The sequence below is a fragment of the Cavia porcellus genome, unplaced genomic scaffold, assembly GCF_034190915.1.
Source record: "Cavia porcellus strain 051 isolate PalLab524CR breed Dunkin Hartley unplaced genomic scaffold, mCavPor4.1 scaffold_9, whole genome shotgun sequence".
NCBI lineage: Eukaryota > Metazoa > Chordata > Mammalia > Rodentia > Caviidae > Cavia > Cavia porcellus.
Genome location: NW_026947492.1, coordinates 69,623,976 through 69,696,064, shown reverse-complemented (window position 1 = coordinate 69,696,064; position 72,089 = coordinate 69,623,976). Strand labels below are relative to the sequence as shown.

General features: G+C 37.0%; 2 protein-coding genes and 3 pseudogenes across 2 annotated transcripts; all 5 read right to left on the bottom strand.

The window, feature by feature from the left end:
- Positions 1-18,469: 18,469 nt before the first annotated feature.
- On the bottom strand, positions 18,470-20,250 carry LOC100726373 (olfactory receptor 56B1-like; annotated as a pseudogene).
- Positions 20,251-29,783: 9,533 nt separating this feature from the next.
- Positions 29,784-56,428, bottom strand: LOC100726637 (olfactory receptor 52N4-like). The gene is made up of 3 exons (XM_063255633.1): positions 56,350-56,428; positions 52,069-52,177; positions 29,784-30,798 (listed from the first exon to the last, which is right to left on the bottom strand). The coding sequence occupies exons 1-3, from the start codon at positions 56,426-56,428 to the stop codon at positions 29,784-29,786; spliced, it is 1,203 nt and encodes a 400-aa protein (XP_063111703.1).
- Positions 56,429-59,380: 2,952 nt separating this feature from the next.
- On the bottom strand, positions 59,381-60,322 carry LOC100726920 (olfactory receptor 52H1-like). Its single transcript, XM_003465332.2, has one exon. The coding sequence runs from the start codon at positions 60,320-60,322 to the stop codon at positions 59,381-59,383; it is 942 nt and encodes a 313-aa protein (XP_003465380.2).
- Positions 60,323-66,017: 5,695 nt separating this feature from the next.
- On the bottom strand, positions 66,018-68,801 carry LOC100727197 (eukaryotic translation initiation factor 3 subunit J-like; annotated as a pseudogene).
- A 1,887-nt stretch (positions 68,802-70,688) lies between these two features.
- LOC100727477 (olfactory receptor 52B2-like) lies at positions 70,689-71,842 on the bottom strand (annotated as a pseudogene).
- Positions 71,843-72,089: the final 247 nt, after the last annotated feature.

Here is a 72,089-nt window from a genome sequence, read left to right as displayed (position 1 = left end):
GATTTGTTACTAGAAAATCAATTTTGAGACTTTTTTGACAAATGTTTGTCTAGTATGAAATACATTGACATAAGCCACTGAACAAAAGACTATTACTATTCATTTTTGCCTTACTACATTTCAATAATCTTGACTAATCTTGACTAACATAGCTATGTGACAGAAGCAAATAGGGAAATTAGAGAAAGCATAGGAATCTATAAATCAGAACTAGAAAATGTATTTCTGAGATTTCATGTGTTTTATGCTGAGGAATACTTTTCCTAAATATAACACAAACACTAACCTGTTTATATCTCCTGTGATTTTGTAGATACAGGTTTAATAAAACTACTTTGTTATACAGCATTTCATGCTGAATACATTCATAAATCTTTCAGTAAGAGATTCATACTTACTCTAGAGTAATATAGTATCAATAAAAAATAAAGGTAGATTTTCTGCCCAAAGTCAATTTGAAATGATTTCCGCACCATAATTTAATTCTTCTAACAAGGATAATGTACTCTTAAGTTACCTATGGGCATAGACAGATATTCAAATACTAACATTAATTCATGAATATAATTTACAAAGTATATCAAATGTCACTTGATGTCTGTTTTCCTTTGTAAAATCCATTGGCAGTCTTAAGATCCATTTTCTTCTCCAAATATGAAAGTAGATTCGTTCAAGTTGGTGCTGCTATCCAAAATGAACAAAACACATTAACACTTTAGTCTTTCTCCAGATGAGCCAAGAAAGACTTTGGGCATTCTGAGGCACAAGAAAAGGGCAGGCAAGAGGCTGGGCTACTCTTTACTGACTGTGCTCCCTCAAGTCTTCATCCCAGAGGTGATTTACAGCTAACTTTCATCCGAACAGTACTGATGATTTCTATTTGTATAGGAAAGTGACAAAAATATTCACAATATCAGAAAAGTTAAACTGATCCATCCTCTGAGATTTGATTTTAAAAATTGTTTTAGGAAATAGTCTTTTGTAACATTTATGCTTTCAAACATGGTGAATGGAATTGCATTCATATTTCTGAGACAACCACAGCTATTCAAATGAAATAGTAGACACTCTACCTTTACATCATCTGCTTTAAAAATAACTGCCATGACCCTCCCCTTTGTATGTTTTTTAATATCTACTTTCTGGAATGAGAAACACTGAGATGAATGTAGTCTGGCTCAGGTGTTCAGAGTCTCCCTCCAAGAAAAACTACAATATTTGTGTATGCATGACCTTCAACGTCTGAATAACATAATAACATCTTTTGACCTGAGCATTTAAAGGAAAATTTGTGTTAAATATCTCAGTGGAATACTTCAAAGTATCAGAAAAAGTTGCTGGTATAGGAGTCAACACTATGAAGCAAATGTGCAAGATACACACATGGAGATTTCACATCATATATTGTTCATCTCTACCTATGTATTTTTATAACATGTTTACATGAAGGCACAAGAATAAACACTAACTTTTCACAAATAATTTGTGTTTTCACAATTATTGCAGTTGTATTTCATTCTGTGTAGAGCCCAGTAGAATGCAATTAAGAGGTTTTTTTTATTTAAGAAAAGATTAAAATAAAACAGGACATAACACAACAGATCAGAACAGAACAATTTAGACAACATAGTGTTTCACCACAAGACAACCTGACATAACCGTAGCTACTCAGTGTCTCTTTCCTTTAAATATTTGAGTATACCTTCATAAACTACAGTATCAAACATAAAAAGACAGTGTAAAACCATTCAAGAGAATGAAAGTCTTTCAGGGTATTCAGAACCAACTAACAAAAAATGAACAATGGTTCCCATATTATCTCCTTGTCCATAAAAAATTTGTTTATACTATCACATCTAATAAAATCCAATAAGATACCACATGATAAAACTGATGGAGACAGAAGAACAAAAGCTTAGTGAGACTTCAAAACAAGATGATATTAAATCAGCACTAGCTATTATAATGTCTCGTTTTCTTCAAAATAGCTGTTCATACCATCACAGAGAATAAAATCAAACAACCCAGAATGAAACCATTCCAACAGATGAAAGAAAGCATTATAAGGCTTCAAAGCAATATAATGGGGAATGATGATTACCACATACTTTTATGTACTCTTACCATTTCTTACACTAGGGTACCTATTTGGTATTTATACATGTGAGTTTGATTTATTTTGCTTATGAGTATGGTCTCAAGCTGCGTCCATTTATTTATAAATATCTCAGTGTGATTATTCTTTATAGCTGAATAGTACTCCATTGTATAAAAATACCATATCTTTTTAGCCATTCCTCAGTTGATGGACACTTAGGTTGTTTCCAAAATCTGGCTATTACAAATTGTGCTGCTATAAACATGTGTGCACATATATCACTGTGGTATGATGTCTTCAGTTCTTTTGGGAATATGCCTACAAGTGGAATCCCTGGAACAAATGGGGCCTCCAATTCCAGCTTTTTGAGAAATCTCCAGAGTGACCTCCACAATGGTTGTACCAGTCTACTCTCCAACCAGAAGTGAAGGAGAGTTCCTTTTTCCCCACAGCCTCTACAGCATTTGTTGTTGGTAGTTTTCTTGATCCTGGCCATTTTTTCAGGAGTGGGATGGAATCTCAGTGTGGTTTCAATTTGCATTTCTCAAATGAGTAATGATGATGAACATTTTTTCTTGTACTTATTTGTCATTTGTATTTCTTCATTTGAGAATTGTGTATTCATCTCAGATGCCCATTTTTGGATTGGATCTTTGAATTTTGGGGGTCTGATTTTTTAAATTGTTTATATGTTTCAGACAGAAGTCCTTTCACTAAGATTCACTAAGTTCAATAAGATTTTTTTCACACTTTTTGGGTTTTCACTCAGTTCACTAAGAATTTTTCCCAGTTTGTGAGCTTTCTTTTCACTATGCTGGGGTTTTCTTTGATGTGCAGAAACTTTTTAATAGGGCGTGATCCCAGTTATTGATTCTGGAAAGTATTTCCCTTGCAGTTTGATTCCTGTATAGGAATTCTCTACCTACCCCTATGTCTTCAAGGTTTTACCCAATTTGTCTTCCAATAGATTTAGTGTTTCTGTTTTAATATTCAGTTCTTTGATCAATTTAGATTTTACTTTAGTGCATGGTGATACTCATGGGTCTAGTTTTAGTTTTCAGCATATGGAGAGCCATTTTTTCCAACACCATTTATTAAAGAGACTATGATTCTTCCAGTGAGCATATTTGGCCCCTTTATCAAAGATAAGGTGGTTAAGTGTGTTTGGAGTTGTGATTGTATCTTTTAATCTATTCCACTGATCTTCAGCTCTGTTTTGATTCCAGTACCATGTTGATTTTACGACAGTTGCTTTTCAGTATACCTTCAAGTCAGGGATTGTAAGGCCTCCTGCGTTGCCTTTGCTACTTAGAATTGTCTTTGCTATTCTAGGTCTCTTCTGGTTCTTGTTGTGTTTGAGGAGTGATTTTTCTAAATCTATGAAGTATATTGATGGCATTTTTATTGGGATTGCATTGAATCTGTATAACAGTTTTGGGAGAATGGCCATTTTCACAGTATTTATTCTTCCTATCCATGAGCAAGGGATGTCTTTCCATTTTTTGAGATCCTCTTCAATTTCTTTTTTCAGTTATTATACTTTTCCCTCTATAGATCTTGCACTTCTCTTGTGATAATAATTCCTAAATATTTCATATCTTGGATGCTAGTGTGAAGGGTATTGCTTCTCTTATTTCTCTCTGTGTGATTTTGTTGTTAGTGTATAGGAATGTGATTGGTTTTTCAGCATTGATTTTGTATCCAGCTACATTGCTGTATTTATTTATTATGTCTGGGTGTCTTTTAATGGAGTTATGTAGGTCTTCTATGTAGAGTATCATGTCATCTGCAAATAATGGTAATTTAAATTCTTGTTTTCCTATCTTTCACCTTTTATTTCTCTCTCTTGTCTAATTGCTCATGCTAGTATTTCCAGTAACATATTAAATAGGAGCAGTGATCAGGGACATCCTTGTCTTGTGACTGACTTTAAAGTAAAGACCTTCAGTTTTTGGTCATTAAGCAAGATACTGGCTGTTGGTTTGTCATAGATGGCCTTCGTCATATTGAGGTAAAGACCACCGATTCCAATTTCGTGTAAAGTTCTTATCATGAATGAATGTTGGACCTTATCAAAAGACTTTTCTGCCTTTATAGAAATGATCATGTGATTCTTACTTTTGACTTTATTGATATGGTTGATTACATTTATTGATTTACATATGTTAAACCATCCCTGCATGCCTGTGATGAATCCTGCTTGGTCATGGCGTATGATCTTCTTGATGATTTGCTGCATCGTATTTGCCAATATTTTATTGAGGATATTTGCAACTGTGTTCATTATATAGATTGGCCTGTAGTTTTGTTTTTAAGTTGGTTCTTTCTCAGGTTTAGGTACTAGAGTAATATTTGCTTCCAGGAATGACTTAGGAAGGATTGCTTCCCTTTCTATATCATTGAAGAGTTTGAGGAGTGTCAGCATTAAATCTTTTTTATATTTCTTGTAGAATTCCGCATTGAATTCGTCTGAGACTGGGCTCTTCTTTGTAGGTAAGGACTTAGTTACATTTGCAATTTCATTAATAGAAATGGGTTATTCAGCAGTTTTACATCTTCTTTACCAAGCTTTTGTACTTCATATGTTTATAAGAATCTATCCATTTCTTCTGTTTTATCGAACCTATGAGAGTAGAGGTTTTTGAAATAGGTGTTGACGATTGTCTGTATTTCCCAGAGTCTATTTTACCTTTTTTCCTTCCTTATTGCATGAATTTGAGCTTTTTCTTCCCGTTTTGAAATAAGGTTTGCTAGGGGCTTATTAATTTTATTTATTTTTTCAAGGAACCAACTCTTTGTTTGATTGATTCTTTCTATTGCTTACTTAGTCTCTGTTGCATTAATTTATGCTCTGATTATTATAATTTCCTCTCTTGTGGCTTTTGGGCTTGACTTGATCTTCTTTTTCTACATGTTTGAAGTATAGCATCAGGATTGTTTATTTGTATTTATTCTGTTTTCCTGATGTAGGAACTCAGTGCAACAAAATTTCCTCTGAGGACAGCTTTCTTTGCATCCCACAGATTTTGGTAAATTGTATTTGTATTTTCACTTGCTTGTAGGTGTTGTTTAATTTCTACTTTAATTTCCCCTGTGACCTACTGATTGCTCAAGAGTGTGTTATTCAATTTCCATGTGCTCATGGAATTTTTGCAATTTGTTTTATCATTAAGAAAACTTAATCTTTTGTAACAATTCTGCTTTCAAACATGGTGAATGGAATCACATTTATATCTCTGAGAGAACCACAGCTATTCATACACAATAGCAGACTCTCTCCTTTTGCAATTTAAAAACAATTGCCATGACCCTCCCCTTTGTATGTATTTTAATACCTACTTTCTAGAATGCAAAACACTGAGATGTAAGTAGTCTGGTTCAGGTGTTCAGAGTTTCACTACAAGGAAAACTATAACATTTGTACATGCATGACCCTTAACCTCTGAATAACATAATAACTTCTTTTGACCTGAGCATTTAAAGGAAAATTTGTGTTAAATGTCTCAAGGGAATACTTCAGAATATCAGAAAAAGGTGCTGGTATAGGAGTCCACACTATGAGATGAAGAAAAAGAGTAGAGGATGCGTAAATGAAAATTTAACATCATATGTTGTGCATCTCTACGTATGTGTTTGTATAACAGCATATGTATGTGGCAGGACAAAAATAAACACTACCTTTTCATTGAAAATTTGTGATTTGCACAATTATTGCAGTTGTATTTTGTTCTGTGTAGAGCCCAGTAGCATGCAAGTGGAGAGTTCTTTAAGTACAGTGTGCTTCAAACACTCACAAAGACATCTGCATTTGTTCCTTTATTCACTTACTTTCACATGTTTAGTTTAAATTACATTTCTGAATTCCTTGTCCCTCCTAAGCTGGGCTAGGAACTCTTAGCAAAGGATGAAATCATGTGAGCTCTGATCATTGTCAGTTTTCTTCTTAGTGAGATTGACAATGACTCTTATAGCTATGTAGAAGTTCCTTAAAATATCAATATTCCATGCTCAGGGGAGCACATGCTGTGATTCCAGCTGCTATGATAATGCAGGAAGTTTGTGAGTTCAAGCCCAACCTGGGAATTTAGCCAGACTCTGTCTCAATATAAAAATGGTTACAGATGGTATCAAACTCCCTGGGGTCAGTCCCAAGTACTAAAATACACACACAATAACACACGTGCAAAAAAATATTCAGGCTTATAATGTCTATAGTTTAAGTTATGAATAAATAGATGCTAACCATTGTAATAGTAATGACAATGATAAGCAAATAGATAAAAAATTACATTTAAGTTTATAATGTAGAAGTAAACATATATATTTCTTTCTGGGTTCTCATTATCTATCACCTATTTATCATGTGGCAATCTATCAAGTTGCTGAAAATATATTCATTCTGTATGTTTTTATATAATCCAGAATGATATATTCTTAAAAAGGATATATTATTGTTTCCCTATAGACATTTTTATAAGAACAGATGCAATGTGGATGCAGAAAAAAAATTTAGCATAACTATTTACTTCTAAAATAACACCACACTAACCGTATTAGCCATTTAAATGTAAACAATTCAGTAACTTCTAATAGTATGAAACTATCATCACAATTTAAAAATATTCCAACCATCTCAGATATAAACTCCATATTTATTTTCTACTACAACTTGCCACCAAGGCTTGGCAAAAACTAAATTGCTTTCCACTCCATGGACACTTTTCACATGGACATTTTGCATAAAAAGAGTCACACAATATATTGTCCTTTGTGCCTGGTTTGCTTAGATTAGTATGTTTCAAGAATTGTCCATGTCATATAGCATTAATTAGTTTTTCTTCTTAGAAATGAATTACTTATTACTTAGATTTATTGAGACAGGGTCTCACTAGAGAGTTCAGGCTGGCCTTGAGCTCACTTTTGTAGCTCAGGCTGGTCTCAAATTTTCAAAGATCCTCCTAACTCAGCTTCCCAAGTGGAGGGATTACAGGCATGCACCATGACACCCAGTGTAACACTTCATTTAATAGATAGTTGTTTTTGTTTGTGTTTTCAGAAATTACTGGTCATAGAGTTGCTTCCTTTTGAATATTAATAATGCCATGAGCAACTGTAAGTAACTTTTATTGGAAGACCTCTCTTCTGTTCTATTTGGTATAGAGACAGTGTCACTGAATGATATGGTATTTTTCCAATTAATTTTTTGAGTTCCTGTAATGTTTGACACATCATTTTATGTTTTGCATCATTTTATGTTCCCATCCTCAAGGTACACCTTTGCCAACATGCACCAACTCTTGACATTTGTTCGTTTTTTTCCTTTTTATTGTTTCCCAGCTAATGAGAGCCTAGTGGATCCTATTCTCATTTTTTGAGTTTAATTTCTCACATAGCTAATGACATCAAGCACATTTTTATGAACTTGTTGGTCATTGTGTATATTGTTTGGGGAAAAGATCTATTTGAGACCTTTTTTTTCCCCATTTAGAAACAAGTGGCATATTAGAACTCAGAAAAATGACAGAACTATATCTATTCTTATGCGTATTAAAAACTAAAATAAATTAATTAAATAACTCAAAATTAAAAGATAAAAAATTATTGACATAATGCTTTCTTGATCCAGTTTTATTCAATAATTTCTGAAAGTTGTCACCCATGCAATAAAAGAGGAAAAGAATAAATTACATCTAAACAAGAAAGAAAAGCACAAACTACCTCTATTCACTGATGCATTATCCTATATATAGAAAACTCTAAAGAATCAATAATAATATTATGATAGCTTATAAGAATATTTAACACATTTTATTATATAAGATCAACTCTTAATAATCAACTTTATGCCCATAAACTACCAATAAGCACTCCATAAAGAGAAATAAAGAAGCAGTTTCTCTTAAAACAGCAACAATGGAGTAAATGGAAATAGATTCAGCAAAGACAGTGAGAGGCCTACCTGCTAAAAACTAGAGCACATTATTGAAAGAAATTACAAAAAATGGAAACATCCTAAAGTCATTTCATATTCATGGTTGGAGGATGTCATGTTTTTCCAGTGAAAATGCTGCTCCAAGTTATTGACAGATTCAAAGCAAATACTGGTAAATTTAACAACTTGTTGGTCAAAAAGAAAATACTGACACTCAAACTTACATAAAATGGCAAATAATCCAAAGTAAATAAAAGAAATTCATAAAGAAGAATAAAATTGCATGACTTATACTTTCCAGTTTCATAATTTATTACTAAGTTATGCATAATAAGAGGCTGAAATAAGGGTAGGTACATAAATTAATGGAATAAACCCCTCATCTGTGGTAAATTTGTTTGACCACAGTAAAGACGTTCAACATCATTATTCACTAGGGAAATGCAACTAAAATCTACAGTGAAACTACACGTCACATTCTGAAAGAGTATTATAATTTATAAAAATAAATGAGACAATATGGAACAACTGAAATACTCATACATTGCTAGTAAATAGTAAAAATGTTGCAGGCATTTTGTAAAATAGTTTGTAAGTTCCTTGAAAACTAAACAAAAGTAATTACACAACTTCAAAGTTTTCCTTACAGGTGTATAACCAGAAGGAATTGAAAGCAGTTATGATATAATATTTTAAAAGGTAACTTTGGAAAACTTTTATGTTATGTGAATTTTACCACAATGTTGAGCAATGCTAAAATATTTTCTCGAGATATTGAGATATTTTTGCTTTGATTCAGGATTTCCCTAATTCCTAAAAAATTTTGATTAGTATCAAAATTTCTGAGAAAGTTGATTCTGGCAGTGTTTTTGGGACAAACAGAGCTAATCATTAGGTTTAGTAAAGGGCATTTGGCATATTTTATTAGATTAGATTTTTACAGAAGAAGCTGAGAAACGCACAGTATCTTTGGAGGGCATGCTGGTGATGTTGAATTCTTGACATATTTATTAGGAACACAGCAATCAACAAGTTCCATTATTTTGGTGTGTGCTACAGGAATGCTTCCAGAAGGACTTTATTAATTTTTGCCTAAATAAACAGCTTTTTAAAAACAAAACAGTAAATGGGTAGAAATACTGCATACTTTCAAAGGAAAAAATAAACAGTAATATAACACTAGTTGATGTATATATATATATATATATATATATATATATATATATTGTCCTCTTACAAATAATCGTTCAAGATACAAAAGTGGAATATATAAATGGGAATTCAAGCAGAGGGACTGCCAATAGTTATGTTCAACTATCTAATAAAAACTTAGTAATACAGTTATCAGTCCTATACACTTAAACATAAATGCATTTATCTATATCTTCATTTATGTTGATATTAAACAAACCAAAGAAGACTAAAATCACTCTGAACAAAGAATAATAACATTGTGGGATTTCACATCATGACACTCCAGATTCAGCATTGGGTACTGTAGTGCCTTTTGTTCCTTCAAAGTATTTTTTCATTTCATCATGTGTCATAAGATCAGTTCTCGTAAACTGTTTATAGGTTTTATACAAGCATGAATCTTAACATGTTTCTATCCTTTCTATATGAAAGGGAGAAACATAACAAAGCAAGACTGAACAAAACATATTTCTGTAAACACATAAAAATAAAAGACGTATAAAACTGCTGTACAAGGAGTTCTACCATGGTTACTGTGTTGTATCTTGTTATCATCAATAGAATTGGCTATATCATCAGATTAAATAGACAGTTTTTATTATTTATTTTCTTCTCTTCATCTGGCAAATATTTATTTACAGACTGTGAGGCCTTATGTCATTAGAACCCAAAAAGATATTTATGACACAGTCTTCTAAGTGCTTGGTTCTCACCCAGTAGATAACAGGGCTCAAAGTAGGGTGCATGAGCAGGTAAATATTGGACAGACAATGTGGCAAAGTAGAGGGGTGGACAACCCTCAAATGAATGAAAAAAAGAAACAAAAGAAGGTTAGGTTATGGATGGACACAATGGTCAGATATGGACAGCGCAGATATTGAAAGTCTTGTGTCTAAGGACTGCTGAGGAGAAGACTATTGTGCAGAATGTCAAACTCTTGGGCTAAGCTTGAAAACAATTTGATCATAGATAGCATTGATGTGCACATTGCCACAGGACGTCTAAGTATGCTGTTTGTGTATTAAATTATGACAAATTTTATGGGCATCCAAACTTTGCCATACTAACTATGAAAATATGGATATTTTTCAAAATTTTGTTTTCATTTTATATCTATTTCCAAAAGATAATGAAATTATGATGCTTTAAATTATTAACATGTGAAAAAGGGTAAGAAAATGTTTTACATGAAAGATTGGAAAGCAAGCATAGTTCTACAGTTAAATGAACTTACAGTAAACCTCAGGCTTGATTTTAAAACATTATATATATATATATATATATATATATATATATATATATATACATACATACATATGGCTGGGGTTAGGGTTAGGGTTAGAGTTAGGGTTAGGGTTAGGGTTAGGGTTAGAGTTGGGCAAGTGCCTGTCTGGCAAGCACTAGGTAATGAGTTTGGTTCTCAGTATGAATATATATATATATATATATATATATATATATATATATGAAAGCTCTAATACAAATTTATTAGTCATAATTTAGCAAAACATCTTACATAGCACAACATTCTGTATTAGTTTACCATAAATATTGCTTTATTAATAATCTTCAAAGTGAGTTCACTCCAAAGCAAATGTGTTAGTAACCTTTTCATCACTGTGACTACATACATGGCACACACAGCCTTAGTAAATGTTTATGCCGGCTCAAAGTTTCAGATGTTTCAGTTGAGAGTTGACTGGTTCCAAGACATAAATTTCAGATCAGAAGGCCATGACAGAGGAAAACTGCTCACCTGATTACTGTCAGATAAGAGAGAAAGAGGATGTGCCAAGGAGAGACAGAAAGAACTTCACACAAGAATACACTCTTCCAGGTCATCTCCTAATCACATACTTCTAACCAGGACCTAACAGCACATTCAGTTATGAACTCACCACTGCTTTAATACAGTGGCAAGATTAGTATCCCTATGAAGCAATTACTTCCCAAAGTTCTATCTATGAACACCCAAGCATTTTGAGAAGTAATTTTTATCCAAACTTAACAGAATAATTGTTACTGCATAATGATACATGGCAGAAGTGTATAACTTCCTTAATCATACCCTATTGTTGTATAAAGAAATTCTTTTAAAGGAAATGTTATGCTAAATAAGAACTACTGTACAAGTGCAATTCTGGTACATAATGCCTGAGTCCTACAACCTAAACAAGGAGGGGTTAAATTTTCCATGAATCTCAGCAGATTCAGGTTACAGTCTTCTGATTCCCAAAGAGAAATATCCTGACAGAAGGGTGTGGCAAAACAAAGATACTCAGTCTGTGCTGGCCACGAAAAAAATCAGGAGAACAGCACCGTAAAGGAAGAGGCCAGGAACATATATAGCACAACTTCATGATATATTCAGACATACAGAGAGTGTGCTTTGTGAATCTTCTTGATATTTATTAAGCCAATCACATTGACACAATTAAAGTTGACCATCACACTCCACCCCTTGTTGAATAGATGCTCAAATATGTCTGTCAAAACAATGATTAGAGCTGGGCATGGTGCCTAATCTTAGCGCTCAGGAGCTAAGGCAGAAGACTAACTGCTAGTTTGAGGCCATCTTGGGCTGCATAGTAAGTATGTAGTCACTACTCACAGTTGTTGGTGGAAACCCTGTCTGAAAAAAAAAACAATATTTAGTCTCCAAAGACAATAATAAATTCATAAGTCCACTTAACATGATAAAAACATCCTGCATCCAAATGAAACACAATAATTCCTTCCAATCATCTTAGCAATTCACTCCAAGTCAAAAGTTCCCTGTGAGACTGTAGACACTCCAAATTGTGTACGTATATTAAAGAAAAAAAAGACAAGTTACCCAGTCTTACAATATAATGACACAAGGTAAACATTCTCATTGCAAAAGAGAGAAATAAGAGGACAGAAAAGAATCAAGCCAAAGGAAGCTCTTAATCCAGCAGAGCAAGCTTTCAATCCAGTAACCACATGGTACTGTGGTGTGAATTCTAGAGGGCTAAGAAAACCCACCTCGATGACCCTGATGGATGCATTCTGCACAACTTCTCTTTTGGGCTTGTTCCATTCATTGCTTGCACCTTTCCTTAGCAAATTTCCACATTTTTGGCATACCTAACTTTCTGGGGTCTCTATCCACTTGTGACTTCATTGTCATGTGCACATCACAACCACTGTTTCAGAGGATTTTGGCCTGATCTCCCAGGCCTCCTTTGCCCAGGCCTTCCTTTGATATCTGGGTTGAAGACTTCCGATCCCTCCATACATGGATGATGTGATGGTCTACTGCCAGGAGCAACAGCAGTCAGGCAACCTAGGACCATAGTTGCAGTGGCTTCTGAGTGCCTGACTGACTGAGAAGAGCAAATCGGAACATTGAAAACCAAATCTGTAGGAGACCCTGCTGGAGCAAGTGTAATAGGGAAATGAAGTATGCTCTGCATACTTGCCCTGCTCCCAGTGTTTAGGTTATTCCTATTTTCTAAGATGCCTACCTAGCATCTTTCTTCTCTATACATGAGGATACTTAGTTATTTTTTAATAACATTAATCTCTTCAGCAAACATCTTTCTTGGCATCTTTTACTTTTAGTATTTTTACTGAGATAAATTTGAAATTTTAAAATTTTCTTGCCTGCTTCTTTAACAGAAATAAATTAATTTAAAAATTATATAAAATTTACAACCATTTTTCTCCAGTGTGTAACATGTGTATCCTCTGGTCCAATTTTTCAAAAGAATCCTCATTCTTAAGTAAAATCCACATTATTATCAATATTCTGATCCTCTAACATGTGACAAGATTGATTTATTAAACTCTACTTACAACCTTGTGGGCTTTATTCACTCTGATTCTCTAACTTGTTTAACATGCTTCTACAAACCAATTCTAAATTTTTCTGAATCATGTGGTCAGGTACACTCAAAACAACAAGCACTGTTCTCTCCTACCAATTTTCTGTATGAGTCAATTTTCCTTTATTTGGGACATGAGAGAAACTAATCTGGCTCACATTCAGGAGATTCAGTGCGTGGACTGACTTTCCTTTCTCTGACTCCAAGAGAAAAATAATATGACAGAGAGATGTGGTGGAGCAAAGGAGTTCACTTCATGGAGGCCAAGAGGCAGAGCAGGGGAACGCTGCCAAGAAGAAAGGAAAGAGTCATATACAGCACATAAGGTCATACTTCCTTGGCCTACTCAGACAGACATAGTGATATGCTGGGCTAATGCTGTGGGCTTTTCTTTTTAGGCAGGTGCTTATGCTGCTGAGCTAAATCCCCAGCCCTGCTGTGGGCTTTTCTAAAGACAACCAAATTGACACAGTTAATGTCAACCTTTCCAATGGGTGTTAAACTTGCTTGACATTTCTGACCTGATTATCTCCTCAAAATAAATTCTTAATGATGTACTAGAATCTCCCTTACCTCATGCCATTACTTATTTGAACTTTTACTAATGGCTATCTAATTGTCATTTAACTATGCTGTTATATACTTACCAAGGATGCTACTTAGAAATTTTCTATTACTAGGCACAATACACTGTGAAAGAAGTTACTTATATTATTTCTTTTGTGAGAAATTGATATTATATATGTGTTTTCATTAACAAGAATGTGAATTTGGTTAATAATGATTGACATATGTTGGAGAAAGTTGAATACTCAGTTTAGGGGATAGATACTGTATTTGTCATGGTTTTGGTGATATAAAACAACACATTTTATATTTTGACTATATATAGTTTGCATTTGTAAGTATAACTTTAATTAAGCTGATGAAAAACAAGATCAAAGGCGTATCATAAATACTACGTTATCATTGTATATTAAGACATGATAAAAGCATTAAATAAATTAATCTGAAACCTGGAAACAATTCCCACAAAGGTTATTACAGAGATTAAAAATCTAAAAATAGAGAATAGATTGGATTATTGTAAAGTGTCTGTGCAATTTCTTTAATTTTTTTGACTATAAGACAATAATATAACAGATTTTATTTTTTTAAAAGAAATTCATCTGAAGTATTTAAGGGTGAATAGACATCATGTCCATGATGTATTTTCAAATAGTTGAAAAAAAATTCACAAATGAATATCCATAGATACAAAGCAAAAGAGAGAGAAAATCATACAATTACCGGCCCAAAATGTAAATATTCCATGAATCTCTATAAAGAATATACAGAATTTCCTAATCTACAGTTGTGCCATTTCTGTAAATCTGAAATTATATTACAATAAAAGTTATTTTAACCTATACTGGAAGTAATTTATCAGATAGCAAATTATGTTAAATGTTACATAATTTTTTCAGGATTTTGTCATATCTGCAAATTATCAGCCTCTACAGTGTGTTCCTTCTGCATTCTAAATTAATACATATTCTGGCATTCGGTCACTATTATATATTTTGATATGAATGTAGAGTGCCATGAGGTCTGGAGGAAGACTAAGCAGTCCAGGCCTGCTGCAAAATGAGCAGGCCAGGAGCCTGGGGACTGCCACACGAGTGCATGTGACTGAGGCAAGCAATGGAAAATAAAGACACATTCAAACATTTCCATGATTCTGTGTCTCTTCTTCAGGTTGTCCTAATCACAAGTAAACTTCACCAGTGAGAACTAGTGACAACATCCTATTAATGTCTCAAATATTTTAAGGCTTGCTCAAAGAAGTTCAAAAACAGAACAATTTTTTGTGTGTGAAGGTATGGACAACTATTTTGAAGAAAGCAGTAAACATTATGGTAGCTAGGCTGATTTCCTGTTGTCTTGTTTTGAAGTCCTGTGTGGCTTGCATTTGTTCTGTTCTGTGTTTTTTTTAAATGTCTTTAAAAAAGACAGAGCAATAGCTTTAACTGAAAAAATAAGCTATGCTTTCTACCTTTTGAGCTACCTTTACATATAGGCATCTCAATCTCTGTTCCCCTACACAGAGTCTCAACTGCTCAAGCTGCTTGCACCACTGCAGGCTGTGCTAGCAGCAACAGAGCCAGAGTTACAGCAGAGGTGATGGAGATTTACAGCAGAAGCAAACTAGTCAGTCAGGGACTCAAGAAACACGCAAGTAGAATTTTGAAAAGAATTTAATCAATTTACTATTAAGTTGCTCTTGAGTAATAAGTAAGAATAATAAAACAAAAATGGATTTTAGGTACCCAGAGACTAGTATTAGAAAACCTTAACTCCTTTTCGCTCGGGTAATGGAAAAATGGAAATGTCAGTGGATAACCACTGCTATTTTCCAACCCATTTGCTTGAGTTGCTACATGATGCTTCCATATGCTTGCAACTATTTTGTATATTTAACTCTTGCCAAATTTGTAGTATCAGTGAAGGTTTCAGTACTTTTTTTTCTTCATTTTGAATACTTATACTGCGATCTATATACATATATAAAAAGGCAAAATCAAAGGTGTTCACTTTCCCCTCTTCTCTTTGTGGAATTCTACATAGGATGAAAGAGGCTGAATTTCTTTTTTTTTTTTTTTAATTTTTAAAAAAATTTTATTTAAGGAGAAAAGAAAAAAAAAACAGTGAAAGGGTACAAGTTATACAGATTTACAGAAGAAAAAAAATGAACCGTAGGAAATCACTAGATAATGGATTACATATTGCCATCTTAGAAATAATTGTTCAAGTCACAAAATTAAAGCTTGTAGAGTGGACATTCCAACAATGATACTGCAAATAGTTTTGTTCAGTGATCCAATGAAACTCTGTGATATCATTTTCTATCTTATACACTTAAATATACATGCAGTTATATAGTTTAGAGCACTTTCTTTTCCTCTCTTTTGTATAATGACTATTACACATTTTGGATTTCATTGCTCCCACGGTTCTTATTGCTTTTTTGGAAGAGAGTAAAACCAAGTGTGATATAACAGACCAGAATCGGTCAAGTCAAAAGAGTGGACATAATAGATAATGTAAAAACATAATACAAGGTGATCAACAATGGTTACCATAATGCCTCCTGCTATCTCTAATAGAATTGCCTATATCATTAGTTATAATACAATTGAACAAAACAGTAAAGAACAAAATGTACAAAACCAAACCATTGGAGACATTGTAGGTGTTCAAAAGTAGATAAAAGTCAACGAGAATGGGCGTTATAATGAATCTCATTATCTTCACAGCTGATGCCTAAACTTTCGAACCTGATACTATCCAGCAAAACAGAATAGGGGAACATCAGTCAAAAACAAGATGGTGAGAGTAATACAGGGCTTCAAATCGAGATAATAGAAAGTCAAAGTGGGTTACTATAATATATCCTGCTATTTTTTCCCTTTAATTAAATGGATACAAATTAAAAAGTAAATAATGGAGTGGGGATTGAGATAAAAAGAGGGCATAACAGCGAAACAGCGCAGATCAAAACATAACCATTTAAGCAGAATAGTGTTTCACCACCAGATAATCCCGACCCAAAAGTAGTTACCATATTGACTCTTTCCTTGAAGTCCTTGAGTACAACTTTGTATACTGCAGCATTAAATATATCAAAACAATGTAAAACCTTTTAAGAGAATGACAGCATTACAGAGTATTTAGAATCGACTAACAGAAAATGAACAATGGTTTCTGTATAATCTCCTTGTCTTTAAAAGGTTTTTGCATATACTATCGTACATAATAAAATCCAATAAGATACAACCTATTTAGACCATTGGAGACAGAAGAACAAAAGCTAGATGAGACTTCAAAACAAGATGATACTAAATCAGTAATACCTATTAAGATGTCATTTTCTCCAAAATAGCTGTTCCTATCATCCAATCTTCTCTGTCTCATTTCTGTTGAGCTCTTTTTCTGTCAGTAGCTGTCAGTTTGTCTTCTTCATTTTGTTCTCTGCTCCATTCGTTGTGGCCTCCCCGCCACTATTTCTGGGTTCTTTGTATTTTTCTTTTTTTAGAATATCCTGCAATACTTTCTGTAGAGTTGAATTGGTGGTTGCAAATTCCCCCAGTTCCTCTTTTTCCTGGAAGCACCTTGTTTTTCCATCAATTTCCAGGGACAGTTGTGCAGGATATATCAATCTTGGCTGGAGATTATTATCTTTCAAAGCTTGAATTATTTCCCCCCACGCTCTTTGTGATTTGATGGTTTGTGCAGAGAAATCTGCTGTAATTCTGATGGGTGTTCCCTTGTAGGTGGTCTGTTTCTTGTCTCTGACAGCTTTTGATATTCTGTTCTTGTATTGAATTTCTGGAATTTTTATTGTTATATGCCTGGGTTTCGCTCTGCTTGGGTTGTAGGTAGCTGGGGTCCTGTATACGTCATACATCTGAGTATCTTTACCTTTTGCTAAATTAGGAAAATTCTCCTGGATTATTTCTGTGAGTAGCTTTTGTAGTTCACTTTTTTGTGTCCCTACTTCTTCTTTTATGTTCTTAATCCTTAAGTTGTGGCTCCTCTTATCATCTTCTTGTCTTTGTATTATTGCTGTTTGTTTCTTTGTTATTTTTAAGAAGTTTTTCATTTCATTCTCCCATATTAAAAGTCTGCCCTCCAGTTCAGATAGTCTGTCCTTAGTTTCTTTCAATCTGTTATGCCAGTCTTGGATAGACTTCTTACTTTGTTGGTAGTCCCTTTGAACCTGCTTCACGTACTCTATGCTTTCTCTGTTTTCTCCATCAAACAATTCTCCCCTCTTTTTCTGTTCTTCCATTCCACCATCTGTTTTTTCCTGGGTGGTGCTTAGCATTTCTGTAACTATTCTGCATACTTCTAGCTTCAGGTCATTGATAACTTCATTCCTGAATTGGTCTATGAGGCTCTCTGTATGGGGCTTTATGTCTATTGGTGTGGTGTCCGCTATTGCCTGTTTCTCAGAATTGGGGGCCGAGGAGCCTTTCTTGTTGCTGCCTTTTCCCATATTCTCTGTTCCTTATATATGCAAGCTTACATAGGAGGCCCAGCTTCCCTCCCTGTCAGCCAGAGCCTGATCGAATTGCGCTGGCTAGGTGGTCCTGCCCACCGCAGCTCACCAGGGAGTTAGGCAGCCTACACGGGGCCCGCCCCTCCGGGCCACGGTCAGTCTCTGGGATCTGTGTTGGGCCAGCCTACCGAGTCCGCCAGCAGGGTCACGCAGGCCAGGCACTTTTCACCGATCCCGTCCGAGAGGGGAATGTGTGGCTGGAGTCGCCACTGCGCCCTGCTCCTGCAGGACTGCCCGAGCCCAGAAAGTAAGAGGCTGAATTTCATGTGTGTCATGGTTAAGATTTGTTTTATATCTTATTTGTTTTGCAAACCCAAGCAAAACAACCTCCATGAAGCTTCCCGAAGCTCTTTGGTCTTAAGTGCATAAACCATAGGGTTGAGGGAAGGAGGAATGACATTGTGCAGCACGGTGAGCAGAACTGGAATCAATGCAGCCTTTGTCTCTGAGAGGTGGATTATTGAAACCACTACAGGAACTGTGTAGAAGAAGAGAATGAGGATAAGATGGGAGCTACAAGTGCTCAGAGCCTTGGATGTAGCTTCAGGCGAGTTCAGTCTAAGTACACTGTACAGAATCAATCTTATTATGACAATATAATAAGACCCAGATCACTCCCCATTCCAACTCATGCGAAGACCAATTGGCAAATTCTATTTGCTCTCCTATCATTACAGGCCAGGCTGGTGACCCCAAGGTTAGAACACAAGCAATGTTCAATTTCATTCCTGGAACAACTACACTGTGCTGCAAGCACAGGCAGTGGAATGACAAACAAACCATTTCTAAGCACCATAAAAAAGGTGGCTTTTAAGATGAAGAAGTTGGATAAAATTGATTAAGGGGAAAAATTTTAAAAATTAACAGGATATATAATGGTAACTTTTTTTGATTTCCTATTAACTTGTTTTGAAGTCCTGTAATACTCCCACGATCTTGTTTTGGCTGATTAGACTCTGTTCCATTCTGTATGAGAGTATCAAGTTTGAGGGTATAGGCAACCACATTGAAGGCAATAAGATTCACTAAGATGCCCATTCTGGTTTGACTATTGTCTCCTTTGGAAGTCCTGTAATGTTTACAATGCTTAAGTTTTATTGGTCTTGTTCTCTAATGTTTTGTTCAACTTTATAATATCTAATGAGATAGACAATCTTTTTAAGGAAACAAGAAACATTGTTGATAACCATTGTTGATAACCTTTTACTCTGTTTTACATCATGTGCTATGTCTATCTTTGGTTTTGACTGACATCTTTGTTTTGCCATATCTGACTTTATTCTCTCCCCTCAAAAAAGTAATAAGAACTAAGGAGTAATAAAACCCAAAACGTGTAAATTTTGTTGTAAAAAAGAGAGAGAAAAAAAGAGCTCTAAAGGATACAACAACAAGTGTGTTTAGGGGTGTTAAATAGTTGACCATATTAATGTTTTTGGTTGGATCATTGAACAAAACTGTTTGCATTCTCTCTGTTTGAATGTCCACTTTGTATGCTTTGATACTGTGATTTGAGCAACTATCTCTAAGATGATAATATGTAGTCTATTAACTGGTGATTCCTTACTGTTTTTTTTTGTAGTTCTGTATTACTTGTACCCTTACACCGCTTTGTTTTGTTTTGTGTTTTTCTCTTTTTTCTTTTAAATAAAATTAAAAAATTGATGCATAGCGAAGAGGGTGACAAATAGTCATATCTGTCAAAAGCCATGCAGAGGAAGACACCAGATTCCATTCCAACAAAACAGTGAATGGCATAAATCTGAGCAAAACACTCAAGCAGACTAATGACCTTGACAATGAACCAGAAAATGGCCAGGATCTTTGGCATGATGGTAGTGGCCAGCACCATGTCCACTACGGAAAGGACACTCAGGAAAATGCACATGGGCTGCTTCAGAGAAGGGTCCTGGAAGATGGTGATGAGGATGAGGATGCTCACACCAATTGCTGAAGGCTAGAGCAGAGCCAATGGAATAGAAAGCCAGTGCTGCCAGCTGTGGATGCCTGGGAAGCCCAGCAGAGTGAACTCAGACACCTTTTATTTGGAGCTATTGGAAACTTTCAGAGACGCAGGCATATTTTCTCATAAGGAAAAAATGCTTTCAAAGATGTTTATCTGAGTATAGTCTTCATGAAACATTATTTAAAAAGTGTCTTTATATAGTACATTTTGAAGGTATAATAAAGTGGATTCTGTATTCCACCCCTTATAATTTTTAAAGATGGGTCAGATAGTTCTGCATTAGTAACTAGCAGAAAGTAAAAGTAAGGTCACAATTATCACTTCTGGGATGAAGCTTAGTGGTACAGCATTACCTGGCATGTACCTGGTGCCTAGAGTTGATCTCCAGCACTGTAGCCAATAAAACGGGGAGAAAAGGAGAGAAGGTGAGGGAGAAGAGTACAGGAGAGGGACAAGGAGAGCAGAAAGATGGGACAGGGACAGGGATGGAGAGAGAGAAGGGAGAGAATGGATCATACTCAACATTGTTGACAAACCAGGAGAATTTAGCATAAATATCAAATCATTATTTTTAGTATCTACATTTATACCAGGTTTGAACTATGACATGAATATTGTTAGCCTGCTTACAATCCTTTCTTCCTCTTTTCAGAAATTTTCTGCAATCAAATGGATATACAAGGTTTCTTTGTATTTTTCTCAATGGTGGTTGAACCAGACAGTTTGTAACAAGAAAATATTAGATGCTTTGACTACAGAATTACGAAAAATTTAAATGTATACATAAACCTTTTTTTTCTAAGTTGATATCCATGTCCATTAAGGTTTTAGACATATTGCCAGTATGTTTTATCATGAAGTTTGAAAGAGTTCCAGAAATAAACTATATTGGAAATTGAAGGATAAACGTATTTTCTTTGATAGTCTAGTAAATGTACACATTGAAGAAGCATGTGAAAGAGTACCTTAAGAATTTAAGCAATATGGTTGAATTTTTCAACCTAAGGGATCATGCCATGCAGACATGTCTTTTGATTTTTTTCCTCGTTGAATCCTAGAGGACCTACAAAGACAGATTTAGGAGTAAGTAATAAGATGGTTTTTAAAATTAGTGTGGTAAGGAATACTTAATATGAGATCTACTCTCCACAAAATTTGTACATGCACAGGATAGTATTTTCAATAGCATGTACAATATTATATAGTATATCTGTAGAGTTTATCCTGTATAATTGAAACTCTACAGTCACTGAACAGAAATTTTATTCTATTTAGTACATAAGAATTTACTATCCATAATATTGAATATTTAGTACATAAGAATTTACTACCCATAATATTGAAAGAACTTTCATGGAATGCCCATTGTCATGTTCCAAATTAGACTCAGTATCTTGTCTTATATTCAGCTGCTTTCATGAATTTTTTTAATCACTATAGTAGTCCTACCAGCTAAACCTAGAACTATCAAGTCAGTCTTCGCTCTTCACAGACAACCCTTTTCCTTATCTTCGTAATTTCACTCATCTGTACATCTTCTATTCAGTACTACTGCTTTGGAAACCTGTTTCTCTGTGCTTGTTTTTGTTTTTCATTCCTTCTTACTTTTTCTTTTTGTTCATGGTCTGAACTTTCTAAAACTAGTCTGCCTTGTTTAGAATATGTTTCATCTAAATACTTTGATTTGAATAAAGTCCCAGTCTCTGAATTGTTAATTCATGGTTATGATTCTAGCCCAACTAAGTATGTTCTTTTGGTTTTAATTCCATTGTATTCTGTACTAAAAATGCACAGAATATCTCATTATATTCTGAATATTTACTTTTTATGGAAGTTATTGACTTTGCAAGACTTTCCACTCAAAATTTTAACATCATGGCAGAATAGCCATTTGAATTCAGGAGTGAATACAAAATGAAAAATCATATTCCAGTTCTTAAATGATGTATATAAGCAATTGAATTATAACACTTACAATTTATTCTTTTTATAGTTACATAGGAACAGCAGAAAGAAAAGAAAATCTTACTGTGGCACACCAATGATACTTTACAGCTAAATGCATTGCATTTCCAATACTTCTTACAATATCCATGTTTGAATAAACAGATAACTCTTTGATGGAATAAATCATCTTTTGTTTATGAAGGATAAATTTGGAAAGCATAATATTATCTAAACATAGCCATAACATACTTTATTAAGATAAAGTCATAAACAGGCTTGGAGATAAAGCTAGGGCCACTCTGGGTTTTTAGATGAGAGTTTGAAAGAGTTGAGTGAAATATTTCCCTCTTAGGAGCATGAAACCATGCAAGTCATTTGATAGTAATTAGCCTGGTGTTTCTATGAAATCTCAGTTTATTACTTTACAGCATAATACCACATAGCCTTTGTCTTTGATCTTGCTCTGTTCTTTCTTATTAAGCTATATTTTTATTTGCTTACCTCATTTTGGCAAATAATATTTGTATATACAGTATGTGTGGTTATAGACTGATACTATAGGTTTTGAAAACGAGATCATATAATTAAATTTAATTAATTAATGCACCCAGCACACCAAATGTTTAACACTTTTTTTGTGATTAGGGCATTAGAAATATATTTTCTTAGTGATATGTAAATGTGCAGCTTTCAGTTATTAACTATATTCAGGATTCTGTGTGATTTATCTTAACAATCTTTCAGTTATTGCTGTTTCTCTTCTTAGGCTTTATTTCTTTGGTTTATAACCTCTTCATTTTTTCAATTTTCCACACGCTTATAACCATGATTCTACTCTGTGTCTATGCTTCAATTATCTTAGATTCCACATATATGTAACATCATATAATATTTATCTTTCTGTGTTTAGTCTATTTCACTTAGAATGTTTTTTAATTTCATTCATGTTATCATAAAATGTAGATTTTTTTGCTTTTTAAGGCTAAATAACACCTCAGTGTGTGTGTCTCTCTCTATGTGTGTGTGTGCATGTTTGTATGTATGTGTAGGTTTCACAGTTTCTTTGTCCATTCATCTGGTGATGGATCTTTACATTGATTTCAGAAGCTGACTATTAAAAACAATGTTACAATGAACACTAATGAACACTAGTGCTCGGATGTCTTTCTGGTATACTAATTTCAAAACTTTTTGTAAATACGCAGAAATGAGTTTACTGAATCATATGAGCATTTTATACATAGTTTTTTCTATTTTTTAAATATTTTTCCTCCATTGATATTTCAATTTATAGCATATGGATAATTAGGAGAAAGTAAGTTTCAGCTTAAAGAAAAAGAACTGTTTTTGCTATTTTAACTATTAGATTCTAACATGAATTAAAAACGTGTTTGTATATTTCTAAAAAGCAGTTAGCATAATAATATGATAGCTAACATAGAAGTTTTATTAAAAGAAAAATATCTCTCAATTACCACATGAGACTAGTATTTTTAGAATTTACCCTTAACATCTAAAATCTTTTAGAATTTACCCTTAACATTTTTAGAATTTACCTTTAACATCTTTAGCCTTTGGAAAAGGCTTTAAGTTATCTGTATATTGCTTCAACAGAGAAAGAGTCATTCTCTTCAGTAGGATTTGGCAATGTAATACTAACTTGAGAATGAGGTAGCACTCTGACTGTGAGATTTAGCCAACACAACCTTGACTAAACTTTAGAACTTACTGTGCTTGTTATGAACAGACCCTTTCACTCTGATACGTTTGCAGTAGGAGTTTCCTCCTGGGCACACCCAGAACATTTTGAGAAAGTAGCTTTAGCTTTAGAACATGATGTGTTCTCAGAGGAGATATAACAAACAGATTATGAACTTCAGGAATTTATAGAGAGTTTCAAGCACTTCAGTGAGCTAAGAAATGTAGGCTTCCCTGAGCTGCATGAGGAAAGAAAGACTAAAGGAGAATACTGAATCCCTAGGACCCCAAATCCCAGAAGCATAGCAAAGCAATTAACTCTCAGATGTATCCTATTCATGTTATCTGGAAATTTACTTAAGCAGAAAAAAACAGGAAAAGCGTCAAAATATTTTATCCATTTTCCTTTTTGAACCATGCTGTAACTGTGCAATGTGAGCTTCTTGCCACTTAGCTTACAGTTTTTGCAATTAGGACCTATGTCTTCATGTGGTAGTAAACTGCATGTGGATATTTAACTGGATTTCATTTTGTTCTTTGACACATTCACTTTAACTTTTGCACTGTGTTAAGTAGTAAAGTCCACATTTTCTGTATGAATATCAAGTAATTTTCATCATATTTATTGAAAAGATTGCTTTTCTATGTTGACTTGTCTTCACACAACTGACACAAATAATTGCCGACATGTACCTGCCTCTAGTATGGGAAATATATAAGTTACATGATCCATATATCTATTTGCATATTAACATGCATTAGTTGAATTATCATATCTTCATTAATTTTTTATTGATGATGTTCCAGCTTGAATCATTTTTTTCCAGATATTTCTGCTGTTTCAATACTTTGTATTTTTGATTGTATTACACTAGTGGCTTTTAACCTTCTGATGATGCTTACTGAGATTTTTCTGGGTTTCCTTACACCTATAGATAAACTTTTGAATAACTGAGCATATTAAAACTTCAAATCTAGAGCTTCTAATTTATAAACAAGATTTTCTACTTTTTAAAATTACCATACTTTCCCTCAGCATTATTTTGAAATATTATAATATAAACTATATTAATTTATAATATTAATTATTTATAATATATTAATTTATAACCAAGCATTTTATATTTTCTGCTGCTATAGTGAAGAATATATGGTTTGCTTGTTGATTAGAAACACAATTGACCTGGGCATGGTGGTACATACTTGTAACCCCAGCACTGGGAAGGCTGAGACAAGAGGATTGTTGTGAGTTCGAGGCCAGTGTGGGCTACAGTGTGAGTTCAAGGCCACCCTGAACTGCACAGTGAAACTGTTTCAAGAAAGACAAAATCTCCGAAAGTTGATTATTAAATAAATATCTTTTATTCTGTTACCTTGCTGAGGCTATTTATTGTAATAGTTGCTCAGCATGCAATCATTCTGAAATTTTCCACTTATCTGCTTAATATTTCCAGCATTAAAACCTGTTTTGTATGCAATAATACAAGCTTTTTGTGTTCATAAAAACAAAATATATATTTTAAAATTTTCAACAGGATAATTTTCCTTCCATTTGTTGCTTAGTCACATTGTATTAATATAACTATTGGCAGATCCAAAATTTTTCTACACTTTTCTGAAAACTTGTCCTGTCTTTTTTCAACTTTTCATAAATATAAAATAGGTGTTATTATTGTGGTATTTTTCTCCAACTCAATTTTTATTTAGTCTTTCCTTTTGTTGCAATGGTGAACATGAACATTGCAATATACATTTTTTATCTATTAAAGTGCACTTAAAACATTTCATTTATTTCTTGAAGAAACCTAGAGGGTTTTAACTCCAATAAATCCTCTCCTGATATTTCATGATTATCGTCATATATTTTACTTCTACCCATATTTTAATATTACATGATCTTATTTTCCATTTCTAAGAGTAAATCTTTGCTCATAATTACGTTTATTTTCTTTGCAGTAATTACATTATTTCTGCAGTTCTTTGCTTACGTTAGTGATTTATATTCTGAATACCACACTTTAGTATTTTCTTTGTTTTATGCATAAAGGTTTATTTCATCTTCTTTTTTGAAGGATTTTTTTTTAGTTACGTATAAAAATCTAAGCTGAGTTTTTTTTTTCTCAGCTCTTCAAAACTATGGTTTTACTGTTTTCTGATTCCACTGTTCAAATTACAAATTTGACCACCGGTTTAAAGAATACTCTACTAACAGTAATGTGTATAGATTAAAACACCACAACATCACTTCTATGTGAATATTCTAAACATAAAACATCTCAACTTCCACAATGGAATATGAATTTGCTTATGACCTCATGGTAATGAGCTGGCAGTTATACTTTCTAGTTTCATAAGAAGAAATTGTTGAGAAAATGGAAGAATTCTGGCTTCTGGTAAAGATGGGAAATAGATAAGAGCAGAATACAGGGGCTCCCTGAGACAGACAACTCAGATGTAGAAATTACACATTGTGGGGAGTCCCAAAACAAGGAGATGGATACACTTAACCAGGAAGAAACTAAATGAAGAACCAGTCAAACACCCAGTCATGGGGCTACTATTGAGGCACCTAAGATTCTGTGCTCTTGCAGCCCAAAATCATGCCACTTTGACTCTCTGGAACCACAGTTGCAGGAGAAGTGCAGTCCCACTGAAACCATGGGTGGCAAGGTCAACAGAGGATGGAGCCAGCAAGGACCTGCATTGACCTGTGGTGAGTGCTGGGAACCAAACCCTTCCAAGGGAAAGGGGCACCAATGGGATGACATTTTGGAATCAGGCAGGACTGGCAAGAACAAGGAACAGCAGTGACTTCAGTCAGTTGTTTCCTTTCTCAGATGAGATTGATGGGGTTTGTTGACCTGGATCACACCCCTAGCTGAGACTCAATAAGTTGTCCCAAACCAATTCCCTACACGCCATGCACACTAAGGCAGTGCAGTCCTCAGAAGGTTGACTGACGATGAGGGGAGGAGCCTGCCTAAACCACCCCAGTTTGCACCTCAATAACATACTGACATGAGCCAGGTTACCTAGCCAGCACCCTTCAGAAGATCCATTACTAACAAGGAAAGGGACTGGGACCTCCTATATATGCATGTATGGAAGAAACTAAAAGCATAAGAAGAGAAAGCAACAAGAAAAAATCCCCAGCCCCCAATGCTGAGAATGTTGATCCAGGAGAGGTAAATACAAAAGAGACTGAGTACAACAAGCATGCAATATCAGACATGGCATCAGTGTACATAAAGAGATACCTTTGGGACCTCATAGATGAGTTCAAAAGTGAAATATATAACCACCGAGTGAAGCAAGATATAACTAGGTTAATAAAAGCAATGCTAAGCACCGCTCAAGAAGATACAGAAAGAAGAATGGAGGAACACAAAAAGAAGGAGACAAATGTTTCATGAAGAATTTAAAGAAAGCATAGAATACATGAAACATGTTCAGAGAGATTACCAGGAAATTAAAAACTCCATTGAAGCTGGCAAAACTGCTTTAAAGAAACTAAGGATAGATTATCCAACTGGAAGACAGATAAGAACCAGGATTCCAGGAACAGTGACAAAGACCCCTCAGTGAATAGAGAGAATGTAGAATGAAGAAGGAAAGCAGACAACTAACTGCAGAAAAAGAGCGCAACAGAAATGAGGCAGAGAAGGTTGGCTATAATCTTTAATATAGATGGCCTTGATACACCTTAAAAAAAGAAAAAAAGAGATACACAGGCAGAGTATATCAGAAGGTAGGGTCCACCCAGATGCTCTTTCTAGGAAATAAAATTAACCTGAAAAAGGGTTTATGGACTGAAAGTCAAACATGAGAAAACAATCCTCTATGTGATAGGAAACCAGAGAGTAATAGGGCCAACTCTATCAATATTTGTAGATAGGTTGGAAAGACAGGCTTTAATACATAAAGGAATAAAAAATGAGATCAAATCCTGGAGGGAGATGGTTCAGAATCACTTAGGTAAATAGTAGGTTGCCCTCCCAATCTAAAACCTGAGGGTGTTGGTGAGACCCAAAAATGCATAGTGCACCATGGGGGAGTGAAAGGATAGGAATAGTCTTTAAAAAAGACAGACTAGGATATTGTTAACAGTGTATCAGAATTTAAAATCCACATTATTCTGTTTAGATAGATTTTATTCTGTCCCAGTTTGTCTACTTGCACTAGGTCTGAGGGCACAGACAGCTTTCCCAAAAATGACAGGATATAGTACAGTAATCATCTTTAACTTCCTATTAACTTAATCTGGAGCCCTGTAAACTTATATTGCTCTATCATGACTGATCTTGGTTAAATCTGGTTTGTTTTTTTGATTGCTGTTTGGTATTAACAGATTTTATTCAAAACTGTTATGATTGATAGTATCAAGTCTGAGAGTATAGCATCAAGTCTGAGAGTATAGACAACTACATTGAAGATAACAAGATTCAATATGATCCCATTCTGGTTTGATTATTACCTGTTTGTGGAGTTTTACACTATCTACAAAGTTGTGTTTTTATTAATATTGTTACGTACTGCTATATTCAATTATAACATATCTGATGATATAGCCAATTCTACTGAAGATAACAAGATACAACACAGTAACTACTGTAGAACTCCTTGTAAAGTGGTTTTATGTGTCTCTTTCATTCCATGTGTTTACTGGAATTTGTATTTTTTGTCTTGCTTTGTTTCATTTAGCCCTCTAATATGGAAAAGATAGAAATAAATGTTAAGACTCATATATGCATAGAACCTATAAACAGGTAATAAGAACTGATCTAATAATGCATAATGAAATAAACAAATACTTTGAAGAAAAAGAGACACTACAATACCTAGTGCTGATCCCGTAGTGTCATGATGTGAAATTCAGCAATACTATTATTCTTGGTTCAGAGTGATTTTAGCCTGCTGCAGTTTGTTTAATCTCAAACTAAATGAATATATGGATAACTGCATGCATGTTGAAGTGTACAGGATTGATAACCATATTACTAAGTTTTTGTTAGATAGGTGAACAGAGCTGTGTGCAGTCTCACTGTTTGAATCTCAACTTTGTATGTTTCACTTTTGTAACTTGAACACCTATTTGAAAGAGAAAAATCTGTAGTCATCAACTAATGATTTATTTCTGTTTATTTTTTCTTTGAAATTATGTATTATTTCTACCCATTTTCTGTTCTGTTTAGTTATTCTTTAAATAAAAATTTAAAAGAAGAAAATGAAAGATTTTGGCAATAATGAGAATATACATTGAAATTTTCAAGAGCAAAATTGCAGTCAGAAAAAAGGAAACTATTATTAGAAAACAAAGCAACTTAGATCATCTGGCCCTAGTAATTAGTTTTACTAGCTTCATTTTCTATGCAATTACTCCAGTACCTCATTAGATTTTTAGTTTTTCTTGTTGTGGAGACACAATACCTGGTACCCAGAAGTGGAAGATTGAAAGCTTTATCTTGGTTAACGGATTTTAGAGGTTTTAGTGCATATTCATCTGTCTCCAAGAGCAACATGGCAGAGGGGCATCACAGAGGAGAAACAGTCCATGCCATGGAAGGCATGAATCAGCAAGGACTAACGGGAGGAGGAAGAATATATATATATCCAGGCCATGCATACAGTGATCCACCACTTTCTACCAGGTCTCATCTCCCAGCATTACACCCAGCTCTAAGCCCATAAGTGGACTAATCCAGTGAAAGCACATGAGATCCAGTGACCTTCCAAGAGCCCTACTGATGTTTTCATAAGGCTTTGGGAGAACGTCTAGATATAAACCATAACACAGACACTAAAAAGACTTGAATTATACAGAACAGTGCAGAGTGATTGGCATGCCTATAATTGTAATGATTTGTAAAAACGTAATGAGGTTGGACCACTCCTAATGTATACTTGGAAAGGCCCGATGAATATTCCTGGAAAGCTTCTTGCCTAAAAGGAGAGAGGAATCTGGTTTTATGTTTACCTTCCCATTACAGACAAGTAAGTTTTTTTCACATGTCGTAAGATTTGACGTCTTTAACACCTGAAAAAATCATTACAACGCAGTCTCGTATCTGCTTTGTTTTCACTCCATAGACAATAGGGTTCATGGTGGGAGGCAAGAGCAGGTAGATATTGGCCACAATGATGTGACAAGATGGAGGAATTGTGTGATGTCCAAATCGATGAGAAAAAAATGAGAAGAAAGCTGGACTGTAGGAGAAAACTATAGCACAGATGTGGGCAGTGCAGGTGCCGAAGGCCTTCTGCCGAGCGTCTGCTGAGGAGAGGCTGACCACTGCCCGCAGGATCATGGTGTAGGAGACTGTGATGCACAGAATGTCAAAGCCTCCAATAAGGAGGGCAACCAACAGGCCATAGATAGCATTGACCCTGATGTCACCACAGGACAACTTGGCCACAGACATATGGTCACAGTAGGTATGAGGGATGATATTGCCTCTACAATAGGGCAGACGCTTGGTGAGGAAAGTGAAAGGAATAACGAGCAACACTCCTCTCAGGAAGGTGGCAAGACCAGACCTTAGAATCACAGGATTGGTGAGAATGTTTGAGTAGCGCAGAGGATAACAGATGGCCACATAGCGGTCCAGGGCCATGAGCATGAGCACCCCAGACTCCATCCCTGTGAAAGTGTGGATGAAGAACATTTGGGTCAAACATTCATCAAGTCCAATTTCCTTCAGATGAAACCAGAAGATGCAAAGAGCCTTAGGGATTGTACTAGAGCACATGACCAGATCAGTTGCAGAAAGCATAGCTAAGAAATAGTACATGGGCCTGTGAAGTGAGTCTTCATGATGAATGAGGTAGAGCAGTCCACAATTCCCAGCCATGGCCATGACATACATAGAGAAGAATGGAAAGGAAATCCAAACATGCATGTCCTCCAGCCCTGGAATCCCATTAAGAATCAATGTAGATGGTGACAATTCTGTTTGGTTTAGCATTGCCAAGATTATGTTAGTGTGATCATTAATCACCTTATAGCATTGGTTAACTGTCCTACAGATGCAGAAGAAAAATCATGTTCGAACTCACTGTCAGTTTCTTTTATCTTTTACCTCAAGTGACATCTGCATGTTCAAATAACTAACTTGTTTTTCTGATTTTGAAGAAATATTAGCTTAAAATAATTAGTTTTTTCTGTGTATTGTTTTTAAATGCATTCACTTAGCAATATATTCAATAAATAATTTTTGGTTTTCAGTACTTGCACAGTCCTTTAATGGATGAACAATATTGCTTAACACAGATTAAGTGATTATTGTTTTTCTGAAATTTTTCTTGTTGGGACTTATTTAAATATTAATAGATACATTCATTTTTTGAAGAAAAATCAACATGCTAAATCAACAAACTCTAAACAAATCCTATTTTTAGAGTAAAAATATAGTAATATCTTTTGAATGAACCACCTGTTAATGGAAGGGAAATAGCACAGGACCAGATTCAACCAGACAATGCATGCCTCATATCATACTCTTAGAATATTATAGTCTTCTTAAAGAATATCAAGGGCTGGAGATTTAGCTTAGTAGCGTAAGCATCTGATTGGGAAATACAAGGTTGTGAGTTTGATCCCCATTATCCCCCCAAAACCCCAAGAATATCATTTAGAGGATGTATTTAAGTTGCAAGATTTCAGACATCATTTTTAGCAATAATTTTTAACAGTGCAAGCCAATTGAATGCTCTACAATTTATTAAAATATAAGTTAATAACAATGACTTGAAAAACACAAAATTAGCTAATGAGTAAAATTAAAGCATAAATGCATAAAATAAATTAAGTAAAATTCTTATCACAAAATTAAGATATCAAAAGTTTCAAGTTATATTAATAAAATGTTAAAGTGACAAAAGTCAGATCAAGTATATTGATTTTAAAGCTGAACATGGTGGCACATGCCGGTAATCCCAGCATTCAAGGGGCTAAGACAAGAGAGTTACTACAAGGTTGGGGTCATCCTGGGCTACATAGTGAGTTCAAGACCAATCAGAACTGCATAACCAGATTCTGCCTCAAAAAAAGAAGTATTAGAATTTGCGATGTTAAACTAAAATACTGAATTTCCTCTTGAAAAGACAATATCAATCTGTTAATTTCAATTCAAAATTATGTAAGGATTATAAATGGTTCTGCTATTAAAGGAAAACATGAAGTGAAATAATGCACAATTATCAAAGAAAACACGCCCAGAATTTGGAGAAGATTTTAGATGAAGTAAAAATTAAAGTAAGAGAAAGTTGGATCGAATTTGTTTTAATTCCAGGCAAAAGTTGTAGTAAAGGTATAATTAAAATTTCTTGTATGGGATGATAGTTGTATGCTATTTTTGATTCACTAGTCTCCATGATGCTAACATAGCAATCACTGAAATTTTCTTTTTTAGTTTAATAATCTACAGTAGACAGAAGCATTAATTAACATGAGAAATTTTCAAATTCAGGTCTTAAAAATGTTCTGATCTTCAATTCAATGTTACTGATTAACATTTAAGAGAACATTTACCTTTGTAACACTAAAAGTTGTATTTATATACACTTTAGAAAAACAAAATATAGAAGTCAGTTTTAGCGACAGTATTTTCTACAGGCTCAATTAGTAAAATTTGTTTTAAAATGTGTACATTATACATTTCAAATGGCTTTTGTACAACTTATTTACCAATATATAGATTGCTCTGTTTATTTTAAAGAAAAAAACAGAAAACTCAAGAAGCAAATGAACCTAAAAAACAACAATAATGAAAGCAAAAGGACAATAGCAACAACAACAACAACAACAACAACAACAAAAACAATAATAGCTATATAGGTTTTCAAAACCAGATGATAAGAATTTAATGATGGTTGTTATACTGCATATTGTTATCTTCAAAATAGTTGCTCAGGAATAATGAAGCAGGAAAATGGAACAAAACACTGGATATCAAAAATAAGACAAAAGGAAATCCCCCACAGTTGCCACAATGCACAATGCCAGCCTCCAAATACATGCCCAGACCACTAGCCCCAGGCCTATAAGATCAATCAAAAAACACAAACATCAAAATATTCCTTTCACTTCAGCTGCTATCATCTCACCTTGCGTTCCTGAATCAGTCAGGTGCTCACCAAGGCAAAGGGGAGCTTCTTCGGTTTTCCCAGCTCATGCGCCAGCCGATTCACCAGAAGACATGGTTTACCTCTTTCCTGAGTCTTTTCCGACTCCCCAGGGCAGATCCTGGCTTACAGGAAGGCATAGTTTGGCTTCTGGCTAAGTCTCTTCACACTCCTATCCAAAATGCAGTATCATTGTTGGAATGTCCACTCTACAAGCTTTGGTCTTGTGACTTGAACAATTATTTCTAAGATGGTAATATGTAATCCATTAACTAGTGATTTCCTACTGTTCATTTTTTTTTCTTCTGTAAATCTGTATAACTTGTACCCTTTCACTGTTTTTTTCCTTTTCTCCTTAAATAAAATAAAAAAAACCAAAATATAGATTTCTAATAGTTAAATATCTGATGAAGAATCACTTGCAATATTGGTAAGATTAAATCTGGAGATGCCTCCAAAAATTTCTGGCAATTTACATTCACTATTGTTTCTACTTAAGAACACACTTACTGTAGCCAGGTATGGTGGCACAAGTCTGTAATCCCAGCACTCAAGAGGCTGAGGCAGGAGGACTGTTGTGAGTTTGAGACCAGCCTGTGCAACAAAGTGAGCTCAAGGCCAGCCTCAATGCAAAAAAATGAAATAACTAACTAAATATATAGTTTCTATCTGAACAACTACTTTCAAGATAACCATACACAATATATTAACCATTGTTAATCTCCTAATATTTTGTTTTGAAATTTGGTATTGTCATTTTTATGTTTTTTGTTTTAAAATTTTAAAAAATGCAGTTACTCTGTTAACTTTTATCTATCACATTGACCTTTCTTTCTCAGTCTGTACCTGCCAATATCTCTCCATACAGTAACTATGAATTTATGTGGCTTCATTTTTAATTTGAGCCTATCATGGCAATTCTGAATAATCTTCCTATCAATTCTGTGTTACTATTTCCCTGATAAGAAAGAACAAAATAATTTACTTTCTATCAAAATGTATATCCCTAGCTCTACTGGGTTTTAACTGCATGTCCGTATAACAATGACCTGGAGATATTCCTGAAGCTTAGGAGTCCTCTAAAACGTGAATGGATAATCATAGGGATTACCTGTATCTAACCTGATAAAGTCATTTCCAAAATGAGAAACGTAACAAACATAAATAAATATTCTGTACATCCCTTTTCTGTGAGAGTAGCACTATTAAGGAATTGTTTAATTCTTACATTTAAACTTCAAGTCATAAGAAATCATGTAAATGTCGAACTAAACTATAAAAGCTTAAACAATAAGACATAGTACTATTTGCAAATTTAATCTGTTTTAAGATAAAATTTTTGGTTTTATTTTTCCTAAGGGCCTAATTCATTGTCTCTGTTTAGGAAATTTTACTGATACACTGCTGAGAGTTTCTATTACAATTAAAATTTTGTCATTTCTAGAGTTCAGTATGTCTCCCATTGACAGTCCTCACTTCCAAGTTTATAGGCAGTGTCTTTTTTTCCTACTATATAATTCTAAGTTTTATGACTCACAAAAATAGTTTCTATTGATAAGCATTGCCACAAATATATATGTATATGCATAACAATTTCTCCTGTTGTGGTGGCTCATGCCTATAATCTGAGCTCCTCAGGAAGGGGAGGGAAGAGACTTCATGTTCAATTCCAACCTGGGCAACATAGCCTAATGTTCTCAAAATTTAAAAGGAATGGGGATAGTAGGAATAGGACTGAGGGTATAGCTCAGTTTGAGAACTGGTGTTTGATCCCATGATCAATTTTTTGCCATCCCATGATGGCAAAAAATAAAAGGAAGAATTTTCTGCCAGATGCCTCCTACCAACTCAGGGAGACTCATAAATTTATAAGAAGAAGGCAAAAACAGACAGGTATTGATTGAAGTCAAACATGATCCCTGTGATTTATACTTATTATCCATATATTTTCCCTTACTCTGTGACAAGGTAGTGATTTATTCCAGACGTGAACTATTCCCAAAGTGAACAATCTTACATGGCTAAAACAACTATTCATAGAGAAGCATTGATATTATAATAATTTAATTTGGATTATAGTAGCAAACGTGGGAAATAAGTGTTTCCATTTGTACCTGTACCACTTCTGGTATTATATTTTAATTTAAACACGGATAATGGAAAAAATTCCTTTCTAAGGAAAAACAGTTATTATTCATCTCGAATCATTTTTTTCTTTTTTAAATGAGATTCTCCTGTCACTGTTACCTAGATTATTAGATTTAAATACCTTAATTCTGAAAGACAAAACAATGAGGTAAATTATACCTGGTCTGAGTTCTAAAAACCGTGTTCAGACATTACAGCTTGTTGATCTGCAGACTTTTGCCCTGTACTAGAAGAAAAATGAATATTATATGTCCCAAATATCCCAAGAGAACATTTTCAAGCATCAGGTAAATATTTCTGGAATTAGGATAATCTCCAGGGTGCCCAGTGATGACTAACAAACATGTAAATAATATATGTGAATAGAGTATCTCTATATGCATATATATACATAAGAATATGTATGTATATATGTATGAATATGTGATTTCTGTACATACATTAGAGGTGGAATATTTTAATAGAAACCAATGATTTAAGTACTGAAGGTGCAGGTTCCTTTGTAATAAATTTTTGCAAAATTTCTGGGGCACCACATTGAATGCTTTGCTATTGAAGTAATATGTGTTTTAAATTGTTAATAATGTAAATGTCCAGGTAAATTCTTTTACTAGAAATTGAACCATTTATTATATAAATAAAATTAAATGTTTTTACAGGTGGGAGCTTTTTTAGACTACATAGAACTTTACCAAGTAGACTAACATAATTTACTTATTTTTGTATCTTTTCTATTTTATTTTTTATTTTAAAAGAACTACAGTAAACATAGTTCCTCATAAATCACATATTACATCTCAGATTTTATCAATTGTCCAAAATGAATTCCTAGCAGTATGTGAATCCTCATTCTATTATGTCAAGAAATTAACAGATTCTGGGATGTAGTTAAGTGGCAGAGTGTTTGCCTAGCGTGTGTGAGATCCTGGGATTAATTAACAAGATCAAGTTTATCTTGAGCATGTATATAACAATTTGATTTGGTAAATTAATGTATAATTGATACTATTTAATTCATAGTTGATTAGTAAACTAAAGATAGTGACTTTTAAAAATTTTATCTTTACTGCACTCAGTTCTGAATAACTGCTTCTACTATTTAAAAGTCTTTATGAACTCCCTTGAGGTTTCTTTTATTTTTTGGCCTTCCATAACTCTGTGGGGCTGGAAATTCAAAAACTTTGTAAATGTTTTACACACACTATAGAAAAAAGAATATTGTATGTTACCATGATACAAAGCACAATTTGATTTTTTTATTTTTCACTTTTGCCTATTTTTCTTTGAGTTCATATTGACTAAATTTTCCAACATATTAGCTAGTGCTTTTCAAATGTACATGCTTCTAATCTTAATATCTGAAAATCTTAAGTTTAGAATTCAATTTTTAAAAATGATGTTTAACTGTAAAGGTATTTTTTAACTTTATATCAGTTTACTTCTTGATATTCTTTTGGTCATACTCCATGTTTTTAACTCAAGCACAGTAGAGGAAAGATAGTTTATTTTAAAAGTTTGAAGTCTAAGAAACTAAGAAATCATCTGTATCAGATGGATAGATGGGCAGATGGATGAATTTCAAGGAAGATTGAAATGTGAACGATAGATTAAGAGCCCCAGGTAGCCTTAAAGTGGTTCTGGTGGAGTATCAAAGTGCAATCCTATTTAAACAGGATTCAAGAGAGAAGAAAAGGAGAGAAATTAGAGACCAGAGAACAAAAACCACTGTCAGAATATAAAATGTTTTATATGAATTTGTCCCATTTTTAACTGTATGGTCTGGAGACGTTGCTCAGTGGGCACAAGGCTTGCTGAGAAGTGAGGTCCTGGGGTCAATTCTCAGCACCACAACCATCACCACCAAAAAGATATTCACTGGACACTCGCTCACTTTGGTACCCTTTCTTCTCTACTTTCGTCGTTTTCATCTTTCTTTACAGTAAAGAAGGTGAATACTATACACTACTACTATATGCTGTCACAGACTCCCATATGCTTTGACAGGTGAAGTATCCAAAATTGTTTAGCTCAACATTTTTTCATAATTTCTATTATTGATTTTTCTTTGATCATTGAATAACTGGGAAGTATGTTCATTTTTAAATTCCCTAATGCATATTTCTTTAAAAGGAGGGAGTATTTTCCTTTCTCTTAAATAATCACTTAGAATATTTCTCAGAAGAGTTCTTTTGTCATGTAGCCTTTAAGTTCTTGCTTGTTTTTATTTCACCTCCATGGTTCAAATATATGTATATTCAGATGTACTATCTAGTTATTTTCATGGAGAAAAGCTGTGCATGGGGGCATACATGTGCAATTCAGGTTATTCTGAAAGCCAAGGCAAGAGTATCACCAGTTTAAAAAGTCAAGGACATCTTGGGCAATGTAGTGAGTAAAGAGTCCTTATTTTAAAATGAATATTTTAAAAAGCTGGGCATTTATCTTCTGCTCCAGTGCTTACCTAGCATACACCAGATCCTAGACTCACCTGCTCTACCACAAACACATAAACAAACGAAAGACAAGACAATGAGAAAATATCTTCAGGGCCAGGGATTTAGCTCAGTGGTGTAAGCAACTGCCTGATAGTTGTGAGGTCATGAGTTTCATCATATATATACATATATACATATATACGTATATATATCATCATATATATGATTATATATTTAATTTAATATATTAATACTTAAATATATATATATTTAATAAATACATTTCTTACAAATTTAATAATGATGAATATATATTTTAATCATTTGTGTTGATCAATCAGTTGCTGGTCTTAAATTTATCTCTGAGAAATTCTCATGCACATGTCACATGTCCTAATTCCTTAATATTTTTTCATTAACCTGTGACTTTCAAGTTCACCTGTCATGCTTCTTGTCAACCACAATGTTTCTTACATGGATTTTATTTGTCTTTTTCTTGTTGAATCTTGCTGAATGTCTTCTATCCATGAATTAACATATTTCATTAGTTATAGAATTTTATCATATGTTAAAATATTTATTTTGCTTACTTTTTATCTTTTTCTACATATGTGTTACATATATCCTTTATTTCTTTTTTTATTTAAAGAGAAAAAAGAAAGGACATAAAAAACAAAGCAGTAAAAGGGTACAAGTAATACAGAATTCAAGAAAAAAATATACTGTAAGAAATCACTAGTTCATAGGTTACATATTGTCTTCTTAGAAACAGTTGTCCAAATTATAAATTAAAGCTTATAAAGTGAACATTCATACAGTGAGATTGGAGACAATTCGGTGCAATAATCCGACAAAAGCTCAGTAACATGGTTTCCCGTCCTACACACTCAAACATACATGCGGTTATATCCCTTAGTCCACCTTCCTTTCCTTTCTTTTTTAAAATGACAATTACAATTTTTGGTTTTATTATTCACACAGTTCTTATTACTTTTTTTGAAGACAATAAAACCAAACGTGACTAAGCAAAACAGAGTCATTTAGAGCAGAAGAATGGGCATAGTACATGATGCAAAAATAGAATACCAGGTGATCAAAAGTGGTTACCATTGTGACTCTTGCTATCTTTAAAATGTGTTGCATATATCATCAGGTATAATAGAATTGATCAAAATAGTACAGAACAAGACCAATAAAACCTAACTGGAGACCTTACAGGACTTCAAAAAAAGATAATAGTCAAACCATAATGGGCATCATAGTATATTTTATTGCCTTCAACGTGGTTGCCTATACCCTCAAACTTGACACTATTAAAATAGAATACAGTGTAATCAGACAGAACAAGATGGGAAGAGCAATACTGGGGTTCAAATCAGGTTAATAGGAAAACAAAAAAGTTACTATAATATATCCCGCTATTTTTAAATTTGGTTTTCCCTTAATTGAAAAAAATGAGAAAAAATAGATTAATTAAAAAAGGGGGAGATTGAGATAAAAGAGGACACTGTAACAGGAACGACACAGGTCAGAACCAAATAATTTAAGCATCATTCTGTTTCACCCTCAGATAAGCTAACATAATAGTAGTCACCATGGTACCTCTTTCCTTGAATTATTTGAGTGTAACTTCATATGTTATAGCATCAAACATATCAAGACAGTGTGAAGCCATTCAAGAGAATGAAAGAATTACAGGGTATTTAGAACCAGCTAACAGAAAACAAACAACGGTTTCTATAATATCTCCTTCATATAAAAATTTTTGTTTATACTATCGCAAATAGTAAAATATAGTAAGATACAACAAGTTAAAACCAGTGGAAACAGATGTACAACAGCTTGATGAGACTTCAAACAAGATGATATTAAATCAGCACTAGCTTTTATGTTGTGTTGTTTTCTTCAAAATAGCTATTCGTACTATCACAGATACTAAAATTGAACAACCCAGGTTAAAACCATTACAATTAATGAGTGAAAATATTATATGGCTTCAAACTAATATGATTGGGAGTCATGATTACCACATAATTTTATGTATTCTTATCATTTCTTACACTAGGGAAACTATTTGGTGTTTATACATGTAAGTTTAATTTATCTCATGAGTATGGTCTCAAGCTGCGTCCATTTATTTATAAATATCTCAATGTGATCATTCTTTGTAGCTGAGTAGTACACATTGTATAAAATTACTACAACTTTTTAATCCATTCGTCAGTTGATAGACACTTAGGTTGTTTCCAAGATCTGGCTATTACAAATTGTGCTGCTATAAACATGGGTGCACAGATATCAATGTGGTATGATGCTTTCAGTTCTTCTGGGAATATGCCTAGAAGTGGTATAGCTGGGTCAAATGGGGTTTCCAGTTCCAGTTTTCTGAGAAATCTCCAGACTGACCTCCACAATGGTTGCACTAGTCTACACTCCCACCAACAGTTCAGGAGAGTTCCTTTTTCCCCGCAGCCTCTCCAGCATTTGTTGGTGGTTTTCTTGATTTTGGCCATTCTTTCTGGAGTGATATGAAATCTCAGTGTGGTTTTAATTTGCATTTCTCTAATGACTAATGATGATGAACATTTTTTCATCTATTTATTTGCCATTATATGTCTTCATCTGAACAATGCTTATTTATCTCAGATGCCAATTTTTGGATTGGGTCTTTCAATTTTGGGGGTCTGATTTTTAAAAATTATTTATATGTTTTAGACAGAAGTCCTTTGTCTGAGGGGCAGTTCACTAGGACTTTTTCCCAGTTTATGGGTTTTCTTTTTACTATGATGGAGATTTCTTCTGAAGCACAGAAACTTTTTAATAACAGCTGATCCCAATTATTGACTGTGGGATGTATTTCACGTGCAGTTTGAATCCTATTCATGATATCTCTACCTACTCCTAAGTCTTTAAGGTTTTTATCCAATTTGTCTTCCAACAGATTTAGTGTTTCTGTTTTAATATTTAGATCTTTGATCCATTTAGATTTTATTTTAGTACATCATGATAGATATGGGTCTAGTTTTAGTTATCGGCATATGGAGAGCCAGTTTTTCCAACACCATTTATTAAACAGACTGTCGTTCTTCCAGTGAACGTGTTTGGCCCCTTTATTGGAGATAAGGTGGTTAAGTGTGTTTGTAGTTGTGTCTCTATCTTCTAATCTATTCCACTGATCTTTGGCTCTGTTTTGGTTCCAGTACATGTTGATTTTACTATGATTTCTTTGTAGTATAACTTCAAATCAGGGATTGTGCTATCTCCTGCCTTGCCTTTGCTGCTTAGAATTGTCCTTGTTATTCTAGGTCTCTTCTCACTCCAGATGAATTTTAGGAGTGATCTCTCCAGTTCTATGAGGTATGTTGATGGTATTTTTATTGGGATTGCCTTAAATCTGTATAACAGTTGTGGGAGAATGGACATTTTCACAATATTTATTCTTCCTATCCATGAGCAAGAGTGTCTTTCCATTTTCTGAGATCATCTTCAATTTCTTTTTTCACTGTATTATAATTTTTGCTGTATAGGTCTTTCACTTCTTTTGTGAGAGTAATTCCTAAATATTTCATTTTTTAGTGCTAGTGTGAAGGGGTTGGCTTCTTTTATTTCTGTCTGTGACTTTGTTGTTACCGTATAGGAATGCCATTGATTTTTGAGTATTGATTATATATCCAGCCACATTACTGAATTTATTTATTATATCTAGGAGTCTTTCAATGGAGTTTTGCGGATCTTCTGTATAGAGTCATCTGCAAATAATGTCATCTGCAAATAATGATAACATAACTTCTTTTCCTATCTTTACGCATTTTATTTCTCTATCTTGTGTAATTGCTCTGGCTAGTTTTTCCAGTACTATATTAAATAAGAGTGGTGATAAGGAACATCCTTGTCTTGTGCCTAATTTTAAAGTAAAGGCCTTCAGTTTTTGGCCATTTAGTATGATATTGGCTGTTGGTTTGTCACAGATGGCCTTTACTATACTGAGGTAAAGACCATCTATTCCAGTTTTCTGCATGTTTCGTACCATAAATTAATGTTGTACCTTATCAAAAACTTTTTCTGCATCTATAGAAATGATCATGTAATTCTTGCTTTTGGCTTATTGATATGGTGGATTACATGTATTGATTTACATAAGTTGAACCATCCCTGCATTCTGGGATGAATCCCTCTAGGTCATGGTGTATGATCTTCTTAATGATTTGCAGCATTCTATTTGCCAATATTTTATTCAGAATTTTTGCATCTGTGTTCATTAGGGAGATCGGTATGTAGTTCTCTTTTTCAGTTGGGTCCTTCTTAGGTTTTGGTACTAGAGTAATATTTGCTTTTAGGAATGATTTAGGAAGGATTGCTTTCCTTTCAATTTCATAGAAGAGTTTAAGGAGTGTTGGCATTAGGTCTTCTTTGTATTTCTTGTAGAATTCTGCAGTGAATCCGTCTGGGCCTGAGCTCTTCTTTTGTTGGGAGCCGCGGCCGAGCCCAGTCGCCTTACTTGGCGGACGTGAGGCCTGTAGGAAAGAGCAAAGCCTGAGCTAGATTACCCCTCCCATCGAGTGTGCTAAGATGGCGCTTATCTCCTGCTTGGTAAACAACCCGCCCTGTAAGATCTCCTGCTTCCTGCTTGGTAAACAACCCGCCCTGTAAGATCTCCTGCTTCCTGCTTGGTAAACAACCCGCCCTGTAAGATCTCCTGCTTCACAACCCGCCCTGTAAGATAGTCTGCCTAGCAACAACTGATGTTAGCCAATCAGCCCGCATCGCGCGCTTTGAACTGATTGGCCACTGTAACCCTATAAAAGTGAGTGCCTCTCCCGCCACGAAAAAAGAAGCAGAAGAAGCAGAAGAAGCACGCAAGGAGCCGCGGAGAGCGGACCGGTAGAGGCTTCGGGACAGACTGTAGGGAGAAGCACGCAAGGAGCCGCGGAGAGCGGACCGGTAGAGGCTTCGGGACAGACTGTAGGGAGAAGCACGCAAGGAGCCGCGGGGAGCGGACCAACAGAGGCTTCGGCCGGGAGGATTCCCGGGGCAGGCTGTACGGAGAAGGAAAATAAAAGAAAAGGTTGTCCACTGCCAGACTTTGTTGTGTGTCCTTCCTGCCGGCCGGGAGTGACACCGACATTCTTTGTTGGTAAAGATTTAATTACCTTTTTTATTTCATTGATAGAAATTGCGTTATTCAGCAGTTTTACATCTTCACAACCTAGCTTTTGTACTTTGTATGCTTCTAGGAATCTGTCTATTTGCTCTGTGTTATCAAACCTTTGAGAGTAGAGGTTTTCATGATGAGGTTTGATAGAGGTTTGATAGAGGTTTGACGATCTTCTGTATTTCTTTTGGGACTGTAGTGATTTTGCCTCTTTCATTCCTTATTGTGTGAATTTTGGCTTTTTTCCCCTTTTTAAATAAAGATCCCTAAGGGCTTATCAATTTATTCTTTCACAGAACCAACTGTTTGATTTATTGATTTTTTTGGATTTTTTTAGACTGTATTGCATTGATTTCTGCTTTGATTTTTATAATTTCTTTTCTTCTTTTGGCTTTGAGCTTGACTTGCTCTTCTTTTTCTAGATGTTTGAGGTGTATCATCAGGTAATTTATTTATATTCGTTCTGTTTTCCTGAGGTGGGAACTCAGTGCAATAAATTTTCCTTTGAGGACAGCTTTCATTGCATCCCACAGATTCCAGTAAGTTGTATTTTCTTTTCATTTGTTTGTAGGTATTGTTTAATTTCTTATTTAATTTTCTCTGTGACCCACTGATTACTCAAGAGTGTGTATTCAGTTTCCATGTCTTTGTGGGAATTTTGTAGTATCTTTTATCATTAATTTCTAATTTCATAGCGCTATGGTCCGATAGCATGCAAGGGATGATTTCAACCCTTTTGCATTTATTTAGATATGTTTTGTGAATTAATATATGGTCTGTTTTAGAAAATGACCCATGTACTGCTGAGAAGAATGTGTATTCTTTTGTTGTTGGGTGGAATACTCTGTATATGTCTATTAAGTCCATTTGTTCACAAGTGCAATTCAGTTCTTTTATTTCTTTGTTGATTTTCTGTCTGGTTGATCTGTCCATTAGTGTCAATGGTGTGTTAAGATCTCCTGTTAGAATTGTGTTACTGCTGATTTGGTTTTTCATTTCTGTTAGTACTTATTTTATATAACTGGGTGCTCTGGAATTTGGTGCATATATGTTTAAGATAGTTATCTCTTCCTCTTGGAGTTTTCCCCTAACCAGTATGTAGTGACCTTCTTTATCCCTCTGATCATTATTGGCTTGAAGGTCACATTGTCTGCAAACAGAATAGCCCCCCTGATTTTTTTGGGGGGTTGCTGTTGTGTGAAGTATTGTTTTCCATCCTTTGACTTTCAGTCTGTGAGTATCCTTTTGGGTTAGATGGGTTTCTTGTAGACAACATATGGTTGGATTTTGTTTCTTGATCCATTTTGCCAATCTGTATCTTTTAATTGGTGCATTGAGACTATTTACATTAATGATTATAACTGTTATATATATTGGTTTATTGTTGACATCTTATCTTTCTGCTATTGCATCTTTATATTTCTGTTCTGTTTAATTGTCTGCTCTGTTTAGTGGTTTTTTCCTAAATGTATCTAGGCTGTCTTTCAGTATTCTTTGCAGGATTGGCTTGGTGATCATGTAGTTTTTCAGCTGTTCCTTTTCATGGAAGTATCTTACTTCTCCATTGATTTTGAAAGACAGTTTTTCAGGGTACATTAGTCTAGATTGGAAATCATTTTCCTTTGGGATCTGAAATACTTCACTCCATGCTCTTCTTGACTTTATTGTTTGTGTGGAGAAGTCTGCTGTGATTCTGATATGTTTTCCTTTATAGGTTATTTGTTTTTTCTGTCTGACAGATTTTAATATTCTATTCTTTTGTTCAATTTCTGGGATGGCCATTATTATGTGTCTGGGTATAGTTTTATTTTGGTTATTGCTATTTGGAGTTCCATATGCTTCACTGGTCTTGCTATCAGTTTCCAATCTCATGTTTGGGAAATTTTCAGCTGTTACTTCTCTAAATATCCTCTTGACATCCTTTATGTCGGCCCTTCTTTTCATTTATCTCTATCAATCTTATGTTATTACTCTTTGTGTCATCTTGCAGGTGTTGAATTGTTATTTCCTGATTTCTTGTTATTTTGAAAAGATCTTTCCTTTCCTGTCCACTGGCTGCAATCTTGTCTTTGAGGTCTGAAATTCTATCTTCATATTCATTGAGGTGGTTTTTATAACTTTCAATGGAGTTTTTGATTTCCTGTATATCTCTTTGCATCTGCTTTATATATAGTTTGCTTATTATATTGTTCATGTTGGTTTGTCATAAATGACCTTTATTATATTGAGGTAATGTCCATTTGTTCTAATTTTCTTTGAAGTTCTTATCATGAATGAATGTTGTACCTTATCGAAGGCTTTTTCTGCATCTAGAGAAATGATCATGTGATTCTTACTTTTGGCTTTATTGATATGGTGGATTACATTTATTGATTTACGTATGTTGAACCATCCCTGCATTCCTCGGATGAATCCCACTTGGTCATGGTGTATAATCTTCTTGATGATTTGCTGCATCCTATTTGCCAATATTTTATTGAGGATTTTTGCATCTGTGTTCGTTAGGGAGATTGGTCTATAGTTCTCTTTTTTAGTTGGGTCTTTCTCAGGTTTTCATACTAGAGTAATATTTGCTTCCAGGAATGACTTAGGAAGGATTGCTTCCCTTTCTATTTCATTGAATAGTTTGAGGAGTGTCAGCATTAGGTCTTCTTTGTATTTCTTGTAGAATTCTGCAGTGAATCCATCTGGGCCAGGGCTCTTCTTTGTAGTTAAGGACTTAATTACATTTTCAATTTCATTAACAGAGATTGCAGTTTTACATCCTCTTGATCTAGCTTTGGTACTTCATATGTTTCTAAGAATCTGTCTATTTCTTCTGTGTTATCAAACCTTTGAGAGTAGAGGTTTTTGAAATAAGTGTTGATGATCTTCTGTATTTCTGTAGAGTCTAGTGATTTCACCTTTTTCATTTCTTATTGCATGAATTTGAGCTTTTTCTTCCCTTTTAAAAATAAGGTTGGCTAGGTGCTTATCAGTTTTATTTATTCTTTCAAAGAACCAACTCTTTGATTCGTTGATTCTTTGGATTGTTTTCTTATTCTCTATGGCATTGATTTCTTCTCTGATTTTTATAATTTCCCCTCTTCTTTTGGCTTTGGGCTTGACTTGCTCTTCTTTTTCTAGCTGTTTGAGGTGTAACATCAGGTTATTTATTCATACTTGTTCTGTTTTCCTGATGTGGGAACTCAGTGCAATAAATTTTCCTCTGAGGGTGGCTTTCATTGAATCCCACAGATTCCAGTAAGTTGTATCTGAATTTTCATTTTCTTGTAGGTATTGTTTAATTTCTTCTTTAATTTCTTCTGTGACCCACTGATTACTCAAGAGTGTGTTACTTAATTTCCATATGTTTGTGAGATTTTTGCAGTATCTTTTATCATTAATTTCTAATTTTGAGTGCTATGATCAGGTTTTGACAGGTTTTGAAAAAGTCATAAGGATAGGAAAGGTCTAGGGCAAGAATATTTCCTCATCATTTGGTGCAGGCACTTATTTCCTGCAACTTCCTCCTACTATCATCTCATTCAACTGTAAATCAATGGGTTAACATATTGATGAACTTAGAACTCTTGTGAAGTATTGTTTACTATGTAATGGAGATCTTTTAATACAGTGTAATAAAATCCTATTATCTTCTTTTTTAAAAAATATTTAAGGAAAAAAAGAAAAAACAGAAAAAGGGTACAAGTTATACAGAATTTCAGAAAGAATAAACAGTAGGAAATCACTAGTTAATAGATTACATACTGTTACTTAGAAATAGTTGTTCAAGTTTCAAAATTAAAGCATATAAAGTGGACTTTCAAACAGTGAGACTGCAAACAGTTTTGTTCAATGATCCAACAAAACTCAGTAATATTATTTATCTTACCCACTTAAGTATATATGCAGATATATCCTTTAGAGAACTTTCTTTTCCTTTCTTTTGTACAATTACAATTACACATTTTGTGTTTTCTTACTCCCACAGTTCTTATTACTTTTTTTTTGAAGAGAGAAAAACCAATGAGACATAACAACCGAGTCAGTCAAATCGAAAGGATAATGTAAAAACAAAATACAAGGTGATCAACAATGGTTAAAATACTGCCTCTTGCTATCTTAAAAAGAATTGCTTATATCATCAGTTATAATAAAATTGAGCAAAACAGTAAAGAATAAAACCAAAACATTGGAGACATTACAGGACTTTAAAAGAAGATAATAGTCGATGAGAATGGGCATCATAATGAATCTTATTGCCTTCACAGTTGTTACCTATACTTTCAAACTCATTCCCTATCACTACTGGGTGCATGTAAGAAATATCAAAAGAGATATTCCATTTGACACTAGAATGTGATCAAGAAATGTATTGATTAAATTGAAGAGTGACCACAGGTCACAACACTGGCCATGCTGACTAAAATTTAAAAACCACATATTTCTTATCTACTATACATGTAACACCTAATATGTGGTAGACACTCTAGGTGCTGAGGATAAGATCATGAGAAACAAAGACAAGAAATATGTAAATTCCAAATATAAATTCAACACATTAAACAGATAATTAAAAGTTATTTTGGGTAGTGCTAACTGTTATATGCAAAAGGTTACTTACTATGTTAGAGGGACCATAGCAGGCTGAGAGGCCACTTTGTATATGATTATTAAAAATAATCTCTACAAAAATGTTTTTTAACTGAGATTATGAATGTTGGAAGTCAATCATTTGAACACATATCTTAAGTCTTCTCCAATAAAATGGAACTGTAAACAGAGTATAATCCAAGAACAAACAAAAATACAAGAAATAGTGGACATTCCAACTATGCTACTATTGATATTCACACTACAGTCCTGAAGCATAGTCAGAAATGGAATTTTGACTGCTTTGTCTAGAAGACTTTCATATCCCTCTCTCTTTTTCTTGGCAAACTCGCTTCAATCCTGTCTTCTAGGTCTGAAATTCTATCTTCACTTTCATTGAGGCGGTTTTTACAGCTTTCAGTGGAGTTTTTTATTTCCTGTATATCTCTGTGCATCTGCTTTATGTATCCTGTTTGTTTCTTATATTGCTCATCAAGAGATTCTTTTTGTTTAGTTCCTCCAACTTTTTAACTGTGTTTTCTTTAGATATATTCAGAATCTCTTTCATTTCTTTTATCATTTCTTCTTTTACCTGGGAGATTATTTCGAGTTTGAATTCCTTTGAAGCTTCCTGGTGTTCCTTGTTTATTTCAGTAGCTATCATGTCTGATATTTGAGGTGTATGGCATATATTTTCTTCTATTTACATCACTCCCTAAGATGAAACAAGGCGTGTATAGTGGCTGTATGATATTAACTCATTAACAGTTGTAGGGACTGGGAATATAATTCAGCAGCTTAATCAACTGCCTGGCAAGCACAAGATCCTGAGTTCAAGTCCTCATTAATAATAATAATATAATTATATATATATATATATATATATATATATATATGTATCTTCCTGCCCTGTGACGTCATTTTTACCAATTCTCTAGAATACTGAGCGAATTTAGTACAATTCTGGAAATATATTTTTTAATTGAGTGTATAAGAAAGAAAGGTATTTAGTACATAAACAAAATGTGGCTAAAATGATGTACAATGGACTCTTAGCTGGTTAGAGAAGGAGGAAAAGAGAGTATGAGAGTAGCGTCTCAGTGGAAAAAATTTCTGATGAGGTATCAATATGCATGACACATTTTTTGAGGGTACATTGCATGCCAGGTATTTTCATTGGACAGAGTGTAGGAAGACGAAAATGATAAGTTTTAGCCTTCAAAGAGCACATAAAATAGTTGTTGGATAAATAAACATAAATAAATGTGATCATTTTTAGCATTAGCATAAAGAAAGCAGCCACTGTGTAAGTCTCTTCTGAGCTTCTAAAGTGCAGTGCTACAGAAAACAAAGACAATATCAACACACAAGCACACAGACACACACAGAATCTCATATCAGAATGCTAAGTTCAGTTTTTACTTTTTTTATTCAAAGATGCTTGGTCTTTTGCCTAAAATAATCAAGGCTAGCATGGCCAATTCAGTTAGACCTGAAATCAAATGTAGTATCAAACCTGCTTTAATGTGATCTTCAGGGTTGAATGTATGACATTATTTCCTGTGGAGATTTTAAGCAGAATGTATTGTTATCCGGGGACAAATTGTCAAAGAGGAGTGTGGACAGTTTCCACTCAGCTCCATCTAGCACATATCGCATCTATGCCAAATCTTATTTTTGTAAAATAACATAACTCTTGAGTGTGACAATGTGAAAGAAAACCTTCACTACTGAAATTACTTCAAAGAGACAAAGAGTCAGGGAAGGGAAAGGCAGACAAAGTGTAAAACATAAACATATACATTTAATACTTTTTATACCAAGAATCAAACTCAGGGCCTCGTGCTTACTAGGCAGGCGTTGTGCCACTGAGCCATATTCCCAGAACCCATAAATTTAGTGATGTAAGTAACAGGCAAGATTGGAAATTTCAAAAAACTACTTTTTATTTAGTCTTTCAATGATCTGAAAGAAGGACAATATGCATAATTCTGAGAACAATGGAATCACTTTAGAGTTTCAAGGTGCAAAGTGATACAATTTTTTTTTTAACTGTAAAATTCTCACTCTAAGAATAAGTTGGATGAGATTAGGTAGAAAGTTCTTCAAAAACCATTTTGAAAGATTTTCAGAAACATAATGGATTGGGGACTAATCAAGCTCAATGTTATGCACTGAGAATGTGATGCATATAGCTACTAGAATGACACACAAGCACCACAAACTCAAATACTCAGTTCAACTATTGAGCTTATTATGTTGATGAGTCTTGAAAGAGAAATAAAATTCTACCCACAGGGTTCAGGCTTGGCATTCATGTTTTTTTTTTTTTTTTAAGGTATCATTTACCAGAAAGGAAGATATAAGAGAAAGAGAACATTTGTGGAATAGGAGGGACCAACTGTGATTGAATGCAGGGGCAGTCCACTACTAATCTAACTTCCAGCCCTTTACATTTTTTAAATTTTGAGGCAGGGTTTAACTGAATTGGTCATGCTAGCCTTGAACTTGCAATCCTCCTGCTTCAGCCTCTCAGACTGCTGGAATTACAGGTATGCACCACCATATCTAGTTAAAAAGAAAAAAATTTACAAGAAAGGAAGTGACTTTTTAGATCTATTAGGAAGAAATTCATTTTGAGACATTTATAAGCCAGTTGTGTTAGTAGATTCCCAGGAAATATGTGTTTGAAGAGTTCAAAATTCAAAATCATCCAGAACTTGGTTTAGATACTGCATCTATTAATTACCTTTCTGTAATTTTGTAGGTCTCTGTCTCTTCATCTTTAAACTAATTTAACATTACTCCTATGTCGGTGTCGCTCCCGGCCTGCAGGAAGAACACGCGACAGATTCTGACGGTGTGCAATCTTGCCTTTATTTGTCTCCGCGTGGGCCCCGCGAGGCCTCTGCTCTGCCACCAGCCCTTTCTCGCCAGTGGACTTTCTCTATCTCACTCTTAGCAGCGTGGGTCACACACATATATACGGACTCATTGTCCAATAGGGCAACAGCAGGCATGTGAGCTGATTGGTCATCGTCATTAGTTGCTGGGTAGACGTCTATTGCGCGGGCTGTTTACGTCACCAGGGCAATCAGGGGGCAAGAAGCAGGCGCCAACTTGGCTCACTCGATGGGAGGGGTAATTTAGCTCAGGCCTTGCTCCTTTCTACAGGCCTCACGTCCGCCAAGTAAAGCGACCGGTGTCGGCCGCGGCTCCCAACATCTCCCCCTATTTTATTTATTTTGAATGAATGTATGCATCGCAGCCCGCCCTGGATCGAGTGCAGAGGCTTATGCCCTGTGTTGAGGCCCACCGTAAGCCCTTGGCTTGGACCCTGGTCGGCCGTCCCCGGGTCCACCAAGGCCTTGAGACCCTCGTTCTTTTTCCAGGGCCAAGAGTGAACTGGACGGAACCTGGATGCACATAGGCATGCACTCATGCCCCTCCGTGCGATCCCCTCGGAGAGACATCTAGATCTGGGCAGATTCTAGTAATCCAGCGGCTTTCGTGCAGTATGGGGTAGGGCCTGGCTTAGGTCGAGTCGTGCTGGGGAGGCACGCTCTTACCCGTCATTGACTCACCTACCCTGCTGTGTGGTGTCAATAGGGAAGGAGTGCGGAAGACCCGCCACATCTAGACTCGGTCGTAGGCCAACCGTGCGAGCCATGCGTAGGCCTGGGGGTCATTGTGCCCATCACGGGCTGCTGCCAGGGCCGCATGGGCAACCAGGCGTACTTGACGCCGGGCCGCCGCAAGGCGCCCATTAATAAATGATGTAACCCATCAGAGCAAGAATGGTCCTACAAGTAAGAGCAGAAGCAAGGAGCACAGGGGACCTAACAATGGTAAAAATAGGGGAGCAAGCCATTCCAGGCTCCCCAAAAGGGATTGTCTTGTAGTTCTTTTCTTCTCTTTTCTAGGTCTTCTTGCAGATTCTTTAATCGGTCTCGAACGATTCCGGACTTGTTGGCATAAAAGCAGCATCTTTCCTGTAAGGCAATACAGATACCTCCCCTCTCTACAGTGAGTAGATCTAGGCCCCTTCTATTCTGCAGAACAACCTCTGCAAGGGAATCAATTTGATCTTGTATCTCCTGAAGGGTTCTCTCAACTATAGACATGTCTTCTATCAATTGCTTGGATAACTGAGTATATTTGGTTAATGAAACTCCTAGGCCCGCAGTCCTGGCGGCCAGGGCTCCAGTTATCCCCAGACCAGCCAAGAGAGGTAAAATCAGTACATCTCTCTTATGTCTTTTTATAAAAGTGTCCACAGCTGGGATGGGCATGGGTTGGTCCCCAGGGACAATACCAATGTCAGGCAACAAGTAGGCTAGGCCACATAGGCCGGTCCAATTACTGGGCAGGTAAGTATAAGCATGACCATTGCCACAAGCAAATACTTTGCCAAAGGGGGCACATAGCGGCGAGCTACTACTTACATTGGTTATGGACTCACACGAGGCGACTGCCAGCGCTCCAACAACAATATCATAGCTATTATTTTGTGGGTACTTTTGGAAACAGGATGCATTAAACTGTCCCATAAACTGGACCCGAAATGGAGGCCCATGTGAGCAATTATAGGGTGCGTTGTAATTGTAAGGTTCACTTTCATTGTCTCTAAACGGCATGGCCAACGGCCATGATTCTCCCATCATCATACACAGCCAACAATCGGAGGCCAGCCCTGGGTCAGTAAGATTGAGTGCTTTGTGGGTAGCCTCTAATATGGATTCAGTAGCAGGGTCAAGGTTAATGCCTCGGGATTTTGGGCGTAGGAGTGGATGGTAATTGACTTCAGGGAACGGATTTAATTGTTCCCATCGCTCGATGACCTGTTCCTGCCGGTACTGGTCTTGGACCCCTCCACCATCAGAGATGTGAACGGCAGCGGTCATAGACCAACAGACCATTTCTCCAACCTCTCCATTACAACCTGACTGCATGAATGGAGAACCGCCTACAGCAGTGGGAATATGGTTAGGGGCAACAGGGCTTTTAGTTGTAGTTAGCGTTGCCATCCAATAGGTTGTACTCTTGAGTTTGCATTGTTTTGTCTCTGTATAGCATGTAACATGCATGGATTCCTCAAACTTAGTGCAGGGACATGTGGCGAGATCACCAGGCCCTGAGGGACTCACCTTAGGCTTAAGTATGCACTGATAGAATGGTTGACTAAATCCTCCTGCAGTGGAGCTGTACACAACTGAGTAAGCTGTTTTATCCCCACAATCGGTCCCTGGTCCTTTTTTGGCACTAGGTGGTATACTGCTTACCGTGCCACCTCCGCAATCGCACAGACTGCCAAGAAGGCTCGTGCGAAGATCTATTCCAGAAGCGGGGCCCCCCAGCCCCGCATGTACCATACTTATCCTGAGGAGTGCTAGGACAACGCCCCCAATGAAAAAAGCAGCCTTTTTCAGGTTCATCTGGCTGTCAGGCCTGCTGCTGGTCTCCGGCAGGATAGGATTAGTCTTCAGTCGAAGGGCTTGTCGCACGCGTCAGTCTTTCTGGGACCCACAATGGTTCTCGTCCCGGTTCCTGCGGGAAAACACAAACCGCACCTCGGTTCCAGCTGACTACCGGATCCGGGCCCATCCATTGTCCCGTCAGGACATCTTTCCATTTTACCCATCCCTTATTGCTAGGAGATGGATTACAATGCTCCATAGCCGGGGGGTGGTTGTTATTGTTCAGGTTTAAAAAATTGTATGTGAATAGTGCCATGGATAGCCGTGCCTTTGGGGGCAGGCCCTGGCCTACTCCCCCTTTTTGTTTATATAAGATTTCTTTGAGGCTTTTGTGAGCTCTTTCAATAATTCCTTGGCCTTGAGGATTATATGGGATCCCATGTTTTAAGTGTACTTCCATAGTCTTACAGAACTCATTGAAGGCTTTTCCTGTATAGGCTGGTACGTTGTCTGTCTTTAATATTTTGGGCTTGCCCCACGCGGCCCAAGCCGCTAAGCAGTGATTGATCACATTAGATACCTTTTCACCTGTCTCTGCAGTTGCGAATATAATATGAGAACAGGTGTCCGTGGAGACATGGACATACTTAAGAGATCCAAATTCTGTTATGTGTGTGACATCCATTTGCCAAATATCGCCAGGGATCAACCCTCTGGGGTTAACCCCCATTGATATGGCAGGCGTGTGTGTGGCGCATGAGCCGCACAGTCGCACGATGTCCCGCGCGTCAGCCCTGGAGATGCGGTACTGGTTGGCTAGCGTCCTGGCATTGACATGGAATTTGTCATGGAACTGACAGGCTTGCTCTATTGGAGATAACATATTGAAAATCCATAACGGGCGAGTGGCCGCGTCAGCAGCCGCATTGCCCTGTACCATGGGCCCTGGTAGGTGTGTATGTGCTCTTATGTGAGTGATGTATATTTTGTCGTGTCTATTTATGAGCAATGTCTGGATAGACAAAAACAAGTTAGTTACTTTGGAGGTTGGTTTAATTGGGCCTGCAGTCTCAAGGACCTGCATGGCATTGACAACATATTTTGAATCAGAAACAATATTAAGGGCCCCTGGGAACTTCTCGAGGACGGTTTGTACAATTTGTAACTCCACCACCTGTGGTTGATCTGGTTCAAACTGTATGTTAACTGGAGGCATGCCCAAGACCACATAGGCCCCTATCCCGGTTTTTGACCCATCTGTATAGACTCTTGTTGCAGGAGTAAGGGGTGCAGGGGTGGTGATTTTTGGAAATATCACCGGATGTTGAGTAATAAACTGTAGTATAGGGTCCTTAGGGAACTGATTGTCTAACTCCCCAAGAAATACACATCTCAGGATGGCCCAAGTATCTATGCAAGCAGTCAGAATTTTTATTTGAGAAGCGGTATAAGGCACCCGAATAGCGTGAGGTGTGGAGCCAAAATGTTGGATGGCTCTACTATGTGCCTCCAGAGCCAGAGAAGCAACTGCTTCCGGGTAATGTTCAATAATCTTGGCAGGTGAAACCTTAGGGTGCACCCACAGAAGTGGTCCTTTCTGCCAAATCACTGCCGTGGGCTGGGAACTGGTCTGCAACAAGCAGACCTCAAAAGGCTGTTATGGGTCAATTCTCTGTAATGTAGCTTTGCTTAGGGCCTCTTCTATCTTTTTTAGAGCAACTCTGGCCTCTGGGGTGAACTCTCTAGGGGAGGCAATATCCGGATCCCCTCTTAGGAGATCAAACAGGGGCTTTAAGTCCGAATTAGGGATGTGCAAGTAAGGTCTGATCCAATTTATATCTCCCAGTAACTTTTGCATGTCATTTAGGGTTGTAAGATTATCTGTTCTGATGGTTACCTTCTGTGTAGAAATCGATGTAGGGGAGACTTTGGTACCCAAGTAAGTCACTATGTCTCCTCCTTGAATCTTGTCAGGGGCAATATGTAGATTAGCCTTTCTCAGGGCCTCAACCAACTGGCCGAGCATATTATTCAGCATGTCTGGGTCCCTGCCGCTGAGCAAAAGGTCGTCCATGTAATGCACACATCTTATCTTGGGAAAGGATTTCCGTAGGGGGGCCAGTAGGGAATCAAGGTAAATCTGACACATAGTGGGACTGTTGGCCATACCTTGGGGCAGCGTTATCCACTCGTATCTGAGATCAGGGCTTTCTTGGTTAATGGTGGGTAAGGTAAAGGCGAACCTATGGGTGTCCTCTGGATGCAGGGGGATTGAGAAGAAACAGTCTCTAAGATCTATAACATAAATCGGCCAAGACTGAGGGATGGCTGAGAGAGCTGGCAGCCCCCTCTGGACCGCCCCCAGGGGCTGCATCTGCTCATTGACCGCCCTTAAATCATGGAGCAGCCTCCACTTGCCTGATTTCTTTCTAATAACAAAAACAGGGATATTCCAAGGGGAGGTTGATGGCTTTATGTGCCCTGCCTGAAGCTGGGTTTTGACTATCTCAGTTAACGCTAAAAGCTTCTCCTTGGGTAGGGGCCACTGAGGTACCCAAACTGGACTCAGGGACTTCCAAGTGATCTTAATTGGAGTAGGTAGGAGAACTTCCTCAGCGGCCCCTAGGAAAAACCCAGCCCGTGTCTACCTTCCCTTTTCTCTACAGGTACGGGAGATGTCCGGCCCTGCAGGGCAGAGCCCAGGCCCCTGCCGGGAACATATCCCTGATTTTTAAGTATACCCTTGGCTTGAGGAGAGCAGGTGGATGTAAGAGTGACATCCATCTGAGTGAGGATGTCTCTTCCCCACAAAGATACCGGTAGCTGTAGAACAAAAGGTTGAAAATGTCCTTGGTGACCCTCCTCATCACACCAAGGCAGGGTCACGGCACTAACCTGGGGGGCAGCCACCATCCCCAACCCTTGGAGTGTGTTGTCAGCTGTATTGGTGGGCCAGCTAGAAGGCCAGTCCCTCTTGGAGACAATGGAGCGGTCTGCCCCTGTATCCAGGAGTCCTGTTATATTTCTACCATTAACCCTGAGCAAGAGCATGGGTCTTTTATCAAGAGTCATATGAAGTCCTTCAAAAATTTCTCCAGAGGAGCCAAAACCCTGATCCCCTCTAACCCGTTGTCTAGACTGGAATCTCTCATGGAGACTGGGGAGCAATAAAAGTTGTGCTATCTTATCCCCCTCATTAATCACCATGGTCCCTACATGAGATTGGACCATAATCTTAATGTTTCCTGTGTAGTCTGAGTCTATAACCCCAGGGAGCACAGTAAGGCCCCGGAGGGCTGTGGAGGACCGTCCAATCACTAAACCAACTGACTTTTCAGGTAGCGGTCCCTTGAAGGTGGTCCCGACCACCTGAACGCCCATATCGGGCATTAATAGGAGTCTGGAGGCGACACAGAGGTCCACGCCTGCTGACCCAGGGGTAGCCCTTGTGGAGGGCTGCCACTTTGTGTTGTCCTGTCTAGGGGGCGGGGGCCCGTCCGTAAGGAGGGCCCCCTCTGGCCGTTTTTTGGCTCCTGAATTCCCCTGCCACTAATGCGGTTTCCCTGGGCATCAAAAACTGATCTGCAATCTTTCGCTTTGTGTGTTCCCTTCCTGCATCGTTCGCACACGCCTATTGGCCCTTCCCGTGTATTAACACTGTGCGGACAGTCTCTCCTAATATGCCCTGGTTCCCCGCAGCCAAAACATCCTTTGGGCTTACGATCTCGCTTAGGTCCGGAAGCACCCTTAGCTTGTGCTGTCGCGGCTACAAAGGCCGCCGCAAGCTTTGCTGCAGTCATCTGCCCTCCAATCTCCCTACAAATCCTAATCCAAGCATTGAGATCCTTGTTTTTATGCGGGGCAAGAGCCGCTTTGCACTCCGTTGTGCATTGTTCAAAAATGAGTTGTTTGATCAGGGGCTTCGCCACTTCTTGGTCTGAAAAAACTTTATCAGCCGCGTCCTGCATCCTAGCCACGAAATCAACAAATGGCTCTGTGGCACCCTGTACTATCTTTGAAAGGCATAATGAGGCCACCCCCGCACCGTTCACCTGTTTCCATGCACAGAGCCCAATATTAGAGATTTGGTCATACACCTCATTGGGGAACTGAGTTTGGTCATCCCTATATTGACCTGAGCCCTGGAGCATATCTTCGTTCCACCTTGCATGCCCCCTGTTAACATTCTTTTCTGCTTGCTCAATGGCAAACTCGGCATACCAGGCTTGCCAATCAAGATAACTACCCGAAGGAAGGCACGCCTTGGCCAGCTGCATCCAGTCACCCGGTGTAAGAGGCTGAGAGGCAAGATTCTCTAGCATAGCTATGGTATAAGGAGCTGTGGGCCCGAAGGTCGTGACAGCGCTTTTTAATTCTCTGATCTGTTTTATTTCAAATGGTTCCCAAACATTGCGCCCTTTGCCTGGGGCCATTTGCACAGGGTATACTCCATAAGGACCGTAATCTAGTCCTTGCATCGGTGGATCCCCTCCGAACCATCGTTCACCCTTCCATAACCGCCCATGAAAATACCGTCCGCCCCGTGGCGCGACGTCATAGGACGGCGGTCGCGACAGAGTGGAACGGGGCATCACTTCCTGTGCCGGCTGAGAGAAGGGAGGGTCCCCTGTAGCGGCTTCTCGGCGGGGAACCGCTTCTGGAAAAGAGCTCCAGGGCGGAGCGGATGGCTCTCTATCTCCTCCCCGCCAGAGAGCGCTCTGGGGCCCTTTCTCCTCTCTCTGCTTTTCCCGGGCGGCGCACGCACACAATTCGCAGCGCAACTCGGCATAGGGGTTTTGGGCCTCTCTGCTTCCTGCCCCACCTTCTGGTTCCTCCTCGCTATCTGAGTCGGAGGACTCCAGAGCTTGGGTGTCCTCTATCTTTTCCTGGATCTTTTCCCCCTGTACAGATCCCTCCCGAGAGCATTCCGACTTTGCCTGCTCAAAAGCCTTGCGTGCGTCCATGATTTCTGCGTCTCTAACTGCCGACGGGAACCCCTTCCCCTCCCCTTCAAGGCACGCATGTATCATTTCCCACAGGGGGCGAATAGCCGGCGAAATATCGCCTTCCAATTCCGCCGAGGCGAGGTCCCCGCCTAACTTCTCCCATGACGGCAGGTTTAAATGCCCCGTGGGTAAAAACCAGGGAGCCACCCTATCTACCTCTGCTATGAATAGTTCCAGTGTTTTGTGACCTACCCTGAGGTCTCTAGCTTTTAAAAGCTTTCTAAGGGCCTTTACCAAGGGCCGCGCCTCCGCGCTCGGTAAATTACCCATCTCTAACCTCTAAAGGCTGTAACTCACCGCGTGTGACTTAGAGAACCCGTCACCTACGCGTGAGCCTGAGGGGAGTCTAAAAGCCCTGTAGGTGCGCGCCACCCAGAGCCCAGGCTTATCCCACACTCACCTGTCCGGCAGCACCACGCTGGAGCGTTGCACACCACCGCCGCATCTTGGGGTTGATCACTCCCCGTACGGGCCACCAGATGTCGGTGTCGCTCCCGGCCTGCAGGAAGAACACGCAACAGATTCTGACGGTGTGCAATCTTGCCTTTATTTGTCTCCGCGTGGGCCCCGCGAGGCCTCTGCTCTGCCACCAGCCCTTTCTCGCCGGTGGACTTTCTCTATCTCACTCTTAGCAGCGTGGGTCACACACATATATACGGACTCATTGTCCAATAGGGCAACAGCAGGCATGTGAGCTGATTGGTCATCGTCATTAGTTGCTGGGTAGACGTCTATTGCGCGGGCTGTTTTCGTCACCAGGGCAATCAGGGGGCAAGAAGCAGGCGCCAACTTGGCTCACTCGATGGGAGGGGTAATTTAGCTCAGGCCCTGCTCCTTTCTACAGGCCTCACGTCTGCCAAGTAAAGCGACCGTTGTCGGCCGTGGCTCCCAACACTCCTACAAAATGGTTTTAGTTAGTTGTATTAATGTTCCTACAACACCATCTAAGGGTTGTAAAAAATAAATTATATTTTCTCTATAGTATGCAATTGAAAAAATAGTTCCAAAAGTAGCTCATCAAACAGAATAGTTTGTGATGTCATTGTTTGCTTGTCTGTTCACTTTTTTACAATGTCAGTTTGTAACTTGAACAACTACTTCTAAGATAACAATATGTAATTTATCAACTAGTGTTTCCTTACTGTTTTTTTTTTTAATTCTGTATTATTTCTACCCTTTTTCCTGTTTTGCTTTTTCTCTAAATAAAAAAACAGTAACTCCATGAAATTTGAGGTGAGAAAAGAAAAACAGTACAGCAAGTAAAAGGCGTAGAGGAGAAGATATCAATGCCTGGAACCTAGACTGAAGAAACAAGAAGCTCCTCGTCTGATAATTTTAGTAAAGAGAATTGATAGCCACTTGACAAGGTAAGGCAGGGGTGATGCTTTTAATTCAAAGTTGTAAAAATAATAATGATAATAAGGATGAGTTGCACATCAGAAAGTATCATCTATCCTTAAAATATCCTCAAATTTAGCAAGAGTTAGTCCTTTTAACCTTAGCATTGGTGCTCTTCGGAATTCATCATCACCTTTTCACATAAAGGATAAACCTAAAGAAAATACTTGATTTTCCACAAACATATTAAATTTTCTTTCCACTCTTTCTCTCTGGCCTATATTTCATGCATGGTCAGAATGTTTGTATTTCATGTATACAGAATTTTGAGATTTATCATTGCATCTTCATATATAATATAAAATTTCATGCAATTGATTTCATCTCAGTTTCTCCCTTAGGGTCTACTCATTGTGCCTTCCTCAAAAAGAAGCGAAGAATAAATTTTTCTTGGATCTGCTTGCTCTTCACACCATAAACAATAGGATTCAGAGCAGGAGGGATGGCTACATAGAAGTTGGCAAACAGGATGAGCACATTGTGAGGGACTCCATGCCCAAAGCGATGAGCGAGGATGGAGAAGAAGGCGGGTGTGTAAAACATGAGGATAATACAGACGTGGGAGCCACAGGTGCTCAGGGCCTTTTGCCGGGCACCCTGGGATGGGAGCTGAAAGACAGCATGGAGGAGGAAGATATAGGAAACAGCAATGAAGATGACATCTGAGGTGACAGTCATGAGCAGTACGGAAAATCCATACCAAATGTTGATGGAAATGTCAGCAGAGGAAAGTCGAGCAACACCTATGTGCTCACAGTATGTGTGTGGGATGATGCGTGTGCTGCAAAATGGTAACCGTTTTAGCAGGAAAACAGCTGGTAGGATGACCCCGAAGCTCCTTGTGACAATGCTCACCATCAGCTTGATGGTCACCTGTGGAGTCAGGATGCTGCTGTATCTCAGGGGGAAGCAGATGGCCACATAGCGATCAAACGCCATTGCCAGCAGGATAGCTGAGTCCATGACAAAGCTGAAATGCAGGAAAAACATCTGAGTCAGGCAGCCAGAGAAGGTTATTTCTTGGGAGCCAAACCAGAGGATACTGAGTAATTTGGGCACCGTGGTAGTGGACAAGATGAGGTCTGTGCTGGCCAGCATAGAGAGAAAGAAAAACATGGTCTCCTGGAGGCTCTGCTCAACTGCAATGAGGTGGAGGAGGATGCAATTGCCCACAGCTGCCACGATATAGATGACACAGAACGGAATCCCAATCCAGATGTGCAACTTTTCCAGACCAGGTATTCCAACAAGGACGAAGGAACTGGGGTTGTAACAGCTCAAGTTATACATGGTCTGTGCAGTGTGGAATCCACTGGTTCTTGATCACTGCAGAAAAATCAATTGTCACGATGAGCAACTAAAGCTATATTTTCCGCCCCACTGCTGGAAACTGTTGGAGCCGCAGTTGCCCCATATAAGGTTTTTGCATCAGTTCCTTCTGGCCCTTTATTGACCTTTTCTACCTATGGAACTGACTCCTTCCATTTCCCATTGGCACCACTTGATTTCTTTATGCATTTACTAATAAACCATATAAAATCTTTATTTTTATAGGTCAGAAATCTCATATGATTAAATGTAAATAACATACTGGATACATGCAGATTATTGAGAACAAACACAAGTATAATAGGAGAAAAAAACAATACGGAAGGAGAGTGGGGAGAAACAGGAGAGGAAAAGAGAATAATAAACATGCTGAAATTATACTGGATGCAGTAAAGAGACTAAGACTTTTAAACGGTACATATTATGTTTCAGACAATGAATTTGATAACATAAAGAGTATGTAGGAAATTTAAAACGGAGAAAGAAACAGAAAGGGCAGATTCTAGTACTGGAGGTGGTATGGGAAGCTTTGTTTCATAGTGGAAGAAAAATGGTTCAAATTAGGACATATGCTTGTAGGAGTGTGAACGTAAGAGGACTATATTAGAAAACACAGGGTGACAAGTGAACCACAGTATTCAGATCTAAGCAGAGGACAGTGAGATCAGAGGGATATACAGACTTCAGAAGCAACATTCTAAACCCTGATGATCCCAGCTTCCTATTGTTAGTGGGAGAGACAACCTATCAGTGAGTCTAACAGGGCCTACCCCAGAGAAAAGAATACATGTTTTCTCCTAAGCAAAGATGAACAGAGATAAAACAGTTTTTTGTCCCCAAAGGTTTCCTCTTTGGCCTGCCAGTGCTTTGATCCTATGTGACAAATCCAAAGATTGTATTAAACAGAGTCTGCCTTTAAAGGGGCTTTTGCATTGAAATGCATTTTGAGGGCCTGGGGGTTTAGTTCAGCAGCATAAGCGCCTGCTTTGCAAGTGTGCGGTCATGAGTTCAATCCCCAGTACCTATAAAAAAAAAGAAAATGCATTTTGAATATTAACTCCAGTTTGAGATTCAGTTTACAGATTGCTTTGAAAAGGGAAGCCAAATCAGGAACACTGAGAGAAACAGTGATACCAGGAAGCAAGCAGAGTATTGGAGAAGCCTCACAGAGTATGAGCCACTGTGAGCTCACTTTTGCAGGGGTTTGGCTCTTACTCTTCCCAATAAACTTATAAAGTTATTTGAAAAGCTTGTAAGGAAGGAAAGTGCATTTTGCAGGAAAATCATAACAAATCTGTATTGGGGTGGTTGCCGGGATCAGTACACTTGTCTACAGGAGGAATGAGTGAATCCTTAAAGGGTTTTGTAGTATCTCTTCAGATCAAACCTGTACATAAGTGAGCTTCTCTCTTAGGTTTGTCATTGAATGAACTCTCAGTTAAGCAAGATGAACACATCACCTCTATCTATGAGAAACTTAACATTTCCATATCCAAAGGCAGACCCTGTATGAGTAATCTAAGTTATATATCCTGGCTGAGGCTGGCTGAAGTCCTATAGGTGCTGAGCTCATATAATGTGTAGCAGCAGGGTATCCAGAAAATATTCCCTAAAATGATGGCCAAGTGATCTCCTGTAGCCAGAAGAGTAAGTAGACTTTCTTTTAGGCTATACTGCAATTCAGCTTCTTGGCACAGGTTCACTGCCCCATAATAGAAAATGCTTTTCCTCAGTTACAAGGGATACATTTAAGAGGGGGAGAATAAATAACAAATCATTACAACTACAATGGAGAGTCAAAAGAAAACATCCTACCCAAGGTCAGTTACTATAATAAAATCTATTCCGATTTCCCTTCTTTTGCCCAAAGAGCTCCTTTCTTCTGAGTTTCTGGTTGTGTCTCTGGTTGTACATTTTCTGGGCTCCACAAGAAATTGAGCTCTCTTGCCAGACTCTGTCTGCTTATAACAGAATCACAGTATTTCCAAAGGCCATGCCCTTCGGGGCACAGGCCATAGTTGGACGCAGACTAAATTACCGATTATCATTTTGCTTGATAGAAGCAGACCTGGTAAACGTTGTCATGAATTGACTGTGGTTTTAAACTCACCACGTCTCTTTTGTCTTCTGGTTACTAAGCTTGTTGGGAAGAATCTATTTAGAAGGAAGGAATAAAATTTTTCGAATGGCAAAGACTCTTGTAAGAGCTAAATGAGAACATTTATAGATCTCTTTTTATTCCCGAAACATTACTCAGTTAGATGGGGGCCCTTTATTCCCATGTCCTCAAGGGGGCTTGCACCAATCATAGTAAGTTATTTCTCTTGAGAGGGAATGTAATTGACGGTTTTAATGGCCTGTGGATATGAATACTTGGGAGACACAGCCCTTGATATATTCAAACAGAATCAACTGAGACAATATTTGCAGAAGCCTAAGAATATTCTTGTTCTTTCAATATTTTTAATCAGTTTATTTGTGTAAATGAACCAATATTATATACATATAGTTAAAAGTATTTGCATTCTTCATATTGCAGCATGAGTCCTTCAGCTTTGTCCTCAGTTTTTTTCTTACCCATTCTCAGCACTCTGCACTGGCATGAAAGCTTATTAGCTTTTCAATGTATAAACACAAACATGATATGTTAATAAAGTTGAACATATATACAGCAAATGTTACAAATATATCTATGCTTCATTTAATTTTCCCAGTAATAGATTAAAATATCACAATGAATTTACAAGAATCAACACATTTTTTGAATTCACAGTATACTGGTATCCAATAGCCAGTGTAATAAAACAATTGCTATAAACTACATTGCCTAAAACAACAGAAATCTTAGAGTTCTGCCATTCAGAAGTATACCACATGCCCAAAGGGCTAAACACAATGTGTTGAGGTTACATATCCACCTAACAGAAGCCTCTTCTTGTCTTCCAAGCTTGCAATGCTCTTTCTTTTTGGCACAGTCACATTATCCTCTTCCACTTTTGAGAAGCCTTATTTATGCGTTTGTACATACTGGATAACCCAGAATAATCATCCTAATTTAAAGTACATTGATTACTTTTATCTGAATTCCAACCTACTGTATTCAGTGAGATGTTGGTGGTAATGTTTAATACAATGCATCGGCATACATACACACACACACACACACACACACACACATATATATATATATATATATATATATATATATATATATATCCAATCCATTGTTTATGGGTATACAAGCTGCTTCCAGGATTTAGCTACTATGAATTATGCCACTGTAAACATTGCTATGCACATATCGTTATAGTATGATATCTTAAGTTCTTCAAGGAAGATACCTAGAAGGGGAATAGCTAAGTCATGGAATTTCTAATTTTAGTTTATTGAAAAGTATCCAAAATGGTTGGATTGTATCATACTAGAAAGCTGCCATACAGCAAAAGAATCAATTAGTATAGCTCAGTGGCACAAGTGCCTGCCTAGTAAGCATGAGGTCATCAGTTCAACCCCTGGTACCATTGAAACAGAGAGAGAGACAGAGAGAGACAGAGAGACAGAGAGAGAGACAGACAGAGAGAGAGAGACAGAGAGAGAGAGAGAGAGAGAGAGAGAGAGAGAGAGAGAAATTTTTGTCACCTACTGCTCAGACAAGTGACTAATATCTAGAATATATAAATAATTCAAAAAAGGCAGACCACCTAAAATTAATTAGCCACTCAAGAAATGGGCAAGAGAAATGAACAGACACTTCACATAGGAGAAAGTACAAATGGTCAGGGATCCAAGATGTTGAATATTTTTTCATGTATTTATTGACTATATGTATATATATATATATATATATATATATATATATATATCAAACACATAGGACAATTCTACTAAGTCAAGATAGATTTTTAGGTACATTATCTATGCTGGATTAAAATAATTTTTCTCTTTTTTTCCTATTATCTTTGTATATATTATATAGAGCACTTTGTATATATTATTTAGAACATTCTACATGTATAAATTATTGTTTTCATATAAGAGAAACCATATGGTACTTAAGCTTGTGTATCTGTGTTATTTCTTGTAACTTAATGGTCTCAGTGTGCATCCACTTGCCTACAAATGATTCAAGCTTTTCCTCCTTTACAGCACAGTAGTACAATACCACATTTTCCTTATCCATTGATCCCTTCATGGACATATAGGCTGTTTTCAAGACTGAGGTATTATGAATTCTGCTACTACTAATATGGGTATACATGCATCACCAAGGTACGATGTCTTCAACTCTTTTGGGAAGATACTTAGAAGGGACATAGCTAGGTTAAATGGAATTTGTATTTTTAGTGTTTCTCAGGAATCTTCATACTAATTCTCATTGTGAAAGTATCAGTTTACATTTCCACCAACAATGAAGAAGGATTTCTATCTCTTCACAGCTCACCAGAGTTTAGTATTGATTGATTTCTTAATCGTGGCCATTCTTTTTGGAGTAAAACGGAATCTCAGTGTTGCTTTAATTAACATTTTTTTGAATGGACAATGATGGTGAACATTTTTTCATGTGTTTATTGGTCATTTGTGTTTCTTCATCAGAGAAGTATATTTGGCACAGCACCCAGTTCTTTAAGAACAAGCCACAGTATTGTTAATGACTCCAAGATGACTTAATTGCTTGCATCCCAAGAAAATGCATTAATAGCAGAACTATGTCACCTTGGCTATAGTAACAAAATCAGCATCAATTATAATGTCCAATGCAAACTGAATATTGACAGACTCTAAGAACTGGTAAAGTATCTCCCTTAACCTAGATGCAAAATATATAATTATAGTATGAGTACTAAGAAAGACCAAATACTAACCTATAGTAAACCTCTACTAAATTTTACCTCTACTAACAATGGCATGGTATTCAACAGCAATAGCATAAAGTTAACTCTCTGGAAATTCATTAGGTTTAGTATTTATATTAGTAAAGTTAGAGGGAAAGAGAAACTGGGGAGTGAAGAAAGCAAAATTTGAAAAATCAATGACTGTATAATTTCATGCATTTGAATATTGATTGAATGCAGTATCAGAAGAAGTATCAAAGAAATGTAAAGATGTAATTGGTTTTTATTTGTGATTCTAGATGGGGAACACGTCAGGCTATTAAAAAAATATTCCAGTGAGCTGAGCAAAAAGAGACAGGATTTATAGGTACAATATGGTTGAAGAAAGCAGAAACCAAAATATTGGTTGTTTCAAAGTTTTCTTTTTTTTAAGATAAAGTAATGTTAGAACTAGGTGCACACCCCATGCCCTTATTACAAACTGCTTTTCTTGGCAAATTAGGAAATAGTTCAAGGAAGTGTGGGTAAGGCTGTATTACGACATAGTGCTGGTAAATACCACATAATTAATTTTGTCCTGCTGCAACCTTTGTTTCCAATTTAGTGAATGCTGCTATGGAATCAGAGACAAACAAGGACAACATTATCAGATCTTTCAGCTTTGATTTTTCAGCTATGATTTAGTAGCAATTGAGGTTCCTTGATTTTAACCCCTTGGCAACAAGATCCAAGTTCCCTCATTTGCACATTATCATCTCAGGGCCAAGGCATTAAATAACCAGCACAAAAAAAAATACTGCACTTCTGATTGGCAGAGCTGAAAGGAAAAGAAGTTGTGCTACATGTTGAAGAGATTGAGGGCCACAGAAAGAAGTCTCCAAAAGATAAAATGTCCCATGAAGTCTTCATGGTCTTGTGCATATCCTTCATGACATCCACCATAATCTGCCAGACTGTCTTTCATGGTATCCTTTAATGCCTCTCCAGGAACCACACCTTTCTTCTTTTTGGTTTTGCTTTGCTTACTTCTGTTCTTAACAGCAAAGCACAGACAATGAATTGGTAATCTTTTTCCAAGTCATCAGTTTTCAATCAAATACACACATCTCGAACGACAGCTACCCCCCAAAAAGCTGGCATAATACAGTGACTTTTCATACTGTCTAATTTTATCTTTTAGTAACTTGACAAACTGTGAAATCATGTTTTGAAGATGGATTCGTAGTATCTATTGCATCTGTTATTAACATCAAAAGTTTCTTTTGCTAATTCACGGTCTGACTCTTCCTTTCATTTCTGTAGGTGCAGTTTATCTGCCACTTGTTCTTCTGGTGTTATCACTTTAGGTTCCTCGGGTTCTTCTGACCTCTTTTTAATTTCTTCTTGCCTTTTCTCCTATTGTCCTTCTTTCTCTTTTAGATTCTCTGCTATATTTTTCTTTTATGAAATATTTACCTTTGGTTTTCCTTCTGCTTCCTGTTTTTTGGAGATTTTTCATCATCATTATCATCACCATCATCATCCGTTATCCTTAACACTCTAGTCTGTGTCCTTGCCTTCGCCATCCCAGCACCCCACCCCTCAGTCCTGCAGCGCTGCTGTCCCGACCTTCCCACCAGGACCTCCACAGCGTCAGAGCCCCAGGAGTCAGAGTCCCCCGCCCCTCCATCACAGCAGTCTCAGCAGGGCAGGAGGGCTTGAGAGGCAGGAGTGACTCACTGAGCAGGATTTCCATGGCCAGCGCAGAGCCTCTTCTTAAAGAGTGAAACAGATGGTACAAAGGAAATGACATGGTTTGGTTAGTTCTGTATGCCTGTATCTGGCAGCTTGAGTAACAATTTTGAAGATCACACTATGCAATGTAACAACTATGGTTAAATTCCTATCATTTTGCTTTGAAATCCCATATCAGTATTGTTGTTGATGTTTTTAGTTGTTCTTATTGGCTTTCCTTGTTGCTGTTTGTTTGTTTGATTGGCCTTTTGAATTTTCTGTGCTTCTTTATCCATTAAAATAAAAAAAAGAGTTAAACAGAAAGGATTTCCTTACTTCACTGACTCAAGTTGACCATAATCTTGTTTTTTTAAGCACTAGCCAGTAGAGAAGTTCAGTTTGATCATATGGTACTCAGCACAAGTGAACCCATTCTGGTTTCTTAGGTCTGCTGGGGATTAATGCAGAGTTTAGTTCAAAACAATGATCTGGAATAGACTATTTAACACAGGAAGTTGCCCAAACTGAAATTTAACTACACAGAACTACATGAATGGTACACGTGCACATATCCCTAACATCTTAGTTTATTTTATGACCTATGATATTTTAAAAATAAATGAATCTAGCAGGCTAAATATTTGAAACAGCTAAGACTAACATGTAAAACACTAAGTAAAAAATAGGTCTCTCATGTATGTAAGTGCAGTATAAAGCTAGACATACTCCAATTGCAGCACACTTATAGAAAAATGGACCAGAATAATCCAGTGTATGTAAGAACTAAAATGCAAGGGGATGGGGATTTAGCTCAGCGGCATAAGCGCCTGCCTTGCAAGCAGGCAGTCCTGAGTTCGATCCCTGGTACCAATAAAAAAGTAAAAGACAAAAAAAAAAAAAAAAAGAACTAAATGCTTACAAATAGCAGTTCAGAAGTCAATATGAAAATATCCAAAAATTATCCTTTACTTGGAAAAAAGAAATCAATAAATGCTTATTACTATAAATCAAATTCTACTTAATATTAATTAGTTCTTTTGGTAATCAAATATTAGAAACAATAAAAAATAAGGGAAATACTATCAAAAACCTGAATTGAAAGCTGAATATGGTGGAACATGCCATTAATCCCAACACTCCCAGCTGAGGCAGAAAAATCACTGCTTGAGGCCAGTCTGGGCTGCAAAATGAGTTCAAGTCCAGCCTGAACTGCATAGCATAGTGAAACCTTGCCTGAAAAAGATAAAAAAAAATCTGAATTGAAGTTGACTTTGCAAGTCATTCAATGAATATTTCCATTTTCTCTTTCTGAGAAATGACCTGAAAACATTTTATTACCATGCATGATTTGAAGCAAAATAGCAGTCTAGTTTGTAAATCTTCCATATTGTTCTACCAAGTCTTCCCTTGTATCCTATAAGTCAGCATGTTCCAGTTTTGCCTTGACAGCTTGTATTATATTCAAGGTATGGTCAAGCATTTGGTCAACTTCAACCCCAAAGGGAGAACAAATAGTGTCCTTTTCAATTTACCTAACCTAGTTTTTTTTTCCTCATTTGTTCATTGGGCAGTTACTATTTCCCAATATGACTAGGACATTATGAAAAGCAAATGGTAATGGTAAAGGAGGTGCTTTGGATGTACCATCTATATGGTAGTAATTAAAATTGATTTGCAATTCAAAGCTTGGAAAAATACTTCAGGCATCCTTTTAAGGGTTGCTACACAATTTTTTGTTTTTATTTCTTTAGTGAAATTACAGGCAAAAATATTGAGTTGAGAATTCTGCAACCTACAGCAATGAAACAAATTGTGTATGAAAGACTGAGATCTTCAGAGAACAGTGGAAGCACAAGTGAGTACCAACCTTTTCCAATATGTATGTGGATACACATTGTGGACCATGGACTGAGGGAAATTTATGGATAAATCCAACCTTGAGGATCAGATCCCTGGGAGACAAAATCTAGACTAAAGCAACAAGAGGAACCAGAAGGTCATAAAGACTAGGTGGGTTAGTGCTGAGTCGCATAGGAAGCTCCAAACTCTGAGCAGAGCTAGATATCAACTGCCCTTTCTCTAGGACAGGTGAACATGAGAGCTGTGTTCAGAGATCCTATAAGCAGAAAGAAGCTGTGACTTACTCCAGGGCAGACCATTTCATTCATCAGTGTCTGCAATGTAAAACTTCAAAGAATGGGTAAGGGAGGAGGGTTTAACTAGAAGATAACTTATGAGTACCAGTATTGTCCTCCAGAGAGCGCTTAGCAGCTAAAATTACCCCAAATAAAGCTCATTTACTCCTTATAAAATTGTATGAATTAAATATGCTTCCTGTAATCCCAACACTTGGGAGGCTGAGGCAGGAGGATCATTGTGAGTTCAAGACCAGCCTGGGCTACAAAGTCAGCTCAAGACCAGTCTGAAGTGTATAATGAGACCATCTCAAAAAAGACAAAAAAAATTAAATGTGATTATTATTATTTAAAAGTTCTGAGAGCCAGAAAAATTAAATGTATAAATAAGAAAATAACTTCAAAGTTTCAGTTGTTTAACACAGCAAAACATTGTTATTCACACAGATAAAAAATGAGGCTATTGTTGGTTGAATGATTTTTCTGATGGCTCCCTTCAAGGATGGACTTAAGAGTTCTAAACTCCTGTCATTTTAAACGCTACTGTCTCCAGTACGTGCCCCCTGGGAACTACACTAGATATTGAGTTACTTCAGGATGGAAGTGATACACACACACACACACACACACACACACACACACACACACATCCCTTCTGCCTGTAGTTCTTCAGTTGTAGCTAGTTGTGTGGCCCCATCTAGTGGTAAGAGTATGAAAAGAAGCAGCCCCCAGCTTCTGAAGAAAAGCTGTCCTATGGAAGTGACAGAACTGCCCATGTGTTTGTTCCTGCATCCTGACCAAACTGACTGCAAGCAGTCCAGTGCTGATTTTACCTCACAGGAATGTGGAGGATGGTGGTCTCACTTGTGTTGCACTGTGTGACCGCGGCAATGAAGAGGATGGAAAATGACTTGAGAGTCGAAGATCCGTTTAAACTCCAAGGCACTCAGAGAGACTATTCTGTGATCTTTACATCACAGCAAAAGTGCGAGAAGAAGGTATTGCTGATCAGCTGATTTACCTCCAGGATGCTAAACTATGTCAGTGAGATCTGGCTTATTAATCACTGGTTTTGAGGGCTAATTAATTTAGCAGCCATTCCAGTGTGTTATAGAGGTGTGTGGTCTGGGTTTATGGAAGTAACTTTACTGATTTATTTTTCAAATGTGTATTGTGTGCCAGGCATTTTTAATGTATTATGGGTTCAAATATGAATCATACACACACCATTTCAAGGAGTTTACAGTCCAGGGTATAAACTACAAGATCATTACAGTTCACTGTGCATATTTGGACATATACACAGGGTAAACCAAACCTGCAAAGATAAGGATCTTGGCTTACTGGAGAAGTTAGGTAAGACTTCACAGGGAAAGTAGTTATTGAAATAAAAAGTGAAGAATGATGTGGGATTTTCTAGATAGCTCAAAGGCATGGATGTCTGTTTTTAAAAACATGTGCCATTATAGAAGTAAACTTGACTCCCTACAAAGCAAATACACATTTGGGGGATTTAAAAAATGGAATTGTGTCATATGTTAAATACAATATTATTTCTCTTCATTTGTTTATAACCTTACTTCACATGACACTCGGGTCCCTGTGCTTCTGGAGTACGTCTGGCCTACTGAGACACAAACACTCATATCAGAGCATTATACACTTGGTTATTCCTGCACTGTAAATAGGAATGTATGAAACAAGTAAAGGAGACACAGAAAGCACATAGGAGAGAGGCAACAAAAGAGTAGGCGGAGACAAAAGAAAAAGGAGAAAGATAAACTCTCTAAGTCCTGGAAATCTCTGTTTCCTATCTAGTTTCCTTGATGCCGCTGGGCATGAAGTTCTATGAGACCCTATCAGCCCAGAGGGGCAGCACACCACCGAGTCTTCACAGCAAAGAGCCTCCAGGATCTGCTTCATCCTCACACCATAGACAATGGGGTTGAGCATTGGAGGCACCACTACATAAAGACTGGCCAGCAGTACGTGCACATGACAGGGAATGTTATGCCGAAATTGGTGGGTTAGTAAGGTAAAGAAAGATGGAACCTAAAACATGAGGATGACACAGAAGTGGCTCCCACAGGTGCTGAAGGCCTTATGCCGACCATCCTTGAGGTGAAAAGCAAACAGTGCTCGCAGAATCAGTGAGTAAGACACAGAGATGAGAATCACATCCAAGATGACTGTGACAATGGGCACTGAGAAGCCATACCAGATGTTAACAGTGATGTCAGCACAGGCTAAGCGGGCCACTCCAATATGTTCACAGTAGGAGTGGGGGATAATGTTGGTCCAACAGAAGGGCAACCACTTCAGCAAGAAGATCACTGGGAAGATGATGCAGAAGCTTCTGATGATGATGGCCAGAGCAATTCTTTCCACAATAGGCCAGGTTAGTCAGGGGGGGCACAGATGGCCACAAAATGGTCAAAGCCAAGGCTTACAGGATTGCTGAATCCCCGACAAACACAGTGTGAACAAAGAAGACTTGGGTGGCACAAGCATCAAAGGCAATGTGATGAGCATGAAACCAAAAGATGACCAGGCCCTTGGGCACAGTAGTGGTAGACAGAAGTATGTCTGTGATTGCTAACATGTAGAGGAAAAAAATATATGGGCTCGTGAAGGCTACACTCTGTGATGATGTCCACTATCAAGATGCTGTTCCCCAGGACTGCAGTGACATACATGAGGCAGAGGGGAATTGACAACCAAGTATGATAAGCCTCCAGTCCAGGGATGCCAAGTAGGACAAAAACTGTGGGGTGGAAGACGGTAAGGTTGCTGTGAGTCATGCTGCATATTACGGTCCTCTGTAGAATGGCTTAGAAGCTGATGCATTCACTGAAAGTAATAGGAACTGAAACACAACTGAGTATGTGTGGAGATCACAGAAGACAGTATGGCTTTATACACTCCTGGGCTTTCCAGGGTAAACTCTCCTAGAGCATGATCACTGGGTGTGGGACAGACTTCTGGTCATTGGTGCTTCCTTGGCGCACAGAGTATATCAGGCAATGTTTCAAGATTCCGTGGAGCTAC

Excerpts from the sequence above, each read along its gene's own strand:
- LOC100726920 (XM_003465332.2), bottom strand. The coding sequence starts at position 60,322 with ATGTATAACTTGAGCTGTTACAACCCCAGTTCCTTCGTCCTTGTTGGA.
- LOC100726637 (XM_063255633.1), bottom strand. The coding sequence starts at position 56,428 with ATGACTGCAGCAAAGCTTGCGGCGGCCTTTGTAGCCGCGACAGCACAA. Across the intron at positions 52,178-56,349 it reads TTCCGGACCTAAGCGAGATC|GCGGTTCTCCATTCATGCAG; the intron begins GTAAGCCCAAAG and ends CCACTGCTGTAG. Across the intron at positions 30,799-52,068 it reads GGTGGAGGGGTCCAAGACCA|GACAGTTAACCAATGCTATA; the intron begins GTACCGGCAGGA and ends CTGCATCTGTAG.